This window comes from Thermobia domestica, chromosome 5 (genome assembly GCF_964235325.1).
Source record: "Thermobia domestica chromosome 5, izTheDome1.hap1.1, whole genome shotgun sequence".
In the NCBI taxonomy this organism is placed as follows: Eukaryota; Metazoa; Arthropoda; class Insecta; order Zygentoma; family Lepismatidae; genus Thermobia; species Thermobia domestica.
In genome coordinates, this window is record NC_137458.1 from 251,406,563 (window position 1) to 251,478,651 (window position 72,089).

Consider the following 72,089-nt stretch of genomic DNA (forward strand, 5'->3'; position numbering starts at 1 on the left):
CAAAATAGGTGGAGAGAGAACAAAGGTTTTAACCTTCTCCTCTTGAGGATAGCTACGTATCTTAATTAAAATATGTGATAAAAAAATCTAAGTTAATCCATGTTCCGGCCATGTACCAATGATCACCAAATTTGGTGCAGCGGTCTAGAAGGTAATCGTGGACAAACATCATTACATTAATTCCATATACTTAGAACATGCTCTCTTGCCCCTTCCTTGAAACAGGAATTTTCAAAATTGCTCCGACACAGGGCTGCTTATTTTAAATGAAGAATTTAAGTACCATCTTCCTAAGCTTAGAAGATTATGAGATACAATTTTCACTTTAAATTTTGAACCTATTGTTCCTCCCTTAGGATATGCACTTCAATCTAAGTAAGACGATAAAAGTCCAAGTTAGTCAATAGTCAAGTCAGGTTCAAGGAATCAGTAAACCTGGTCGAGCGGCCTTGAAGGAGTTGAGGGACAATCATAGTTACATTCATTAATTCATTAGTATATGAGGAAATGTTATTCATTATTATTATTATTATTATTATTATTATTATTATTATTATTATTATTATTATTATTATTAGACCTATCATTATTATTATTATTATTATTATTATAGCTTAAAGTTGAAGGCAAATACACAAAGATACTAATACTTTCTGATCAGTGATGATTTGAGCATCTTTCCTGGTGAGAATTTGAATACACTGCGGGTCAAAAGTAATATTACGAAAATACTGGGAATCTATATTAGACAAGATAGAATATGTGGTCCCTAGTAAAAATTGCGTGGTTCCGGTGTGGGAAGGAAGAACTTACCTTCGGAACACCCCTTGAAATCATCATTGTTCCTTATGTGTAAATTGAGATCATTACTTTGCCTTAGTACTTTACACCACATCTCTTCATTTATTTGATGCAACTCAAGAGATGCCTCTGCTTATTTTACACTAGTTGTAGTTACGTTATTCTATCAGCACTTACTTTCTTTTTATTACTACATACACAACTTTGTCGGTAGAAACGACTATGAAAATCTGCGTTAATAAAATGTTAATTCTAAATTTGTCAAAAAAATTTCAAGTTATATTTTGAATGAATATCCCAAAAGGAAAATACTTTTAATTTCTATATTTACTTATCTTTGTAGTACCTGTAAGGAGTAACTGTTTCGAAACTTGAACGTACCGGTAGCTCATTGCATTAGATATTTTTTAATATTAATGAAAAGTAAGGGATAACAACTTTCGGTTGGAACAATTCAATATAACAGTCAAGGTCAACGAGGCTCAGTGGTAGAGTTCTCACCTTGTATTCAAACACTAAGTGCGGTGGTTTTTATTGGAGGTTTCCTGTTTCCTCCTACTTTCATCATTTTAGCATTATCAGGGCCGGATCCAGGATTTTCTGAGGAGGGGGCACCAAATACTGCCAGTACATTTGAATTAAATTGAGTTTTTTAAATCCCTTTAGACATCTGTGGTGTGAATGAGGAATTGCCCTGGAAATGCTAAGTGTCTGCTCTCGATGAATTATTTTCCTTCAACCTTCAGAAAATAGACTGAAGCTATTGATTTTTGCAAAACTCACTGCCAGCTTCTCACTTTTGGTAGTGTATATTTACAACAAAGGGGGAGAGGTGCACGTGCACCTTTGCACCCCGCTAAATCCGGCCCTGATCATCAACTATCTTACTACCACAGTCTCCCTTAGCCTCGTTGCATAATTGTGAAACGTAATAATAATAATAATAATAATAATAATAATAGCCTACCCCTGGGTTTCTCAACTTCGGAATCGGAATGAGAGGTGAGAAAGATAAGCGTAAGTATGATCTACCAGCGCAATATTTATATCTCAAGATTATTTAGAATCTCTTATTTTGAAAACATACTTTCAAACTCTTATTTCTATTCTTACATAAAGCTTGCACGTATGATTGTAAGCAATAATAAAATGCTTATTACAAATCGAAATTACTTATGCAGGTCACTTACAAGAAGATTTAATAAGAGCAGGGAGGAATGAAATAGGTTTCAGAAAGCCTAGTATACGGTAGAAAAAAAAAATGATAAGCCACTCTCCAAGTAGTGGCGCTATTGTCAAGTTTCCGAAAATTCAAGACCATACTCAGGAAGAAATTTTGAAGAACGCAACAACTCGATAAAGAAGGGAAAGAACTACAGGATTAGCGTAAATGATTCATCGGTTTATAAAACACTGTGTATATATAGACATATAAATCCTACAAAGATAAGTTACAGATGAAAAGCTCTATATGTTCACCAAGTGAAGAAGACGCTAGGTGGCGCTCATTCACGCGGAGATGGCATGCCTGTGACAGCAGTTTACAACATGGCGACAATTCAAGCGAAAAGTTTTCGTGTTTCTAGTTACGAAGTATTCATCGGGATTGATAGTCTAGCGTGCATTTGTACGTCAATACATCAAAGTTGCACCTGGTCCCAGAGGATTTTATTGTTATCGTCAGTTCTCTGATACTTTCTGTGTAATCGTAAAAGGATTGTGAGCAGGTTTTTTTTTTAATACGTGTTTTTGGGGAGCAGTGACCCCCCGAAGCTCTGAGAATGCCAAAATAATACGTCTATAATATAATAAAATAATACCTCTATAATATAATAATAAATAGAATAGTACCGTGTAAAAATAATAGGTCTATGTGACCTCCGTATACTATATATGCCACCTCCCCCCCTGGAACATTTTTCTGAAAGAAACACTGATTGTGCAATAGCTTGTCTTTCTGTAAAATCCTTATTCCAATGTCTCGCTTTTCTACCTTAATACCCTTAAGTTTGTGAGATATTTCTCTAATAATAGTCGTAACATTCAGCGAATTCCATGTCAGAAGTGCCAGAACAAGAGGGCGAGAACAGAAGAACTCAAGTCAGAGGGGTCTTAAGTCAAAACAAACCCGCATGTCAAAATACCCTGAGTCTGAAGGGTCATGGTCATAAAGGCATCAAAACGGCTCCGGTCAAAAAGGTCACGACTCAAAAGGAATTCGATCAAAAAGGCTCCGTGTCACAATATTTGGTTCAAAACGTTCTGCATCAAAAGAGCCTGCAGATTTCATGAAATCTATAACCTAAGATCAAAGCATCAAGAGTGCAAAAGTTAAAAAGAAAAACGGAAAGAAAGTATTCTGTGGACAGTAACTTTTTTTTTTGTTTTGTTAAAATAACATGTTTGCTGAACTCGAGTCTGTTTATGGTTCAACCTCTCCCTGCTTGTGTCAGTAACCTTCTTCGTTTGCCTGGTCGAAATAAAGCATAATCATAGCGAGTCAAAATTGTCGTACGGAATCGAAGCTTGGTACATGTATGTAACTTTACAAAATTCGACAAGAGATATCACAAACGGAGTACTTTTGCGATATCGTGAACTGTTCGCATTACATGGGTCTACTTCGCATTACATGGGTTTCGATCCCTAAGGATCAATTTTGAGGTTATTTCTCTGAAATCTCTCTGCACTTACATCTTACATGGTGTTTTAAAATAAAAAAAAATTAAATGAAATTTCTGAATTTTACTTCCCACGGTTATGCCGGCTAGACTAAAGGAGACGGTGATGATGAGAAATGAATTAATTGGTGGAATGAAGAAAGTGGGAGGGAACGGAAGAACCCCGAGGAAACCCACGCACACGATGTTTGTCCACCACAAAGTTCACTTGGGGAAGCAGGGTTTGAACCCGGGACCCCATGCACCAGAGGTGAACGCTCTACCACTGAGCCAACGCGGCCCTAAGTTGTTTTAAAATCAGTGCTTTGATATTTCGTAATGTGTGAAAAAGTCATTCTTGTTATCCATTTAAGGAATTATCAGCTAATACACATAATTTGTGCGGTTTCTTCCATATTCCACTTCGTGAACAACCTGCCATCAACGATACAATTTATGATCTGCAGTGAATACGAATTGTTTCAAATCTACTGCGTGCTCCTATCTTTTGATGTAATCTGTTCAACTTAGATCGTTCAGAGAAAATATTTTTCTATAGAGTAAAGTAAAATTTAATATACGTGGTGGCCCAAGAGGGTATACAAACCAGCATCGATCAAGTATGACATTTTAATTTATTAAGATAATTAATTTATTTGCTTTGGATTGTTTCGAGCTTAAGGTGTATGTGAAAATAATTAAGAACAGATAAGGAAGAAATTAAGTCAATACTTGTATAAATAACAATAAGTATTTGATATAAAATTTCATGGCCGATTAGTACGGGACTGTATACCTACTTTTGGACCATTCTGTACTAAAGAAGATACACGGATTATTAGTTTAAATATTAATTCAGTTGCACGGAAAGCACTAAAATTAAAAACATTCATAAAACAATTAAAACAACATATTATCTTTCTTTTTTTTCTTTTGTTTTATGCGTTTTTCGTTTTGTCTCAGGCTCTTTTGACGGGAGTCTCTTTGACCAGGTCTCTTCTGAGGTGTATTTTTGAAACAAGCTTCATTTCACCATGGTCCTGCTGACGCGGATCTCAGGTTCCTTTGGCGAAGGAAAGTTTCGAACAGGCACTATTTGGTGCGGAATCCGTTTTACTTTATCACACAGGACCTTCTTGACAATTTTCTTTTGAGCCGGATCATCCTGACATATGGGTTTGAGATAACATGCAATTATATCAATTTATGTGGCATTCCACTTTGTTTCTGAAACAACTAGTAACCGATAAGAGGATAAAAACTCCCTGATATGAACTTGTGAAAACACATGGACACATTTCGTTGTTAATATCCAGAACTTTTCCATTTGGTAACATACAGATAGCAAACATTCACTAAATAATTCCTAGATGCTACTTTTTCTCAAGTGCTCAATTTCGGTTGAATATTCTTTACGTCTAAACTGACCAACTATAAATATATCCCAAATATTTGGTTCTAATATTCAATGATTATTTGAAAAATATTACTGCACTACTTGGAATACTGTTAACAATTTGAAAAAGAATTAGTAGCGAACCTACTAGAATCAAACCGTTTTAAAATATAAATTAAGGCAGCAGTTTCCAGACTCATGAAGAAAAACGAAGTCGGATTATTCTTTTATTTTATAGTAACACAATTAGGATTTTTTTTCTGTAAGCACAGACGTTACGTCGAAGTTTTTATTTAGGTTTAGGTACCATGAATAGAACCGTTATATAAAATTGTATTTCGCTTCTGCTCTCAGAACTAAAGCTTTTAGAACCCAAAACACTGTGTGTTGCGGTTCCGAGAACGGAACCGATAAGTAGAAATACATTTCGGTTCTGTTCCAGAAGAGAACAGAATTAAAACAGTTATTTAGGTTCTGGTACCGGAGCCTAAAGCACTGTGGTTTCCAGTTCCAGGAAAAGAATCGATACATCGAAATGTATTTCGGTTCCGTTCTCAAATCAGAACCTAATTAAAACTTATATTTATTTTCAAGTACCAGTACTCAAAACACTTGTTTTCGGTCCAGAAGGGGCCGCGGTGGCTCAGTGGTAGAGTATTCACCTCTCGTGCTTGGCGTCCCGGGCCAAGTGAACTTTGTGGTGGACAAACACCGTGTGCGTGGGTTTCCTCGGGGTTCTCGCGTTTCCTCCCACTTTCTTCATTACACCATTTTCATTCAGTACTCATCATCACCGTCTCCTTTAGCCTAACCGGCGTAACCGTGGGACATAAAACTCAAAGATTTCATTTTTCGGTTCCAGAAACAGAACCGATATAGTAAGTCCGGTAGAGATGCAACACTTTTTTTTTTCAGTCTCCAATAACTCGAATAATTGTGTATGTAGATCATGTTTTTTTTTTTTTTACTAATATTTGTCCTCCTCAGCCAATATTTGGCATAATTTGAATTCAATTTGAGTTAAAATCCTCATATATTTCTTCTTAAACCCTTTTCTGCAACCACACACACACACATCTGAATGCTCCCCCCACCCCCCCAAAAAAATACAGAGAAGTTGGCGCCCTTGTCCTCACCTTATTGAAGTCTGGTAGTAGAAAAAGTGTAGGCAACAGTATACTAAAGATATTTCTTGTTACCACATATTGAAATATGCAAAACGGAGGAATTTTGAACAAATAATTGTATGCCGTATTTTCCATCTATTTTTCTAATTTCTAGTTTTCTTCAGAGAATTTGCCATTAAACACTAAGCTAATTGCTACCAAATTTGACAGGCAGATACTAGACATGCAATTAACGTGTACGTTTTATTTTCTTTTTTATTTTGTTTTATTTATTTATTTATTTATTTTTTGCGAACTGTCCTGTCCTTGGGGGCAAAGGTATTGCAGATTGAAATAATTTATCTTTTATATATGAGTGATAGCGAATTTACATGGAGTGTCTGTCATATTCGGGACGGTAAACCGAGCTCAGTGGTTAGATCGATTTTTGTAAAGTAAATTAAATTCACGTTGTTAATTAAATAAAATATAGTTTACACTATAAGGGATATGATTGTACTGTATATCGTAGAGATTGAGTCATCTAAAATGTGGAGATATTTGGTAATCTTGAAAGTGTTGAAAGTGTTGAATTCCAGATTATCTCTAAATTTTTAAAAATTTTCTTCAAATAATCAAATTCATCTACGCTCATTTTACTAGTACCTTATCTTCCGAAGTACAAAATCGAACTAGAAACTAAGTTACCCTCAGAATATATACCAGTAGCTGCAAGTCTCGTTACCAGTTACAAATAATAATAATAAAAAAAAATAATTATTTGTGTGCAGTTACTAAGAAAATTATCTATTGATTAAATATTTGGGTTCACTCGAGCAGACGGTTCTACCGAAAACAAAATTTATAGGTAAAATACGATGTGAAACACTTTTCGTAAAAGAAGAAGAGTGTGAATACAAGTAATGTACTATGTCATTGGATATCATATTGAAGTACATACTGAATGGTAGCGAAAGTATTCTCAGTGTAACTATTTACTGAAGCGGAAGGCGGAGGAATACGAGAATGCGAAGATGGTGGAAATAAACTGCGGGAATGTTCTGTTAGTGTTAGCAATCGACGTTTGCGATAGATGTAATGCAAACATACAGTTTTATTACAAAGAAATGTGTGATAAAGAGCGTCATATTATAAAGTTTGTGCAACGTCATGGTATGTTGAAAAGTAAAATCAAACGTGCCAAATGTGGAGAAGTAAAAATTTAGAACAGACGAATTTCTCCTCGCAGAGGGCCATTTGTACCCGGGAAAGATTGGAGCCATTTTGAAAATAAGAGTTATTACGATTATTTAATTGTTTTTGAATGTAAAAGTTATTGCATATATTTTATGTATTTTCCACTATTCTAGTTTATGCGTATTGCCCCCATGACGTGCCTGCTCCCTACGGATGTACCCCCTTGCTCCGCTCGAGCCCCTTGCTTCGCTCCCGCCCTGACTCGGTTCGATAGCATTCATGCTTTTTACTGGCCACCTAGCACAAGTTGGTTCGTGGTTTATGCGCTAGCTTCTCGTTTAGTGCATGTTCTGCAAAAGTAAACCAGAAAATGGAATAAATGTGTGAAAATTTCGTAGAACCGTCTGCTCGAGTAACGTTAAATATTTAACTACAGTTAATTACTGCTGTTGTTCTGTCGATCAACTTCTTAACAAAACTACTTTTGTTTATATGTTAGTCGTGTTATTTTTTCCTTATCAGGGTTCGCCTCCCTAACGTTAGACTTAGGAATGAATAAAAGTGATTCAAGTCAAACACTTAATAAATAAATAAATAAAAACACAATTCATTGTATCTATCAGAAATATCTGTATTCCTTTCCGTGTAGCAAATTTTCGAGTAGAGTAGATAGCGTTGCATCTGTCGGTTTTCTCGTATCGATTCTGGAAACCATTTTCTCGTCTCTTCTCGTTTTCTAAATACATGAACAAAATTTATGTCCTTTTAAAAAATCATCTACAAGTTATTAGTCAGTTTTCTAATGATCACTTTTTCATCCCCTGTGCAATTTAATGGTAGAGTATTGTGGGTGGTATCATTTTATTCCTTATATGGTAGAGATTGAGAAAAGTGATGGTGAATATGTCAGACCTGTGACTGGGAGGGGGAGGAGGTGTGAAAAATAATGAGTCATCGCTCGCTTAACCCCTTATAACTTCACTCCTAACCATTCGATTTTAATTTTCATTTTTTAAAAAAGAAAGATCTAAGTACGTTCTACACGTTATGTTATTAGCACCTTTTACGTAAATGTAGCCGTTTTGGTTAAAAGTTCAAAAAATAAATTTTTCCTAAGAAAAAATAGTTCATTTGACAAAATAATCATTTTTGTATTATTTATTTATGCCAATTTATAAAAGGAGCATGAAATACCAATAAATTTTTATTTTCAAAATCGTTGTTATATAAAACGCAAGGAAAAGAACAATAGGGGCCTGTACAAAATCTAATAATTCACTCAAGAGAAGCAATTAATATTATTTTTACATCTATTCCTACAATTTATTATATTATCTGATCCATATTAACATTAACTCTGTAGATGTTCATAAGCATTTTAGAAATATGTTTTAATTATCATGGAATAAGTACTCCAGTATTGTGTTTTATTATTATATTCATTTACTGAAAAGTAAAGGATACTCTCTTCTGGTGTGAATCCAAACGTTAGTCATCAGAACACTTTCAGAATCCAAAGTTGTCCTTCTTACTTCAATCTTCATAACATTAATTCTTCTTAATATTTTAATATACACTACACTACATCATGACATCACATTCAGAACGCACTAAGAAAGAATAAGAAATAGTTAAAAGTGTGACAAAGGCAACACACAAACACTTCCAGATTTCCGTTCCTTCATGTCACAGGGATTTTACGGTGTTCAACCGATCCTCTATCTGCATAGTCCTCTTCGAGGTACCCATCTCTTCTGAGAGAAGCTATTTAGGTCCACAAGGAATATCACACATTATTGGCTCGTATTGCCCTTTCCCATTAACTGTCCAACCCCAGTAAGTCACTGTAGGTAGTACAGGATTCGCAATATGTGCTTCGCCATATTAGGGCTTCAAAATGTGCTTTTTTATGGCCAAACGTAGAGTATCTTGTGTTGGAAGCATGCATGATCCATCGGCTTGCTTTTTAGTGAAAAACCATCACCGCAATATATATTTCTAGCATTCTTCTATATATTTCTAGATATTTGATATTCGTAGGTAAGATTTTGTTTGAGAGAACAGGGCAACACTTTCCAGTAGTGTTATCATATGGAAAGTGTATATATATCCCGATTCCCAGGTTGAAGGTAGTAATTTTTATCGTACAATTGGATCGAAGGATGATTTTAGTCACGTGCGTGCTTCTTATCCAGTACCTGATAAACAGTGTTGACCACAAGAGAGTTAAATTTTAAATTCATGACGAGACGAGACGAGAAACATGACATTTTTCTTCTCATTTTGAGGTCGAAACAAGAAACTCCGCGAATCTCGTGCCGGACAGTACTTCACTAAAGTCTTACCGCCTTATGCAGAGTCGTTTTGACGTATGATTAGCATCATACTAAAGGTCTGACAGGAAACAAATGTTAGTCGAACTCTTTAGTATGGTACTAATCACGCGTCAGAAAGACTCTGCATAAGGCCTTTCGACTTTAAACATTGATTTAGTGTTACATCAACTGAGGAAAAAATTGAGAATGTTTAGAAGGAAAATCCTTAAATTTCGGCTACATGCAGATTTCCTGGAGCTCCTAACACGGCTGGAAAACTGAAATCTTGTTTTGCGGTGCAGATTTTTCTGTACTACGTTGGAAAGAGTTTAGCCAAATCAGCCAAGATGGTGTATACTTACTCCTTATCTTTATACATACTGTATGTTTAGTACGGATTTTCTAGACATGTACAGATTTCCTCGATGAAGTGTGTCATATTCAGAATTAGCTGAGTTATTTGAGGTATTGCTACTGGATGATGTTCCATATTTTCTGGATGAAACTTTAAGATTTTTTTTTATTGTGTTAAGATTTGTCCAGCTGATGCTCTGAATTATCTGGAAGATAAGTCAGTTTTTTTTTTTTTTTTTTTTGGTTGTCTGAGCGTTTTTCTAAAATTTCTTGCCTAGGTTCCTAATTATCTTAGATGCATGTCTATGTTTTCTGGACTATATCTTAGAATCTGGAGATTATCTTGGCTATGCTCTATATTGTTTGACTACAGATCTACATTTTCTACATGATGACATGGGTTGTCTGGGCTAGTTCTTGTAGAAGTAATATATAAACTTCCATATCCCTCCATAGGGAAGATTCATAAATATAGAATTATCCCAACATCATGAAAAAAGTGAAGAAAGTCGAATAAAGCAATTGTCCTGTTTATTTTCTTTGCTTTCTTTAATTTTCTATTTTGTAGGAGAAATTCAACATATAAATATCTCATCATGTACGTGTACAAAGTACATGCAAGAATATGCATCTTCCATCCGCAAAGAACAGTAACGTGTCCAGATAATCCATGTCACCAACTAGGAAATCTACACCCCCGACCAAAATTTATGCCGACTCTGTAACAGAACCTACAAAATCTGTAACTTCATCCCCCCCCCCAAAAAAAAAAGTACGTAGCACTATCCATAAGTAGCAGAATTTAGAAAGAGTAGAAATACTTGCTATGTATTTAATGAATTCCAAACGGTATTACACGTAGTAAAGTACAAATCCAGGCCTAATTGTAACTTTTTACTCTCGTTCAACAAGAGACCTCACATTCTGTCTCCTAATATAACCTATTTCGCCATGGGTACTTCAGCTATTCGATGATAATTTAAGACACCGACAAGAGTATGGAGGCCCAGATCAAAGCGGAGTTTAAACAATACACGTAGGGCAGTTAGAAGAGGGAGTTTCCTATACTGTATCAAACAAATTCATTAAAAATTAAAATACATTATCTAATCTTTTAGTCATAGTAGCAGTAAAATGTAATTTGTCAGATGTACTGAAGTAAAAAAGAACGAGAACGTATTTGGATAAAAAAAAAATCCGTTAACTAAGGAGTAGGATATAAGAGAATATGACTTGGAAACAAGATACTATGGAATTGTTATGAAAGTTTATTTTAAAGTAAATTTCTACAAGAATTATGCTAAATGCAATATTATAAAAGAAAATCAACATTGTATATTGCATGTTGACTTGCTATGTATTTTAATGAATCCTTTCTTTAACCTTTTCAGTCCTGGCACTGAGCCGTCTACATTTTCTTTTTGTAACTATTGCTTGAAATATGATGGTTGTTGATTCCATCTAATGAACAACATTAGTAATAAACACAGGTTTACGTTACAAAGCAGTTTCTACTACGATGCAAGCCTTAGAATAGAAGCAAAAAATAAAAACCAAATGTACACACATGTGTACCTATTGGACTCAAGAGGATAATTAAAATAAAATTTTATGTACTTTATCATTATATATAATGATAAAGTATATATTATATTATATTATAAAGTATTATATATTATTAGTAAACTCCAAGAAGAGTGATACATTCCAAGATGACTCCAGTTATAATGAAAGAGATGTAATTTCAGGGCCATTGCGTGGAATTTAAGCGCCCAGGGCGAGAATTCCCAGGCGCCTTTTCCTCCAGGTGTGTTGTGAAAAACAACCAGAGTTTATTCTGTACTCCTAGATTTAAATATGGAATGTAAGATTATAATGTAAGACAAAAGAAGTTGGTATTATGTCAGTTTTTTAAAGTAAGTGGCTTTTGTAATTAAAACATAAAAGTTAATGAAAGTATCAGTTTTGAATTATTGAAATCGAGTGCTATTCTTGCTTACTTTGAACTTGATACACAGTGGCGGATCTATCCCAGGGTCGGGGGGTCTAGCCTCCCCCCTTCAGTTTTTTGAGCGACAAAAATAATTGAAGCTCTGAAGCTATTATTGATACATTTTTGAAAGTTTATAGTAAACTCATGATATACTTATCATCTGGAGTCTGGCTGCCTCCCCTGTTTTCCTTCTAGATCTGCCACTATTGTACACATCAGTATAGTAATAGCATAGTATGTACAAATAACGGTACAAATATCAAATTCCAAGATTAAAAAAAAAAAAATCTCACAGAGGGCTGGAGAGAGTTCGAGTTGAATAATCCTAGACAATGTTTTACTTTACTGGTAATTTTCAAGTTCAATACTCTATCGGAAGTCCCTCAACGATATAATCTAGGTCCCCTGTTGTTTCTTCTTGTTATTAATGATATTCCTCTGTGTATTCACTTCTCAAGTTCTTCTTTTTGCCGACGATCTCAAATTATACTCCAAAGTAAGTTCAATTTAGTCGTCCATTTCTAAAACGATTCTTGTCGATTTACAGAAAATTCCAGAAAACCGAGAAAAACTGTAGGATAGATGCGTTTTGTAGAACTGGAAATATGTGAGGATGTTCAGGTTTTCGCATGAACACACTGAAGTATTCCCAGTTCGACAAAACATGAAGATCCTACATTTTAAAAAAGTTTTCTGGGATTTTCTGTAACTGGACAAGTGCCGTTTAAGAAATGGACGACTCAATTGATAACTGCGTGAAAATTTTACAAGCTCTGAAGAGAGTTCAAAAATGGTGTGATAAAAATAAATTAGTCCTGAATGTGTCCAAATGTAAATCTGTATCTTTTACGAGGAAAGACAATCCAACTAACTTTGCCTATATAATAAGTCGCACTTCCTTGTCTACTTCAAATACTATCAAAGATCTAGGAGTTATATTTTATAGCAAATTAACCTTTGCTCAACACGTCGACGTGCCAATAACGAGTAGTGCAAATAGAAATCTAGCTTTATTTTGTAAGATAGGACAGGATTTCTACAAAGAATCAACATTTATAAGGTTATATTTTTTGTATGTGAAGTCAGGCAGACCAGCTGCGAAACGCCACCATGGTTGGCGCGAAGCGTAAGAAAATTTTCAAAAATAAACTCTGCTTTTCCTTGATTTTGAGCAATTTTTATTACTTTTTCCTTCCATTTTATATATATCTTTTCTTTTTTTCTCCAAAATTTTGCGCACCCACACTTCGGTGTCCGGGGATATCAACCCGCTCGCCCCTCCCCGCACGGCAGTAGAGATCAAGATATAATGGAATTCGAGATTTCATCGAATTTACACGTTTGATGGGCCGTAAACATCGAAAAATTGATTTGTGAATTTTAGATATCTGTCTCTTCAGTTGCCTGTTCGTTAGTTCTGTTGTGTCTAAAGGCCACACCGTGTAACATATTCAGACAAAATTTTAAACTTATAGTTTTCACAAGATTTTTGAGGAGTAGTTTCCCCCTACCTTCCAAAATAAGGTTGTTCCCTGAGGGTGAAAATCAGTTTCGTATTTTGTCAAGAACGGACGGTAATGATTATCTTTGTATTTAATAAATCGTTTCTCTAGGAAGAATCCAGAAAGGGTAAGTTATATTTTGGACTATTATGTTAGAAATAACTGAGACGATTTTATTAATATTTAATAAATATATATTTCATTAACCTCCATTTAATATCATTTCTCCAAAAGTCCACAAGGTGTAGTTTACTCTGTGGTGTCTTTCTAGGACTTGTTGGAGTGACGGATCTAGCCTGGAGTCGGGGGCACCTAGGCTTACAACAGTACGTTGTATATTTGTATATTTTTACTACTTGTAAACCCTTATTTAATTAGGGCGTAAGATATTTTAAAATATGTACTAGGCTGATTATGTAATTCGAAGAAAAAAAGAAAAAGAAATATGTTAATTATAATATCGATATAAAAAGAGTTCAGTCTTTTCTCAACTGCTCTCTTACGGATAGGTCATGTCTACAGGCACCTCTCCCAGTGGATCACGGAGGTCTAGGTATTCGTCGAGCCCTTGATTTGGCCACTCCATCTTTCCTTTCTTCCATTCATAGCTCTATGCCATTGATCACTTCTCTTCTTCGCCAGGATATTCATCAAGATTCTGAAGCTGAGATTAATGATTGTATCTCCCAGTGGAGATCGTGCGGCGGACTTGCTCTACCTGATCTTGATAAGAGAAGTTTACAATCTTAATGGGACGCTTCTCTTATAAGCTCCAGATTTTTTATCTCTTCTTCAGTCCTCCACCAATCCTGAGGATAAGGCACGTCTTCTTGCTACTTCTTCCCCTGAAGCAGGTGCCTGGGTACAGGCTATTCCACCTCCATCCCTAGGGCTGCATCTTCCCGACGAAAGTTATCGAATCGCTTGTGCGTTACGTTTGGGAGCAGATGTCTGCGAACAACACCGGTGCCTTGCTTGCGGAAGTTTAGTGGATAAGAAAGATATACATGGCCTATCATGTCTCCACAGTGTTGGCAGATACTCTCGCCACTCAGATGTTAATGACCTCATCATGAGAGCCCTCATCTCCTCTGGAACGCCTTCCGTGAGAGAGCCAATGGGGTGTAGTCGTTCTGACGGCAAGAGACCTGATGGAATGTCTTTGGTGCCATGGAAACGAGGGAAGGCTTTAATATGGGATTTCACTTGTATCGATACTCTAGCCCCCTCTAATCTTTCTACTTCTTCCACAAAAGCTGGGATGGTCGCAACTCGTAGAGAATCTGAAAAGAGACGGAAATATAACAAACTCCTTCAAAACCACTTCATCATCGCCATCGAAACTTGTGGGTCCTGGGGTCATGAAGAACTAAATTTTATTAAAGAAGTTGGGCGCCGAATAACTCTCAAAACAGGCAACACTCGAGCTTCAGCCTTTCTTATACAGATATTAAGTATGGCTGTGCAAAGAGGGAACGTAGCAGCGATGCTAGGAAAGCTTCCACCGGGAAAAGCATTGGAAGAAATCTTCCTTCTGTAACCACCCTCCTCCCACCAAACTCACGCAATTTCTGCTCATTAATAATTTATAAAATATATTTTTGTAACCTATGTTGCAATTTTTATAATAATGAAGTAATTTTCATTTTCGGTGAAAAAAATTACAAAAGAAAAATCAAATTGTTATTAAACATTCTTTAAAATTAGGTCAATGTATGATTGTTAATACACCAGATTGTTAATACACCAGAATTTTTAATTATATATAAAAAAAAAAGATATTCATATGTTTAAAAGTACCTTTAATTATGTTTGAGCATTAAATAACAGCATATTATAATTGTCCGGAGAAAATTATGTTCTAAACAATTAGCCACAACCACGTAACTACCCTCTGGTAAGGAACTGGAGGAGATCTTTTGTCTGTAAACTTGGCGAAGGTTTGAGGATGCTGTTGCTGGGCTTATCACAATAACGTGTATCAGTGGATAATTATATTTTGATATTTTGTAAAATGTAAATTGTGGACTGTTCAAGGAATGTAATGTTTTGTAGTTTTGCCAGCGAACTTAATGCAAAGTGGGTTATGTGTGTAAAATTGTTCGTGTCTGATTTTTGATATCTGATATTCTTATACATGCATTCAATCTATTTTGTAGCTTTAGGTGGAGTTAATTCATATGTTTTGTATGTTTTAAATAATGGGAATTTGGAATGTCGTTGTCAGGACAACAAAAAAATAAATAAATGTATTTTTATTCAACGAAGTTGGCATTTTAATGGCTCAATAATTTAAAAGGAACCGTTCTAGGCTCCCCAATTCTTTAAGCGTCAAAAATAACTAAAGCTATTACTTATATGTTTTTGAAAGTCTGTAATAATGTGTTGCCTTTTATTCTTTATTGGAAAATTTTTGAAACATTAGATATAGTTTCAGTTGCAGTTTTTCTGTTATCCAGTGTTTAAAACAATACTTGAATTTCATAAGCTCAACGTCCAACCTAGACATAATATCTATTTGACGGGAATTAAGTTGGAAACTTATGCAGGACCCATGAAAAAAAAATGTAAACTTACAATACACCTTTATTAGTCTGGGTTCTGGTTGTCCCCCCCAGTTTTTACCTCCTAGATTCTCCACTGAAATGTTGTCTATTTTTCATAAATATGTGTATATCTTATTACTGAAATTGCAATGTGGCTCAAGCATTTTCTTTTTCAAAGATGCGCAAGAGTTGTTAACTCTTGAGATGAGTGCTTTCCGCGAGATTTTGTCGAATGCGTCGCACGCAATTTTGTTTACGGGTAGTCCAAATATAAAAAATTATATATATATATATATATATATATATATATATAACGAAAACTCTACAAGGAGTCGTTTATTATTTAGTGTCAAACATTTTCCGACATATTCTCAGAAATTCACAAGATGATTTTATTCATATTTCATAAATGTAGGGTATATTTCGTTAACAACACTATAATATTCTATAAGCTACCTCTTATTATCGACGCTTTATGTAGATCAAAATGGAAGCCAGAAGTAAAGTAAATATCTGTCATTTCCATTTTTCAGTAGAGAACTAGGGATAGAAATTGATTGCAGGAACCGCTTCCCACCATCCATTACCGTTATTGCTCTATAATGATCAATGTTAAAACTGGAAAGAGAACTAAGGATTGAAATTGATTGCAGGAACCGCTTTCCACCATCCATTACCGTTATTGCTCTATAATGATCAATGTTAAAACCGGAAAGAGAACTAAGGATTGAAATTGATTGGAGGAATCGCTTTCCACCATCCATTACCGTTATTCCTCTATAATGATCAATGTTAAGACCGGAAAGAGAACTAAGGATAGAAATTGATTGCAGGAACCGTTTTCCACCACCCATTACTGTTATTGCTCTATAATGATCATTGTTAAGACCGGAAAGAGAACTAAGGATAGAAATTGATTGCAGGAACCGTTTTCCACCACCCATTACTGTTATTGCTCTATAATGATCAACGTTAAAACCGGAAAGAGAACTAAGGATAGAAATTGATAGCAGGAACCGCTTCCCACCATTCATTACCGTTATTGCTCTATAATGATCAATGTTAAAACTGGAAAGAGAACTAAGGATTGAAATTGATTGCAGGAACCGCTTTCCACCATCCATTACCGTTATTGCTCTATAATGATCAATGTTAAAACCGGAAAGAGAACTAAAGATTGAAATTGATTGGAGGAATCGCTTTCCACCATCCATTACCGTTATTCCTCTAAAATGATCAATGTTAAGACCGGAAAGAGAACTAAGGATAGAAATTGATTGCAGGAACCGTTTTCCACCACCCATTACTGTTATTGCTCTATAATGATCAACGTTAAAACCGCAAAGAGAACTAAGGATAGAAATTGATTGCAGGAACCGCTTCCCACCATCCATTACCGTTATTGCTCTATAATGATCAATGTTAAAACTGGAAAGAGAACTAAGGATAGAAATTGATTGCAGGAACCGTTTTCCACCATCCATTACCGTTATTGCTCTATAATGATCAATGTTAAAACCGGAAAGAGAACTAAGGATTGAAATTGATTGGAGGAATCGCTTTCCACCATCCATTACCGTTATTCCTCTATAATGATCAATGTTAAGACCGGAAAGAGAACTAAGGATAGAAATTGATTGCAGGAACCGTTTTCCACCACCCATTACTGTTATTGCTCTATAATGATCAACGTTAAAACCGGAAAGAGAACTAAGGATAGAAATTGATTGCAGGAACCGCTTTCCACCATCCATTACCGTTATTGCTCTATAATGATCAATGTTAAAACTGGAAAGAGAACTAAGGATTGAAATTGATTGCAGGAACCGCTTTCCACCATCCATTACCGTTATTGCTCTATAATGATCAATGTTAAAACCGGAAAGAGAACTAAGGATTGAAATTGATTGGAGGAATCGCTTTCCACCATCCAGTACCGTTATTCCTCTATAATAATCAATGTTAAGACCGGAAAGAGAACTAAGGATAGAAATTGATTGCAGGAACCGCTTTCCACCATGCATTACCGTTATTCCTCTATAATGATCAATGTTAAGACCGGAAAGAGAACTAAGGATAGAAATTGATTGCAGGAACCGCTTTCCACCATCCATTACCGTTATTCCTCTATAATGATCAATGTTAAAACCGGAAAGAGAACTAAGGATAGAAATTGATTGCAGCAACTGCTTTCCACCATCCATTACTGTTATTGCTTTATAATGATCAACGTTAAAACCGGAAAGAGAACTAAGAATAGAAATTAATTGCAGAAACCGCTTTCCACCATCCATTACCATTATTGCTCTAAAATGATCAACGTTAAAACCGGAAAGAGAACTAAGGATAGAAATTGATTGCAGGAACCGTTTTCCACCACCCATTACTGTTATTGCTCTATAATGATCAACGTTAAAACCGGAAAGAGAACTAAGGATAGAAATTGATTGCAGGAACCGCTTCCCACCATCCATTACCGTTATTGCTCTATAATGATCAATGTTAAAACTGGAAAGAGAACTAAGGATTGAAATTGATTGCAGGAACCGCTTTCCACCATCCATTACCGTTATTGCTCTATAATGATCAATGTTAAAACCGGAAAGAGAACTAAGGATTGAAATTGATTGGAGGAATCGCTTTCCACCATCCATTACCGTTATTCCTCTATAATGATCAATGTTAAGACCGGAAAGAGAACTAAGGATGGAAATTGATTGCAGGAACCGCTTTCCACCATCCATTACCGTTATTCCTCTATAATGATCAATGTTAAAACCGGAAAAAGAACTAAGGATAGAAATTGATTGCAGCAACTGCTTTCCACCATCCATTACTGTTATTGCTTTATAATGATCAACGTTAAAACCGGAAAGAGAACTAAGAATAGAAATTAATTGCAGAAACCGCTTTCCACCATCCATTACCATTATTGCTCTATAATGATCAACGTTAAAACCGGAAAGAGAACTAAGGATAGAAATTGATTGCAGGAACCGTTTTCCACCACCCATTACTGTTATTGCTCTATAATGATCAACGTTAAAACCGGAAAGAGAACTAAGGATAGAAATTGATTGCAGGAACCGCTTCCCACCATTCATTACCGTTATTGCTCTATAATGATCAATGTTAAAACTGGAAAGAGAACTAAGGATTGAAATTGATTGCAGGAACCGCTTTCCACCATCCATTACCGTTATTGCTCTATAATGATCAATGTTAAAACCGGAAAGAGAACTCAGGATTGAAATTGATTGGAGGAATCGCTTTCCACCATCCATTACCGTTATTCCTCTATAATGATCAGTGTTAAGACCTGAAAGAGAACTAAGGATAGAAATTGATTGCAGGAACCGCTTTCCACCATCCATTACCGTTATTGCTCTATAATGATCAACGTTAAAACCGGAAATGGTTCCGATTGATTTCTATCAGTTCCGTTGGATAGATCACATCCATCAATGAACTCGTTCTGGTCAAAATTGATGGTGATCCATCAAGTAATTCTTGAAATTTCTTTTTCTCTTGGACACAAACACACACATACACACACGGAGAGAGATAGGGAGAGAAAGACTGGGTAATCTCTTCTCGAATTAATCTAGACACATCTGATCCTTATAAAATTTAGTGTCTTCCACAAAGTTGTTATATTTTACCAAAATTGGCGAAACGTCATTAAAGAATAGTAATCATAATTATCAATCAATACAATGACTCTTATGCTAAGTAAAGAAACGAGTTAACGTTTTATGCCTATCTACTCAATAATACAAATTTAAAGGGAAATCAACATTTTAACAAGAATTTGTAATTTTATGTTAATTTAACATAAGGCGCGAAATATTCTAGGCTAAAAGAACGGGGTGATAAAACATAAATAAATAATAAGAAGAAAACAAGGAGGAATGGTATTGAGAATGAAAAAGAATAATCGGCAAGTAAAACTCACAAGTAAGTTGCCTGTCGAACTACAGACCCAACCCATCACAAGAAACTGTTTTAGCTTTGAAGTAAAGTACACAGAGAAAGATCATGAGGGAAAGCTTTGAAGTAAAATACACAGAGAAAGGTCATGAGGGAAATCTTACCTGTGGAAGAAATCGTTTTATTGCTACAAACTGAGGGAAGAAAAGTTAAGAAAACTAGTAAGTAGGATATTAGTTACTTTTCTTCCCTTAGTCTGTAGCGATAGACCTGGAATTTTTACCAAGGTGACTTTCCTCACGTGCCGCCTCTGAAAGTATAATCTCAGGCCACACAAGTTGAGGTGGTATTTTAAATCTATTTATACATATACAATGAAGACAATTGACCCTGGTTTTAAAACGTATTATAAATGGGTGTCTTTAAATTCTCAACAAATGACATTTGATTGCAAAAGGTGAATCTTTTCCTTTACGCAACAAAAAGATAGAACAAAAAATATTCGCGTTTCTTTTTTTTTTTTGTCTTTTTTTAATAGTCTCATCCTGAGATGGAAACAGTGAAAGTCACTCAAGTATTGAGTGTAATTGAATTACATCGGCAAATTATGACACTAGGTTTAAAAGAGAGAAAGAAAAAAAATAGCCATTTGGGCGGAGAATTCTAAAGAGCAAAAAATTATTCTAAATTAATACTTAGAGCTGGAAACAGTGCAGTCAGAAGACGAATATAATAATACGAAAAAAAAAAAAAAGATCAGAAAGGAAAGAAGTAGCATCCTCCATGTCAGCATTAGAAAGGCCAAGCCCCTTTAAGAGATGAATTCTTTTGATTCTTCTACGACAAATAGGTCACCCAGTCCGCCCAAACTCTTCTTCTGGTAACAGTCCATTGGTAAAAGAGCATATACTAGTACTAACAGCACAACTCCCATGTACTAGTATAGGTGAATCAGCCACAAATATTAAAACTAGAAAAGAAAAAGGAAGGGAACCAACCTTTAACCTAAAAGCACTGCATTGCTCTGCAAGAACCAGTGTGCTGTACCGGAATGGTAGACGAGGGGAGGCACTGAAGAAGATCCTTGGTGGGGAGGATGGCACATGTACAATGGGATGAGTTTTAAAAGACATAGAGGAGCATGGTCCATAAAAGAGCAAGGTTGACACACTTCAGTAAATCACCCATCATTGTAATAGCAATTCAAGTTATTTCTACTGACCAAAAAAAGAAATAAAGATAAAAAAAAAAATAGAATTTTCCTTTCATAGTTACTCCTTCCCCACCTCCCCTCTTGGGCTGCTGGAGGTACGTGAACATCCATCCATCTCACGAGCCTGTGGGCAATGAAGAATCCACACCTATATCCAGCATTTTCATATAAATACCAGCGCAGCTCATATGAAAATATCACTTTACTTTCAATCTCCATTCCTTGTCTTACTATCTATAGACTGTTTGGTGAACAATTCTCAGAAATCTCCTTGTAATTGTATTTGAGAAACATACAAGAATCGTGACACGTTTAAGATGAAGCTGGTAAGATTCGTGTTTCTTGTTTATTATACTATTTTCTTTATCGTTTATTTTTGTCTTTATCGTAGTGACAGTATGTGGATACTCGTTTGAAAGGTCATCTTTACGATTACTGGTTATGTGTTAGTGGAGATGATAAACTGGTATACTATATTTGAGACATTTTTGGACATCCTAGTGCTAGTGTCAAAAACCAGCCAGTTCTGTATTAATCACATTGGACTACGTGGATTCGATTTGGACTAGTGTCATTTTTTGTGCAAAAATTTCCGTTTAGTGGAAAGGCAAAGGAACAAAGTCTTCGGGAAGAGAACCTGGACCTTCTAGCCTTCTCCGCTTATCTAGTGCTTAGCGCGTGTACCTTTGTATGGGATCCCGAGTTCGATTCTTGATGGAACAGCCTTAAGTTTAAATGAATCGTTGAGTTCGAAAACCGGTCATCTCTATCGAAGCTAATTTGAAACAAGCGACAAACTAAACTAAATTAGTCAATATATATCTGACATATTATAGGACTGTCTTCATTTTTGGACAGTCGATGAAAATGAAAATAGCTCTATATGTCAGATATGTATTGACTAATTTAGTTTTCTTTGTCGCTCGTCTCAAATTAGCTTTAATGGAGATGACCGATTTTCGAACTCACCGATTCAAATGTATTAGAGCGGTTTGGATCCCATCTTACAGTAGCCTTGATGTTGAAAGGGGATGCTGAGCTTTTCTGTGGTGGCTAAGCAGTTAGCATACTTGCCTTTAGCGTGGGAGACCAGGGTACGATTCCCGGTGGGAGCTCATGTGGTTTGGATTTCACATTAATCTGTAGCTCCTCATATAGTCTCACTGCTGGACGGAACGTTAAACTTAACATAACAATAAAAAGGGGGGTGCAAAACTCCAACTAGCTACCCATTGAGTGGGCTATATCATCAGTAAATAGTGAAATTTCGAATTGAAATTTCAGCCGAAAGGATAGGATAGGCAATGTTAGTGATAGTTGGAGTTCCAGTTTAGATTCCCAAACTAGCACTTAATTTGTGCCGTTTTCTGTAGTTTCACTGACTTACAATAGTATACAGGAGCATCATAAAGTGTAACGTTGACTATAGTAAGCTTTATGAGATTTTAATAGATTTTGTTTCTAACCTAAGTTTCTAAAGCACTAATTTAGAAATCCACATGGTAAGTAAAAGCACCCATTTGAAATACTTAGATATAGCAGCTTCTTTTCTGATAATTATTATCCTCCTCAGAGAAATCAAAACACCTAAAATATCAAATCAGAAATGGAAAGACAAACTCTTATTAATTTATTATACACACATCTTTTCCACCAGTTTTATCTGTGTTCTGGTTAACAAATTATGGTTTCTATTTTTGAGGTGAACGTAAAAAGGTTTATTTTTCATTTTTTATCGGCTCGAAAAGTTAAGGTAGTGGATATCAATGATTGGTCTGGAGTCAAATGTCGTCTTCCAACACCAACGCTATATGGGACGTTTATCTACAGATTAACGTCGGGTCTCATGGTTTCTTAAATGGAAATGGAACCCGGGTCTCTCGCACCGAAATAATGTTTGGTGACTATCAAGTTATAAATATGTTTGCCATACTGCATGGCAATTTTCGTGGTTATATTTTAACTTACTATCCAATACCAGGGATTTTTACAGATAGCCGATATATGCTTAGATTTTTCACTTAAATGAAGGATGCCCTCGAATAGGCCATGGTCTAGCTAGTTTTTAAAATTTTGAAAGGGGTGAAAAATAGAACACTAACACACACACACACTAGAAACTAATATAACAAATTTCAATCGACTACGTAACGTGGCGGAGAGGTTACTCTTGAAATGGTTTGAATTCAAATTAAATCTTTTAAAGTACCATAGTATAGGAGACGGATGCTTGATGAAATTGAATAATTGTACATTTAAATATTCTGTGCTTTTGAATCGAACTCGGAACCACCTGCAACAAATGCGCGCACGTCTAGCCACTAGATCAGCGGTGAAGGTTGTTTGCTATTAAAAAGAAAAAACACTTTAATTAAATTAAAAGTAGATGTTCCGTTTGGAAGAGGATATTAGAGGAATTTAGAATTGGTGGCTCATAGACCAAGGGCGGAGGGGAACCCTTGCATTCTTCCATTATTTTGTAGAAACGTAATTTAATAATACTTGTCCTTATATATCCAAATATCCATGTTTCAGAATCCTGCGATACTTCCACAACAATCTTTATAATACGATCATATAATTTGAAGTACTCATCAACTATCTCTATATAAAGATTGTTGCGGAAGTACCTCAGGTCTCTGAAACATGGATATTTAGATAGGGCACATACTAGTTCCCAAGTGAAGTCTTGACCCGACTTTGGTAGGTCCCATAATATTGCAGCTATGGCCCTTTAAAGTTCTTTTTTTTTTTTCAAGTTTTCGGCAGCCTATAACTCCGAAAGGAAGCATTTGTGCAGCCAGGTCGGTCTATACTTTTTGTCTTATCTTGGTGCGAGGAATTACCTAACAATCGTTGCCGGTGTTGTTTTGTAACACCATATATATATATATATATATATATATATATATATATATATATATATATGGGTGCCTCTCTCTGTGTGTGTGAGAGAGAGAATTTAACATCCTACGAATCCTAGGACTTACGACTATGCACCAATTCTAAGGGACGAGAATGGTGTGATAGTGAGGTGAAACGAACGTTTGTCCACCACAAAGTCCACTGGCGAACGTTGGGATCATACCAGGGACTTTATGCGCCGAAGGTGAGCGCTCTACCACTTAGCCACATAGCCCTCAATTATATCATTTTATTATTTATAATTGTGGATATATGTGGATTGAAACTGCGTACTCTTTATTTACCTTATTCCGAGAAATGGGCATTAAACTCAAATACATATAGTGACATTTTATGTGTTCATACAAATGCACCAGAAAAAATATTTAATATAAATTTAGAATATTTCCATATTTTGTAGAAAGAAGAACTATTAAATAGTACAAAGTTAGCAGTAAAAGTAATTGTGAATACTGTACTTTGTAATGTATTGCTCTTTGATTGTAATTCATGTTATACAAAAGTGAAACAGTTGCATTTAGGAACTTGCATATTTTAAAAACCTTTAATTCACGTAACCAAACATTGAATCAAAACAGCAAATGTTATGTTATTATGTTGTTTTAAACATATATATGTGTATGAAAACTGTAATACAATAGTTTGGTGCATTATTAACCTAGTTCTTTTAGTGAGCGAATTTGGGATTATATGTGCCGGTATGACATACCGGTAGTAAATTAAAGTGTCGAAATTCATACCGGCTTTAAGAGAATTTAAAATAATCTGTGGTATATTTAAAAATACCTAAGACAGGTTTGTATTTACGAACATGCGGTAAATAATTTATTTCGAAATCGGAAAATGATTTCTTTTTAATGTAGACAGCAAGTTTTGATAGCCTTATGTTGTACAGTGAAATATCTGAACAACGAACAACAGTGAGATATAAGAATCGTAATTGAGACGTGTCGTTTACAGAAAGGTTACATAAATTTAGATGACTTACAACTCGTAGTAATTGTATGTAGTATATATATAAAAACACGTTAAGTACGAAAGTTAATTTGGGATAATATTAAAATACTTTACTCAAGAATCGCCTTATTAGGGGGGGATAAAGGAAGTAAAAAGTAACAAAAATGTCTCAGGGGTGTTTAAATGGGGTTGAAGCAGTACTTACAAGCGTCAAGAAAAAATAAAAGAATTTGCCAGCAAAGAGAAAACTCGGTAAGCAAACACGTCTAGGACACACAAAATATTTGCCCTTAAGAGTCTTCATCCCGGCGAAATTAAAATACCGCTAATTTTACATCAATTATGTGGTATCTTCAAATAGATAAAAGATAATCGAAACCTGGAACAAGAGCGCCCTAGACAATATCATTTTACATGAGAAACCGTTATCACAACTCACTTATCTGCTTTCGATTTCGAGCCATTTTGAAAATCGGCATTTATTTTCGCGTTTCTAAACAGCTGAAAACATAAAGCCACTAGATGACTTGTGATAACGGTACCTCACGCAAAACAATATTGTCTAGGGCGCTCTTGTTCCATATTTCAATTATCTTTTATCTATTTGAAGATATCACATAATTACTGTAAAATTAGCGGTATTTTAATTTCCCCGGGATGAAGACTCTTAATGCTCTTTGAATAGACTTATTCTTAGAGAACTCTCTGTGTATGGCTTTGCCAAGTGCAAAATTTAAGTCATACTTGACAGAAATGTCAATTTAAAGGGATTTTAAGGCAAGCCTTATGTTAGTATTATTGGCAAGTCTAAAACAAGCTTGGGGCCGAGGTGGCTCAGTGGTAGAACGTTCACCTCTGGTGCTTGGGGTTCCGGGTTCGATCTCAAGTGAACTTTGTGGTGGACAAACACCGTGTGCGTGGGTTTTCTCGGGGTTCTCCCGTTTCCTCCCACTTTCTTCATTCCACCACTTCATTCATTTCTCATAATCACCATCTCCTTTAGCCTAACCGGCATAACCGTGGGACGTAAAACTCAAAAGATTTCATTGAATTTTTTCTAAAACAAGCTTGCAATCGAGGAACTAGCAAGTTTGTTGTGACTTTAGTTCGTCTGCAGCCGTACAAATGGAACCTTGTGCAAACCTACAGATTTAGTCTTGAAGGCTTGGGTAAGGATATTAAAAGTCTGGAACGCTATTACGAAAGTTCAGAAAAAAAAAAGTCATACGACTGGCTCTCCACAATTGCTTTCTACGCATTCAAGATTTTCTAAGATTCCCAGTAGAACACAATTGATTACGGACAGAGAGAAAAATAATCTTAAATCAGCTGATTCACAGGGTTACTGACTTAAGATTTTGTAGAAGAAGAAGCAGTTTTCTCTTTACGCTTCTGTATCGTATATTTGTTTTCACATTGCAGGAAATATTTTCTGTACTACATGCGTAATGAACTAAGATTAATTTCGTTCCAATTTGAAGAGCTTATTAAACATGAGGGGAATAGAAAGATTGTCCGTATCTGAGTGTGTCCATAAAAGGGAGGGTTTTGTCCCGCAGAAACACATATATTTGTGCTGGAACAAAATAATAATAATAATAATAATAATAATAATAATAATAATAATAATAATAATAATAATAATAATAATAATAATAATAATAATAATAATAATAATAATAATAAAGTCTCTATGTGTAGGTTTTCTGTATAGCTGTTTCTTAATTTTGATTATAAGAACTTCATTCCCCTTTAGGACACACTAAAAATTAGGTACGCACGTTGCAAGGAATTTTCCAATGATAATGTAAATGACAGAACTATTGATACCTTTGTGTAATATTAAGGAGATTTCTTTATTTCTTCGTTCTAGATAGAACTAAATCAAAGGAAATGTGAAAGTAGTATTTTGGCAACGTGACAAGTAACCGCTTGAAAGCGAAAGTTCAGTGCCAAGGTCAAGCACTTGGAAACGGGTTAGTTAAGCGAAGAATAATGCCAACTTGAATGCGTTACAAAATAGTGTACTTGTTCTTCCTTATAGGACTTGCGATTTGCTACTATAATGTTATGTCGTCCAATTCAAAGCAAATATACATTAAAAAAACACGTTTGGTTTCAGTAGTCTTTCTATCAATAGAATACTTTAGGCATAATAATATGTTGTTAACGCTTTCAACGGGAAGTACCAGGTTCGAATCTAGCGGCTGGCTATACTAACTGGAATTTTTCTAGTTTTCTGCCAATTTCCCTAGACGATTTAGAATCCAGTTGAGTCCTTTACAAATTCTTCTCCCACTTTATGTTATTATTTTTCTCGTTTAAATGTCTTTACAGTAGATCTGCAACAAACTAAAAAAAAAAAAAAAGAAAAGAAAAAAGTCAAGCTTCAGTCTGTACACTGCAGTGGCTGCTTTCGAGGGAGGACACATTGGTAAAATATCAATTTGATTGCAAGAAGCTTAGGGAAGAAGCCTTCATACTGCTTCACAAAGCTGTACACATGAATTAGGATTATGTAGAATTTCTTCCCTTAGCTTCGGACATCATGATTTGAAACACACTATAGTACGGCATAACTTCGTCGAAGTAGAATATAATATGAAATTTGAAACACATAAATTTAAATACAATACATAATGTAAATTACACAATTTGCAACTTAAGAAGTTAAAACCTGATGATAGTATGACCAATAGCTCGCAAAAAGCTCTTAACACCCCTTTTACCATCTCTTAACTTCTCCACACAGAAACAACAACTTTTGACTTAGTATTCTATATTCCCTTTTCTGCATATTGCTGTAAAATTTCTTAAGAGTCTTCACTATAGCGAAATTAAACTACCGCTAATTTTAGAGTTTTTCTGTAATATCTGCAGAACAAATAAAAATATTCAAAAAGCAGAAACGTAGTGAACTAGACAATACGTTTTTTCATGTGATACCTTTACCACAATTCACCTATGTGCTTTTGGTATGCCACTATTTGAAGAACCCTCAAATAATGCTGAATCTATCTACAATTGCAAATCGAAAGCAGATAGACGAGTTGTGATAACGGTATCACATGCAAAATCATAGGTCTATTGTCTAGTTCGCTACGTTTGTGCTTTTAGAATATTTTTATTTATTTTGAAGATATTACTGAAAAACTCTAAAATTAGCGGTAGTTTAATTTCGCTGAAGTGAAGACTCTTAATTGATGCTGCGGAATGAATGTTCTGGACATAGTTTCATTATTTCTAATGTCACCCATAGCCAGTGGCGTATTTACGATTTTGTTTCGGGAAAGGGGGGCTTTGCTAACTTTCGGGTGGGGCTTTGCCTGAAAATGTGAAAATTTTGCAAGATATTTCATATACTTTACTATAGTAAGTAAGATTTCGAGCTAGGGCTTAAGCCCGGAAGCCCCCCCCCCCTAAATACGCCACTAGCCTTCCTTCCAGAAGGATTATTGACTTGCGTTTTACTAAATCGGAAAATTCAAGATTCCATCGTTCACTTAAGTTATTTGTCATTTCTGTTCTCTTAAGTGCAGCATCGTATATGTTCCAAATTTCCTTAGAGAACACTTACTTTTCATAGTTCTAGTCTAAAGTGAAAGGGAGATAGTTCATTAAATATTATAATTTCTGAAGTGAACTAGATTTGAACGATCATTGACTTTTTGTAGCCTACACACAGACACTCGCGAAAGAGAAACTGAAATGTCTAATTTAATAACTACAAAAAGTAGAACTGAGCAAATGTATAATTATATCTAAAAATAATTATAAGTTGAATTATTTAATTTTTAAGTGAGCTTATGTCCACTATTGGAGAACTTTACTCCACACTTCTAACGCAAGACTGGGAGTGAGCTAATGTACAGTGGGCTCTTTGCCGGAGATTTTTTCCGGTGAGCTTAAGTTCTACACTCATACTAACCATATAGCTTCAAGGGAGCTCTGATTGTTTATAAGATTATAATTATTCATTGTATCAAATATGTGTATATGGAAACGCGTAGTGTAGTAACTAACACTCTAGCCTTTGGTGCCAGCGGCCCCGAATTTGATTCCAGGTGGTAACACTCGGTCAAAAAGGTATAACAGCTTTCAGGTGATTTTTCCTAGGTGTCCCTCATTCGCGCTAGGTAAATGCCGGGGTGGTACCTATACAGGCCTCAGGCCGATTTCTTCCTTCTTTTCTTTTTTCCCATTTCACTAGATAGTGTGCTTGCCGAAGAATGTCATCTCTCATAACGCCCAGAAATATGTACAAATAAAAAAAAAATGTGCATGCTAAAATCTATAATAATAATTGCTTAAAAACTAATTTATTTTCAGTAAGTTAAGCACTTGCCTAAGTTGGCCACTTTTCAATATGCTGATGGTGGAAGACATAGAGATGTTCTACAGTATCATTTTATTTGATATAAGTTGAAGACTTTTAGGGCAGGGTTCTAATCTTGTCCTCCCAATGATAGGCCTTGATAATAGTACCAGGATTTATTATTATTATTATTATTATTATTATTATTATTATTATTATTATTATTATTATTATTATTATTATTATTATTATTATTATTCCAACCGAAAAATTTCACTTTATTTCACTTTATATACCGGGAAGATTCCGTAGGTAGATTGTAATTCTATTCCGTCAGAGTACATTATGAATACAACCAGTTCTTTCCATGTTGATATTAGTTGCTCTGACATAAAGATGAAGTTATTGATGGAAAGATGAGATAACCTTGTGACACAAAAAGAAGCGTATCTTGCTTTCTGAACCAGAAAGGTAAGTGACATTTAACCCAACGACACCCAGTTACGAAATACTTTGCAGGTGGTTCCAAATAATGGATTCCGTACAGGAAAAAAAAAAATCATGTCATGATTTCTCCTCCTCATGGGATTGTCAAGGCCGATGAATCTTCATCTTTACCGTTCTTGCTTTGTACGTGAAGTTATTAATATTCATCAGTAGAGTTTGGAATGTTAGACATTTTAGCAAACAATGCATATCACCTTTTCTCATTTCTTTCGATCTTTGTCCTTTGTTTAATTCATCTGTTATCTTCCTTTGATGAAGGCTTTATACTTTAATTATTTCGTTTTTTTTTTTTTTTCATTTTTATATCACCATTCTGTTTTGTTCCAACACTTCCTGAAATAATATTCTATTATTTATTAGTTTCTTCACTAAATGTTATTCTGTAATTTCCAACTTTCTAAATTCAGTCCTCCTTTTCTTTTCTGTTCGTTCATTAAAGTTCTTATTCCTATCTTGCCTAAGTTATATCTTAAAAGCTTACCTTCCCCTTCATTTTCTTCACTTATATTTTCTTTACCCTTCCAAATATTCCTTAAATGCATTAATTTGTATTTATCCTCTTTTATTTATTTCCTTTTCCGTCGCTTTTATTTATTCTTTCTTTCTTTCTAGTTCCTTTTCTGCTTTCTCCTATAGCTAATATAAATATCTAGACTTGATTTTTTAAATAATTTTGTTTCCTTCTTCTTTATAATCTCGATTTTCGTTGTTTTATTCAACTTTGTTAATCTTTAGATTCTAACGTATGTCCAGCCTAAATGTGTGTGTGTTTACCTTTTTTCGTTTACTTTTGTTTAATTTGCATTTATTTCTGTTAATTTTGCTATATTTAATATTTAAGAATACTATTGTATTTGAAGAATACAGTAAAACTAAAATTTAAAATTTGTTTGTACATCTGCGCATCTCTTTTAGGAATAATTTAAATATTAAGGAAACGAATTTCTAGTGTTTTTTTCAATCACAGTATTAACAATCTGCCTAAAAACATTAAGAACAAAAGTCCAATCCTGTGAATGTATTTAAGAGAATATTAGATTAAAATATTAATATTTGTTGCTTGAAAGATATTACTATTATTGCTTCACAAATGTTGCATTCACATAACTATATTTAGTATTCAATTGAATCTATATAAATCAACTAATCAAGGTATTACTGTTGAATCCAGAAATATTTAGGTTTCTCTTGCCCCTGAGCTGATGCCACACCTATTTACCAACACAATGAACTTTATATTTTTCAATACTTACCTATACGCATATTAGAACTACCAAAGTGACGAGGACTCCTGGAATTCAAAAAGACCTCTTTCCATTAATTTTCAGAACGTACCACTTCAGAAAGAAGTTTTAATTCGACACTATGTTGCTTCTCTTGCTTTTTTCAGTAGGGGGGGATGGTGGCTCAGTGGCAGAGTGCTTACCTCTGGTGGGTGGGGGCCCCTGGTTTGATTCCTGACCAATTAAGTTTGTGGTGGACAACATCGTGTCTGTGAGTTTTCTAGGGGTTCTCCCGTTTTCTCCCACTTTCTCCTTCCACCAATTCTTCCATTATCATTCACTTGTTTTAATCATCGTCTCCCTTAGCCTAAAGGGCATAATCGTAGGACGTTAAACTCAAATATTCATTTCATTTTCATTTTTTTTTTAGCATGGATTCCTACCATAATGTATATACCAGTGCTTAAAATTTATCATATTGGGAAAATTGAAAAAACTTAAGCTGTTTTGGTACAGACAGTTCAATTTACACTTGATATTCATGCACATATAAACTCAAAACGAATGCTAGAAGATGGTAGAAATTGCATTGTATCAATTTGAAATCCATTAAAAAAATCAAGACTTTTGGAAAAGTCAGTAAGGACAGTTTGTTGTCTTATTTTCTTAACTTGCTCTCCATCCACATATCTCCAATTCCTTTTCTAATACCGAACAAACCTACAACTAGTACAAGTACACGATTAGAGAAAGCATTTTGTTCAAGTACTTCCTAACATCCCATAGCACTTTCCTTGACTACTATTTCTTGTGTAAGGATTTCCGAACTATCCTCCTCAGTTTCTTCCTCGTCTTGAGAGAAATATCCATTCTTCGATGTTCACATTTTCTGTAGAAAATCATTTGCTGTATTAGCCCACGTCTCTGCAGGGATTATAATTATTTTACATTGCTATTTTACTTTTTCCACCTCGACAAAGAAAAATAGGACAAAACGTCTGTCCATACTTCTTATAAACGTGTGTCGAGTGTGCAAGATAACGAGGGAGTTTCTCCGGTTCTAAGAAAAAGTTGAAACTGGTGTCCAAGTTGAGAGGTTACATTGTAGGTTAGATGCATTATGATGCATAAAATAATTACTTAATTTTAATTTTATTTATTATTTCAGTTGGTGTTTGTTTCTTTGTTGGCCTTAGCGGTAGCTAAACCTCAGTTTCGCCCTGGATCAAGACCCGCTAGCGTCGCCCCAGGTCAACAAGTTCCAATTCTAGCATACAACAATGAAGTTAACTTCGATGGATCATATAATTACAAGTATGTATAATATATCTATTATTTTAAAGAGATAAGTTAGATGTTATCTGATTTATTTTCTTTTCAACTACATGGATAAATTAGAGGCTCTCTTATTATTTTCTTTTGAATTGCAAGGATAACTTAGAGGCTATCTCATTATTTTCTTCTTAACTACATGAATAAGTTCAAGGCTATCTGATTATTTTCTTTTTAACTACAAGAATAAATTAGAGGCTATGTGATTATTTTCTTTTTAACTACAAGGATAAGTTAGTGGCTATCTGATTATTTTCTCTTGATCTAGGGCTTATATGGATAAGTTAGTGACTATCTGATTATTTTCTTGTTAACTACGTAGATAAGTTACAGGCTCTCTGATTATTTTCTTACTAACTACGTAAACAAGTTATAGGCTATCTGATTATTTTATTTTTAACTATTTTTTATTTATTGTATGTTCAATGTGACTTTTTTATTCTATTAGATGACACTTGTATTCAAAGTTTTCTGCTTCTAATCTTTTGGAACGTAAATTTGAAGCTACGTCCGCGCGGAGCTAAGTTTTCGTAGACAAAATCTTCAAGTCCAGAAATTTTGCTGGGAGAAGTACCGTACTATTTATTTATATGAAAATACTGTTAACCATCACACTATATATACACACAGTCATTTGTCTGTTCTCAATAGTGACACATAGAGTATGCTCTTTACGCATTTACTCCTTGTAATAACGGATCGGGGTCCCTACACAAAATGTTAGTATTCTGCTAAGAAAATCCTTACTTAATTAAACATTACAGTCACGTAGGATTTGAATGAGAAACCTCGCTGTTGAAAGAAATAATGCTGGCCAGTAACCTTCCTTCGCCCACTTATCAAAACATAATCTTTAAAAATACTCTTAAAAAAAACGCAACTGATGATGAGAAGATGACTTCCTGGAAAGGAATATTGTGAAACAGCGATTATTATAATTACTTTCACTATTTCCTAATTACTAATTAAGATCATATAGGAAATACACACATACACACCAACACATATACAGTTTCTTACAAGAATGTGGTGCACTTTCAGATGCAGTTCTTTCTTTTTTCGTATGTAAATGGAAGGCATAATTTAATGTGAAGGAAATTACAATATTATAATAAAATGCAACAACCTTGAAAGTTCTGAGAAATTTTAATTTATGCATCATGTCACAAGACTGCTATCTTTCCCATAATTTGTCAAAATTAAATCCTAATAAAACACTCACGTAGTAATTGTAGCATATTATTATTACATGTTACATTCGTACTTACAAACTCGAATAGTGACAGATTATGAGAAAAAGAAAAACTTTGCGACATGTTTTGCTTGTACGTGTGTATATGCGAGACCAAGGATGAGAAATTCTGAAATGTTTAGCTTGTTACGAAGAACAAGTCAAGGGTAGTGTAATTTTACTATAGGCTATGTATTTACAAGATAATTACAACGAATACGTATATAGCTAATTCTTAAAGGCATGGAATTGGTGTCTAAAAGCAAATTAATATATTAGGTAATACTATCAAAGTTGGCATCTACTTATTGTATGGAGTAAGTGATTAAGGTCTATCTTTAGAATACTATTAAGATAGGACGGAATTTATTGCCGTTCAATCTGAAACCTGGGTTTTACTTCTTAACAATTTATTAACATTGTTTTGATTATATTTGATTTATTAGCTACTATTGTAAATATTTGTTATGAAATCTCCAACTAGGTTTACCTACCTTCAGTCTCCCCATATCAGCGTAATAACATGAACTTCTATTTTGATTGGTTATTCTCCATATCAGTCTCTCAGCTGATAATTTCCTTTTGCGTATATTCTATATCTGCAGGTCTATATCTAAATAACAGAACAATCGTGTTGTGATCATTACTCAGTTGGTATCAATATAACCAGAGAGATTTTTCCATCTGAAAATTTCAAAATTGTGTAGTGACGTACCCAAGGGAGGGTTTCGAATTTTATTACCCTTTTAATAAGATGCAAGTTACAACACCTACGCCTTTGGCACGTCAGCAAATTGCATGGATGATAGTGAATCTCTTGGTGTCAAACAGGAGGGAGAGCAGATGTCCACAACTTTTTTTAATTTAACGTCCCATATTTATGCACTGAGTGCTAAAAGGGAGTCTGATGATGAGATGGATGTTAATGGTACAATGAAGTAACTAACATGAAACTGAAGAATCCTGAGAAAAAACCACTCATACGGCGTTTGTTAACCACGAAGTTCATTTGGTGTGGGCTGGGATCGACACAGGGACTCCTCGCACCAGAATTGAACGTTCTACCATTGACCCATTGCGCCCCTACTAGTGACTGTTAGCTTAACTATGAACTATTAGAAGCATGACTGACAGACTAAGACGTCGTGCTTTAAAAATAAGGATAAACGTTTCCCAAATTAAGAATCAAAGAAGGATTCGGGATCGATCATAGATAGCAGGGGGGAAAAAGCTTAGAAGATGATCCACTTTCGCCGTATCCTTTAACCTAAAGGGTTATAACTGTGGGGCGTGAAACTATAAATTATTTTTTCCCTAAAATAGCCTATTTACTTACCAGCACTTTCTCTAAGTCGCAGTACTATAAATGTGCTCCTATTTACGTATAACTTCATAAAATATCAATCGTCGACGTTCACGAACTCTATGTCCACTACTTTAATAGAATAACAACTCCTGATGTTGACAAAATATCGTAAACATTATAAAAGCTGCTATAGTGCTGCCAAAATGTCTTGATCCATGGCAAAAACGCGAACTAAAGCTCACACCCTCGACATACCAATAAGGATTCAGCTGTTGCTATGCGAGGGAGCGGATAGCAATTCCTTCAGCCGGTTGCAGCGCTTGGGATGGAAGACTAAGTGTCAAGTCAATGTAGTATATCTATAGTTCTACTTACAAAAACATTTTCAAACTTATATCACATATATAAATTCAAATATGATTTAAGGTAGGTGCTTATACGAGTGCAGCGGAGGTTCCATCTTAAACGACAAATATCATGTAGCATCAACCAGTGGTAAAAGTGGATCTGAAAAGTTAGAGGGGATGCGCGACGTGACGCCGTCCCCCGTGCCTATCTTAGCCCATTGCAATTTTTTAGAAAGTGGAGGGACGCCATAAATAGTTTTCTGAAAGTGGGCGGACAGCGTTTCCGAGTGTTCCCCTCACTTTTACCCCTGGTATCAACTACAAATATCAGTAATGAAAAAAATCTTATAGTTAGGAAGGGAAAGCACTTTATGAACTTACTTCCTATATTTATCCTTAGAAACAGTATATTTTTGTTGGTAATTATTTGTCACGAATTTATATTATATTCCCGTTCCTCCTATCTCCAATATACGAGGCCTGTCTAAAAAGTATCCGACCTTAATTTTTTCCACGCAAAGTAGTGATTCTCAGGCGCGGCCACCGTGCACTGTGGAAGGAGGAACCTTAATGCGCATGCTTGATTTTTTTCACCGCGTTCGCGTGTGCCAGTCGTGAGCTGGTGGTCGCGAAGTGAGGTGCTGTTGGTAGTGTTCGTCGGATTTAGTGTTTCTCGCAAGATGACTGAACGAATTGAGCAAAGATACTGCATCAAATTCTGTCAAAGGCTGGGTGATTCTCAAAGCCAAACAATTCGTAAGATTCAGCAGGTGTTTGGAGAAGATGCGATGGGTGTAACACAAATTAAACAATGGTTCAACCGATTCAAAGATGTCCGCACATCAGTCGAGAGTGAGCAGCGTAGCGGCAGGCCCCAAACTGCTCGGAATGCAGCTGTTGTCGAGCGGCTGCGAAATCTGGTGATGGCAGATCGCCGTTTGACAGTGCGGGAGATTGCAGAAGATGTTGGAGTGAGTAAAGATTCTGCACATGCAATTTTGCGTGACGATTTGAACATGAAACGAGTGGCTGCTAAATTTGTACCCAAGTTGTTGTCTCAGGAATAAAAAGACACCCATTTTGACGTTGCACAGGACCTTCTGGACACCACCAACACTGATCCTGGGTATCTGAATTCCGTGATAACTGGAGATGAGTCATAGGTGTACGGATACGACCCAGAAACAAAACAACAATCGTCTCAATGGAAGCATCCCGATTCTCCAAGGCCGAAGAAAGCGCGGCAGGTGCGAAGCAAAATCAAGGTGTTGCTGACTGTTTGTTCGATGCCCGTGGACTTGTGCATCACGAGTACGCACCGGAAGGACAAACAGTGACAAAGTAGTACTATCAAGATATTCTCAGGAGACTCCGTGACGCAGTCCGGCGCAAAAGACCAGACATGTGGACAGCGAAGAACTGGCACGTCCATCATGACAATGCCCCAGCACATTCATCCCAATTGATCCACACGTTCTTAGCCAAACATGGAATTACAACCGTTCGCCAACCTCCCTACTCTCCAGACCTGGCTCCTTGTGACTTCTGGTTGTTTCCAAAATTGAAGACGCCTCTGAAGGGATCCCGTTTTGAGAGTAGAGAAGACATAATGCGGAACACAACGACGGAGCTGAACAACATTCCAAAAGAAGACTTCCAGCGGTGTTTCCAGCAGTGGAAGGGTCGGTGGGCTAAGTGTGTGGAAGCACAAGGGGCCTACTTTGAAGGGGATTAGGGTTCCAAATCTGTCAGGTATTCGCAACTATTTTTCTGGCCAAAGGTCGGATACTTTTTAGACAGCCCTCGTACTTATATTGAAGTTTTCCCGTTTCTCCTTAATATCATTTTTCATCTTATCATTTATTTATTTACTTTTCTTCCTTTTTTCTACCTGACTTCCATCACGTCTCTAAGTCGGTTTTTGTTACACCCTGTTGTTATCAAATTTGAATTATTTAACTAATGTCTTTTCTCCTTTACGTTTTTCAACAATTAATCATTGACATTTCGTTCTAATCATTTAATTGTCTCTATTCCTGCAGTGAATATTCGAGACCTTACAGCAGTTTTCACTACTTTATCCATACTCATATTCCTGTTCTATTCAGCTCGAAATATTGTGTGCTATTCATGTGTGTGTATAAATTTTGTGTGTGTACATTTTTTCTTCTGAATGCCTTCTTCATCAATTTTATTTTCGCTGGGGTAGCTGGCAAGAGGATGCGATAAAGGGGCTCGTGATAATAAATGAACTGTAAATCCCGGTGTAAAACCCAGGACGCTCAAAAGTTATGATTAACAGAGACAATCAATCACATACCAATTTTTACATTCAGGTGCAACGAAAACCATCAAACCTCGAACATAAAAGTTATTTTATTAAATTAATTTCTTTTCTGTTACAGTTACGAAACTGGTGATGGTACTAGACAAGAAGAATCTGGCTACTTGAAAAATGCAGGCAGAGGTGAGGAATTTGAAGCCCAAACAGTACAAGGTTCATACTCCTATGTTGGACCTGATGGCGTAACATACACAATCACTTACATTGCTGATGAAAATGGCTTCCAACCACAGGGAGCTCATCTTCCAACTGCACCTCCAATCCCAGAAGCTATCGCACGATCTCTACAATTGATCCAGAATGCTGGACCCGGTCCTGCTGCACCTTCTGGTGGATTTGGTGGACCAAGCAGAAACCGATTCCAAGGAAAATGAAGAAAAAGATATTTTCTTTCTGCCATAAGATCTGAAAATAATACCCATGTATATTTGTAATTATTGTTATCAAGATACGTAAAATAGCTCACGGTTGTGGAACGAATAAAAACAAATGTTGCAAATAAATCAAAAATATAAACAAAAAAAGTACTTACGTCTCATCAGACGCGGCTTTGTAAATAATGCACTTTCTTCTTCTCATTAATAGCAATGCGCATACATAATTTCACGCGTATATTTTATATAGCTTAATAGACTCGAAAACAACCATAGTAGAAAGTATCTGAAGGGTACAAAGTATGTATAGTATACAAATGAAATAATCTATAGCATAGAATGTAAACGATAATAGCTATACTATGCAAATGAAAGAACATAATAGGTAATATCAAAAGGGCAATAGTAATAGCAGAGAAATGAATGAGCTTAGTAAATACTTTCTACCGTTGTTGTATTTCACGTGTATATACATTATGTTATCAAATTACTGTACTCACGGATGTTTTTTGTGAAGGATTTAGTTACATTATTATAAATTATTAAAGCACATCTTACAAGCTCAGTAAATTGGTCTACCTGGTCAGACTTAAACTAGAGCCAACACGAGTAAAATTATTACTGTACGTTTGGAAGTCATGCGTTATAGCATGTCCCTAACATCACAGAGACTTTGTCGCATATATTTGTATAAGATGCAAAATTGGTATTCATGTAATCTTGCGTACTAAGAAATATAAATATTCTTCACAGAGGACATCATTGAGTACTATTAAGAAAATCCCCACCATGTTAAGTTTAAATTTCGTTTAACAAGACACTTCTTTACTTCTGTTTTGCTTACAAATATTTTGTCTTCCGGTAAGACTTTCTTTGAACTGTTTTTTTTTTTTTTTTTTTTTTAAATTTTGTATTCTTGTAATAATGCACACTATTGCGTGTCAGTTACTTTATTACTGAATCTTTTACTTTATTTCTTTATGTAAAATCGATGTACTTTTGTATGAATGGTATGTTTGTGTTCGATTATGATTGTTTTATATGTACATTTTTTTAATAAAATGCAATAAACGAATTATCAGAATTATTTCCTTTTGCTTAATGTACGATATTTGTGTTGCGGTAATTTTCAGGGACCTAGGACACAGCCACACAGAGGATCCATCGTCTCCTGAATCCACCTAAACTTTGTAGCTTTACATACATTTATACACTATCTTAACAAAACCATACTTATTTAGCAGTGAAATTAGTGATGTAGTACAAAGATGTTATCTCCTATTTCATCTGCACTTTTTCTTTAACTAACTTTATGGCCTATGGAACCCGGAGGTTCAATGCCGCGTTCAAAAAACTCTCCATTCACTTCTGTCCTTAGCCAACTGGATCCAGTTTCTACTTTGGATTCCTATTTATGTGAGGTCCATCTTAATATTGTCCTCCTATTTGCGCCTAGGTCTTCCTAATGGTCGTTTTCCGATTGGTCTTCCAGTTAAGACTTTGAAGGCGTTCCTACTTTCTTCCATCCTGGCTACATGACCTGTCCACCCGAGCCTCCTAGACTTGATGACCATAACAATGTTTGGTAACTGTATACATTATGTATTTCGTCGTTATGAAGTTTCCGCCATTCCCCATTCCCGTTCTTCTTTGGTCCGAATATTCGTACCAGGATCTTGTTCTGAAGTACTTTCAGTCTATGTTCTTTCCTCAGAATAAGCGACCATGTTTCGCAACCATACATAACAACAGGCATGATTATCGTTTTATATATTTTAAGGCTTTTTCTGTTCTTATAAAAAAATATTTCTACAAATTCTTTCTCCTGACAATATATTGGCAATTCTTAATAATTACTTATCGTATTTTCTCTTGTAGAGCAACACTGGTTCAATACTACATGGACGTGGTGCCCTGTAGTATTGACCACCTCCTAACACACGCAAACTTGGGACCCCTCCCAACAAAAATTTCTGTCAGGGGCTAAATATCAGTGACAGCTATAGAAACGATATTTCCTCTGACTAAACATGATAATGAAATAATATAAACAGTATAGTAATGACATAAGAATAATGTACAGCCTATCCCTGAAAACACTCCTTGATTTGAAGTTGTTACAAAATCAGAACTTCTCATATAGACTCGCTGCTGAAAGGAATGCTAAAACTTAAATCATAACTTATTGGAATAGTTGAAATATAAGATGTAGATGAATAGACTAACACAAAACATTTGGTTTTTGTTTACTTGCAGCCTTCTTACACCACTAGAGTACACTGAAATCAAACTTCAAGATGGAGTTCACCCAACAGCAACACAGCCGACAAATGTTGATTTCATTGCCTCCAGTGATACTTAATGCGTTCCAGAGACTAAATCATAAGTTGAATCTAGGTCGTTACGTCCCTCGCATCTCCTTACAAAGGAAATCTAAAATAAAAGACAAATTTTGACTAAAGCATATACTAACTAATAAATAATAGAGTTAATGTTTTGGCAAAATATCTTATTATACTGCGATATTATTTTGGTCAAAATTTTTCTTTTATTTTCCGCAAGAAGTTCCAAACTAGAATGATGGTATTCAAAAAGGATATCTATTCTCGCTCCATTTCACTACAGAACAATGTGCTGTTCTCTAACAGAAATAGACCTATGGACATTTGGACATTGCCTCCAACTAAATATTCAAGTGGAAACTTAGAGAACAATCATAAAATGTCTGAATAAATAAAAAAAAGTAAAAACCGGCATACTTCATGATAAGATATTAAAACATGTGCAAAGTACACGGTCAATAGAAAAATGAAAAAGAAACAGAAAGAAATTGGCTAATAATCATGCAGTTTCGTGGATAAAGTAAAGGTTTCGCATGCTAATGTTTATTGTTTTAACATAGGTTCGAATTCTGGCAAGGCAAGCTTCTTTTGTAAATGAATCTGCATTCTACTGACAAAGAGCATCCATTTTTGAATGCAAGAAATTGATATATATATATATATATATATATATATATATATATATATATATATATATATATATATATATATATATGTATGTATATATATATATATATCACAGATATGTAATATAGTTCATTAGAACATATATACTTATAATATATTCTTCTCCTCTTGTCTCTAACGTTTACTCCAACGTGAAAAATTCAAGTTTGATTCCTAGTGGGCACTGGCGGATATAGCAAGGGGCCGGGGGGTCTAGGCCCCCCCAGTTTTATCAGTAACAAAAATAATTTTAGGTTTATTTATATTTTTTAAAGTTTATAGTAAACTCATAACATACTTATCATAGTCTGGGTTCTGACTAGCCCCCCCCCCAGTTTTTACCTTCTAGATCCGCCTATGCTGGTGGGAGCTCAAGTGGTTGGCCAATAGCCAACTGGCCACCGTTCCCCAGATATTGGCCCAAAATGTTCGGATTTCGGGAGATTTAAGGAACCATCTCTCGGGAACCATAAATCATAGAGAGATATTTGCGAATTTTTCAATTTTGAGCCCTCCATTTTGAGCACGTGTTCTCGTAAAACAACATATCGTAGAACGTTTCTACAGAACCCTTAAACAAAACATGTGGAAACAATTTAGTACCCAAGGAAATTATAGATGGATAGATACGATTTACAAGAAGTCTTTAATGAGTATAATAATAAAGTTCATAGAATAATTGTTTTAAAGCCTGTAGAAGTTAATAAGAAAAATTAAATTAAGTTCGTTCTGGCAATGCTCTTGGAGCATTCTCAACTGGTTTAGTTTTTAATCCAGGGATGCAAATAACCAATTTGCATCCGGGGCTATTTGGGGAGACCGGGGCTATTTGAGTATAGTAAGGGAAAACTCAAAATTTCCAAAAAAAAACTACGCACTTAAGAGTTTAAATAATTAGATCATAATATACGTATATTATTATAGTACAACATATTAAAGAATAAAGAACCTGTTAAATTATGTTAAATCAGGAAACAAATTTAAAATAAAAATGGCAGAATTTGAGACTAGTAAAAATCACGGGGATATTTGGGTTTCTCATGGGGCTATTTGGGTATTTCACTTTATCACCATTTCACTGATATTTCACTTTATCAACATTGTTTACATTAATTACATTAGTTTTCATGTATATTCTTAAATTATACTCTTTTCTATATAATTTGTAAAAACATAACTTTATAGTAAAAGAAAATAAGTGAAGCAATTCTTTAGGAAAGGGTGTTCAGGATAAGCTAAAGCTCCTTCAGCATTATAATAATACAAGACTTTGAATTTTCTTATATGTTACATAATAACTAAAACCTATAGATTTATCTTAGAATGATTTGACTTATTTTGTTTGAAATAAACACTTGTAAAAGTAAATGAGAACAAAGGGAACTCCTGCCAGAGTAATATAAAAAGAAATTTCGAATAGCTTTAATTTTCTACATTAATTTTTAGTAGGTCTAATAATAAAAAGAATACACTATAATGGAAACTATAGTTCAAATTTAACTTTTAAAATAAACAATGAGCTCACAATAACATTTATATTCAAAATCAATTTAACGAGTGTTGTCAATTAAAATTAAGTGTATAGTAACATAAAAATCAAAAATTTGTGCTGGAGAAAGCAAGGTGCATGAAAATTATTTTTTATACAAACTTATGAGAAATCACTAATTTCTCGAACTTCTGAAGTACGAGACAATGAAAGTTATCAAGGAATGTGTAAAATAGAGGCACTTGTTGCACACAAACTGTTTTTCCCATAAGTTCCACACATATCTCATGGTACCACTGTTTACAATGTTGGCAACGAATACATTCTTCTTCGCTCATAGATTCTTTAGAGTAATATTTCACCTTACAGAATCTGCATGGTTCATTGTTCTCGGATTCGTTCTCATTATCATCATAATGTGTAACGTAACACTTGAAGGTACAGGCCTATTTGTTTTTGTCTTCTTGATGCTTTTCGTCTTCGAGCAAGCTTTACCAGATCCCTCCGTTTATAACTTCTGTTTCGTGCGAAGCTGTTGGACATTTCCAGGAGAAGTAAGTAGATCTGTACTTTGCTTCTTCTTCGTGAAGATACGTTTGACATTTTATGTAAGTGTGAGAAGAATTTACATCACTGTACAGTCACCCACAAAAGTACCTGGACCCCAAGTAATGAAATTATAACGGTCAGGGGTCCAGGTACTTATGTGGGTGACTGTACAGCATATGATGGATTTGCTGCTCCATCATATACCGTACATCCCATGTACTCTTAATTATATTTCTCAGAGTGGTTTTTAAAATTCGATTATCACTTGAACTTCCGGGCTCTGATAGACTGATGTCATAGAAAATACATTGTTCTATACAGTGGTTGTAATATTGTAATACATGAGTGGTGTCAGGTGGCAATCACAAAAGTTCATTGCCATGTTTCTCACAGAATTTGAGAGTTTGTAGCGAACAGTGAGAAATATGTCCGTCCAAAATTAACAAACATTTTCCCTCAGCCCAGTTTTTCTAAAAACTCGATCCAGCGAACAAACAACTTTTTATTAACGTAACCACAATCTGATGAGGAAACTTGACAAGCCGGCGGTAGATTGTTTACAAATTCTTCATTCATATGCTGATTTTTAAAATAATAAATTGTGGGATGTATTGTCCAACTGCGTTCCAAGCGACTGTCATAGTGACATTTTTGCCTCTCTCAACGTAAATACCACCCATTCTCCCACCTTCTTGGCAATGGCTTTGCTTCATCCACATTGTATATACGCTGTTGTTTTTGTGTTGAGAGAAACCGTTGAAGTAACGGATTTCAAGAATTGAAAATCGGACTCCTGCTTCCTTATTAACGCTCTCAGCACGAGCTCTTGAAAGTCCCTCAGGTTTTCGTAATAATAAATTCAGATATCTTTTCATCAAACTTGAATACCAATCTTCACCAGCTAGTATCTAAAAGGTATGTATAAGAATTTGATTTATTGTTACATATCGATACACAGCTTTACGAATCGTTTCATGGTGCAGCTTAGTTCTTTTTCCGTGAGAATCATAATTTGCAACACCAACTTCCTCCTGTTCTTCTGTCAGTATTGTAGAGTGTCCTACGACTTTCGGTTTTGTACATTGAATTGTTCCATTATTATCACCCAAACTAGTCTCACTCTTTCGAACTGCACTTTCCTTCGAAAAATTACACAGCTGTGAAGCTCCAAGTAAACTCAAATAACTTTTTGTTACACTTTGCATGGCCTTCTCCATATCTTCATTATTCCACTTGCTGTATTTATGTTTTGATTTGCAAGTTCGTACTATATAAAAAGAAAATGAAGTGTTTTGTTCTACATACATGCATTTCATAGGAGGCTGAACCACAAATACAAAACTAAAATTCATAAATTAAAGATATTCACGTAAGTTTATACCTGACTCAAATAGCCCCCATTGGCTCAAATAGCCCCAATTGTTTCGACTCAAATAACCCCGTTTTGCACTATTTACACAGCAACGTACTATTTTCACATGAAGCAGCGGAGAGAGCCAAAAATGGCGATTATAACATGCGGACGTTCTGTTTTACGCGTACGGTAATAATTTTACAAATATATGCGTTTACACAGATTCAGCACCTTATATTGTACAGACATTATTTAACATCAGACCAAAATACGAAGTATTACAATCCACCTTGCTTAGAATAGTCTCATATTTACATCAACTGATAAGAAAGCAGCAGATCAACGACACATACAAACATTCCTTTACCAACGAACTCACAAACGAATGCAAATTCAGCGCACTGATGCGCATATTAAGTGAGCAGTGATATTTTTTCTTAAGTTTGACCCAAATAGCCCCTTAACTCAAATAGCCCCGGTCTCCCCTAGTCCACATCCCAGTCTTTACAGCTTGAAATAAATAATAGTGACTCGCCCACCCCGATGAATCACTCGCCACGGGCGAGGGGTTTTTGCATCCCTGTTTTAACCCCTTATGACGATTCTTTTAATTGTTTACTCTTTTCTTTAACTGTTAAAAATACTTCCAACAGGAGTTTTCAATTCGTCAAACAGTGCAGGCCACATCAACTATTTCATAATGTTGATCACTAGGTCATACTGAGGTATTTAGAGCTGCTCTGCTTTGAATAGGGTTTTTATTAAAAGCAGCATGCACTTATTCATGCATAACACGGTAAAGTGCTATGGGGATCATCTTTGCTTTATCACGCGTTTTGATAAGTCCGTCTTTAGCCATTTTGAGATCTCTCCGCATGGAAAAATGGGCGGGGTACGTATCAAAGGTAAAACTAGTAGTTAGCCACTTTGCCATGGGTGATTTTGGAGGTCGCTAGTACTTTGGTATTCTTACGTAGTCACTTTTCAATTTCAATCTCGTTTCTCAAACTTTATTCAACCCCGGCCAGTAAATGACTGCATCCTTCAATTAGCAGAGCTGCTACAAACGAAATGACATAAAATTTGATCTAAAGATTTACATATGTGCTGCAACAAGCAAAATGTGAGACTTTATAAAATTACTGTAATAAGCACCATCTATATGTTCCTCTGATTACTTGACGAATAATTACGTCATAAAGAATAATGAAAAATTCTGAAACAAAATTATTATCTGCAATATATAACGACAATGACATCAAGGACGTGTCGATGACACCAGAATAACCTGAAGCGAGGTAAAGAAATTACCCAGAAATTGATATCTCTAAAGAGAAACCTAATGCACTTTATGCTGGGTAGCATTTTAAAAACATAATTATGATAATATCAATTAAATAAACTGACCATTAATTCTACGAGGGATGTCAAAAAGTAAAGAGACGCAATTTCTCGCACTTGGGTTAGGTAACACTGGTAGTGTCCAGCGCTGAATTAGTGTCACCTGCTACACTTCTATGCAACGTGTCACTCTCAGAGCCGTAGTTAGAGATTTCGGCGCCCGGGGCGAAGTAGAATTCGGCACCCCTCTACACTCATTTTATCGAAGTTTTTTTTAACGTATAAGAGAAGCAGCTTTCGTTGCTATGCTAAATTTTTATCAAGCTTCTTGGACAGACCATTGCAACAGCCAAAAGCTATCATTATGTATCCTTTTACAAATAAGAGTTGCTTTCAAGATGCTTATTTTGTACTTTCTGTTTAACTTGACAAAACTACTTTTGGTTGTATACCAATCCATTTGCAGAACAGTTATGGAAAAAGCATGGATCCAATTCTCCCACGCCAAGGAAACCGTATTAGACATTTAGTTGGTGGACGTGGGTGGTGGCGTTGGAAATATCCGGTTTCCCTGAGCATAGCTGTAATGTCAGAAATCGAGCCCAGGCCTGGAGGTCCCAGAAATGGTTATGTTTTGGGCTCGAGTTTCTTCTATTCGACTATTAAACATGGAGTTCTTAGACGCGGGTGATGGCATTGGAAAGATGTTTGTCCCCTTAGCACATCGGTTATGTCAGAAATGGAATCAGGCACTCAAGGCGCCAGAAATGGGGTCCTGAAGCTTTTGTCTTAGGTTCCTTCTGAACATGAAGTTGTTGGACGGAGTTAGTAGCATTGGAAAGGTCTTGATACCTTAAACATAGTTGTGATATCAGAAATCTAATCCGGATCCCGAATTCATAAAGACATGGTCCTGAACTTTTGGGCTCACGTTTATTCTATTCGACTAAAAACCGTGGGATTCTTGGACGCGGGTGGTGCCGATGGAAAGGTCTGGATTTCATTGGTGATGTCAAAAATGGAACCCGAAGCCCGAGAAATGAGGTTCCGAAATTTTGGATTCGGGTCCATTCTATTTGCCTATTAAACATGGAGTTGATGGACGAGGGTAGTAGTGTTGGAAAGGTTTTGGTCCCTTGAACACAGTTGTGACGTCAGGAATCGGACCCTGGCCTCGAAGCCTCAGAAATAGGATCTAGAAGTTTTGAGCCCAGGTCCCTTCTATTCCTCATTTAAACATGGAGTTGTTGGACGAGAATGGTAAAATAGGAAAGGTCTGGGTCTTCTGAGTACTGCGGTGATGTCAGAAACCGGGGATCGGGCCCTGAAGTCTCAGAAATGGGGCCCCGAAGTCTTTGGCTCGGGTTCCTTTTATTTGTCTATTAAACATGGAGTTGTAGGATGAAAGTGGTGGCGTTGGAAGTCTTTGTCCCTTGAACACAACGTTGATGAGAAATTGGTTCCGGGTCCCAATTTTTTTTTTCATTTGTGTCGTAAACCTTTTGCCTAATTTGATCTCAATACCTGATTGTGCAAGATAAAGCCATATTAATAGCTGAATTGATTGTTTTATCTCTCGCAATCAAGTATTGAGATTGGGCCATTGCAAAGGTTTAGTACACAACCCAAACTTCGGGACCTGGACCAGATTTCTGACATCACCGCACTGCTCAAGGGACCAAGACCTTTCCAATGCCACCACCTGCGTCCAAATACACATTGTTTAATAGTCAAATGTAAGAGACCCGAAAGCAATATTTCGGGACCTCATTTCCGGGACCTTGAATCCAGGGCCCGATTTCTGACATTATCTCTGACAGACGACCCGAACCTTTCCAACGCCATCACCCTCGCCCCATTTCTGGGACTTCATGGTGGGGGCCCGGTTCCTGACCACTACTGTACTGAGGGGAACCGGATGTTTCCAATGTCACCATCTGGGTGCAACAACTCCATGTTTAAACGAGAAATAGAGTGGACTCGAGCCCAACATTTCGGAACCTCATTTCTGGGACTTCGAGGGCAGGACCCAATTTCTGACATTAACGCTTTCGTTAATCAACCCCGACCTTTCAAACGCCAACACCCTAGTACAACACCATGTTAAGTAGACAAATAAAAAAGACCCGAACCCAAACTTTTGGGACCTCATTTCTGGGGCATCAGGTCCTGGAGCTTTCCAACACCACAATCTGTATCCAATAACTCCATGCTTAAAAGAAAAATAGAGTGAAGCCGAGCTCAAAATTTCGGGACACCATTTCTGGTTCTTTGAGACAAGTGCCCAATTTCTGACATTACCATTGTGCTCAAACGACCCGAACATTCCAACTCCCCCACCCACATACAATTCCATGTTTAATAGGCGTATAAAAAGAACCCGTGCACAAAACTTCGGGACCCTATTTTTCTGGAGCATCATGGCTGGAGCCCGGTTTCTGATATCACCACTATGCTCAGGAGACCCGGACTTTTCCAACACCACCATCTACATTCACTACCTTCATGTCTAACACGACTTCCCTATTGTAGAAGGATTTTAATGGAATTTTCTCCAGGCTATTTACAACGTTTCAAACTATCCATAAGAAATGAAATTTCAATACATTAGAAACTATGTTTACTTTCATTTTTAATATTCCGCGCAAACAGCAGCTTGCATGTTCTCTTCACCCCTCTATAGTACTTTTCATACCTTCATTCTCACCATCGTGATTAACCCGATTGGGTAGAAAGGCGTGATTAACTAAGTAAATCCATCACCATCAAAACACATTTCAGACTTTGACCGTTTGACTTTGAAAATGCTCCTGCGTAATCTATAAGACATTACTCGGCACCTTGATATCACATCGTCATTAATAAATCATATATAATAACTTTCTTTAATAAGTGAAAAACTTGTGACTTATTGAAACTTTTGAGTTGCGAGCGGAGCGAGCAAGAAATTTTTTTAACAAATCCATTTCTTTGCTAACCGACAATATTGATTTAATAGGACGCCAGAACATTTACGGGCGCCGCGTCGTTTATTCATTTTCAACACTTTTCCTTTCTTCTTGCTCGTTCGGCGCCCCCTTGCTATCAGCGCCCGGGGCAAGCGCCCCGCTGGCCCCCCTCTAGCTACGGCTCTGGTCACTCTTATTCCCCCGTTAGTCGTTGGAGTGTAGCAGACCGTTAAACATGGCAGCTCCATTGTCGATCTGCACCAAGAAGAAAACGAGGAAAGTGATTCGCTTTTTGTTTGCGGAAGGTATTAAACATGCAGAAATTACACTGTGCAACACTAAATCTGTCCTTTACATGAAAATATGTTTTTCTTATGTATTTTTGCATGAGAAAATGAAATCTGTGGTTACCGTTTGTGTGTCACATACCAATTTTGTGAAAATTGAAATTTTGTACTGTGAAATACTGTATATTTACCGGTGGTGATGAAATATGATTAATGTTTGGTTTGGTTATTGAAATTTAGCGTACTTTTTCAGCAACGATACTATATGAAACGTGGGCCTGCAATTTAAGGTGAAATCCGAACCACTGTGTCGTTCAATGTTCTCCTACCGGGAATCGAACCCGAGATCCCATGCGCCGAGCACGCGCATACTACTCACTAGACCAGCGGAAATGATAGAAGTGTGACTAAAATAAAAATTGTTCCATATGTAATATACCTTAGAATACACTCATTTAAACACCACCCAAGCCATAATTTTTCTACTTTACAGAAGGAATACGCTGTTTAAAGAGGAGTTCTCCTCATACCCAATTTTTCTCTTCTGCGTAAGAGTGTTTTTCTGCGTCGTAATAGAGAGTAATAGTTTCTCATATTTCTCCTCACTCTTTATCTTCATATCAGGTAATATCCCATTAACATCTAGAAATAAACTAATTCAGATTTGTGTTGCCTAACTACATTACACTATTGATTCAGAAGAAGGTACCTCAGACGTTCCAAGCAGCAGAGAAGATGTAGACTTTCAGGCTTCTACATCCCAGTCAATGTTACCTCATTTGATCCTATAAGAAGAGCTTGTACGAGACTTAAATCTTCCTAAAAGAAAAGCGGAATTGTTGCGCTCCAGGCTTCAAGGTTGGAATCCTTTAGCTCAAGATGCTAAAATATGTTTGTTTAGAAAACGACAAAGTAATTTTGAAAACTGTTTTATTGCAAATGGAGCCATTGTTTATTGCAAAGATGTAGATGGTTTATTTCAGTGTTTGAGACATGAATATAGTCTCACCGAGTTTATTGACAGCTCGAAACTATTTCTGAAGGCAGTGCTTCTTTATATTGGAAATGTTCGCCCATCTGTTTCTGTAGCATATGCAGCTCATATAAAGGAGACATATGAAGTTATGAGTGCGATATTGGACTTCATTGAATATAAAAATATTCAAATGGTGTGTGAGTGACGACTTCTCTATGTGAGTGGAAAAGGCATGACAAAGCAAACCATTACGTCTGTAAATACGTCCTCAAAGACAAAATTTCATTCCTGGCACCAAGAACATAACTCGTAAACCAATTGTGAACCCTCAAGATGTATTTTTGCCACCATGATCAAGCTTGGGTTCATGAAGATTTTTGTTAAAGTATTAGTTGGAGAAGGTATTGTTTTCATGCACCTTAAGGAGAAATTCCCAAACTTAAATGAGACAAAAATTAAAGAAGGAGTATTTGTTGGTCTACAGATGAAACAGTCATGGAGGATACACCTTGAAACTAAACTCTCTGAAATTGAGAAATTAGCTTGGCTCCCATTTAAGTCGGTATGTTCCGGTTTACTTGGAGATATAAAGGCTGAAAATTATGAAGCTATTGTTAGTGACATGGTGCGCAGTTTCCAACTCATAGGATGAGACATGTCATTAAAATTACATTTTTTGCACTGTCATCTTGACTTTTTCCTTCAAAATCTCGGCGCAGTGAGTGATGAACATGAGAACAGTTTCATCAGGGCATTGCGACATTTGAAAAGCGTTACAGTGGAAAATAGAATGAAAGTATGCTTGCTTAGTATTACTGATCAATCATCAGAGAGACTCCAAAAGATGTATAGAAGCGTAAGTGACTAATAAAAGTATTTTAAAGAGTAAGGTAGCAAAATTTAATATTAGTATAATACTCCTTCCTAGCCTACATTAGATAGTAAATATGTGTAAATATGTATATTTCGTATAATGAGTTGTGGTCTGCCCAACAAAAATGTGACGCGGTGGAACATTTTGGTTTCCATCAATGAATTCAGCACCTGTCATTTAGTTAAAATTACATATTTTCATTTGAAGTACAGAAAAAAAAAGTTAAAATTTGTTGCACAGTGCTATTCGCCAAATGCAAGCGCAGTATGGTGACAGTTGTTTATCGCGAAGCATGGTGACAGTTGTTTATCGCGAAGCAAAATTTATAAATGGATAGAGCGTTTCAACAGAGAAGAACTTTATGTGACGAGAAAAGATCGGGAAGGCCATCGAAGTCAACGACTGAGAACAATGTGAAAGTCGTTGAGGGAGTGGTGATAGAAAACATTTACTAGTAGGCCTATATGCCTAACGAAGAAGATGCTTCGCAAGAGGGCCAAATGGAATAGGATGTAAGTAATGGAATTTGTGAATGGATCTGTCACTGTTCACATCATTTCCAGTGTACAGAGAGAAAGAGTTTTGTGGATTAATCCATCACTTTACACTTACACTTACACATTACACTTACACTTACACTTTACACTTACACATTTTCTACGGACTGTTCTTCTTCACTCTATGTACAAATATATATTCTCTTCTTTCCAACTTTTTCAATTCTATTTTCTCCTATGTAATACTTGCCTTCAACCTTCCCTCCACGCCCAATATGTGTGTTTGATTTCATGAACCCTACTCTGTTTTCTACTTTTTTTTCTTTATTTTCCCCGATCATTACCTTTTCGTACTATTTCTCCTCTATTAATGGTTTTACTTTTTCCTACTTTTTTGCTAATAGTATTATATTTAGCAGGGGCGGATCCAGGACCGACTTCTGGGGGAGGCGTGGGTTGTCATACTGCTACTTTTAAGGGCTCCAAACTTTGGGATGGGTATATGTATAAAATAAGAAAGTTTTCTCTTCTGGAGGGGGGCGATTTCCCCGATCGCTTCCCCCTGGATCCGCCCCTGATATTTAGTTGATACTATATATGACTTTTGTCTGTACCTTTAATTTATGCCTCTTTATGAGGTTACCAGTAATCACAAAAATGTCGATATAAAGACTAGTGGTTATAGCGAAAATAAATCAGTAAATCTGTATATTTCCAGAGAAATATTTGAATATCATTTATTCATTGGATAACACGTAATATTTCTATTACGAACCACGTCAACAGAAATTAACATAGTGTAATCTAAAGGTAAAAAATGAAGTGAAATCTTTAAGTTTTACGTCCCACGTTTATGCCGGTTAGGCTAAAGGAGGCGGTGAAGATGAGAAATGAATGAAATGGGGGAATGAAGAAAGTGGGAGGAAAGGGAGAACCGCGAGAAAACCCACGAGCATGATGTTTGTCCACCACAAAGTCCACACGGCGCGAGCTGGAATCGAACCAGGGATCCCAAGCAGAGGAGGTGAACGCTCTACCATTGAGCCACCGCGCCCCCATGTAATGTAAAGGTGTAAGTATATAGATAAACAGATTCTAAAACTATCGTTTCGAACTTCAGAAAGTCGACTTCGTCATTAGCTTCCACTGTCTTTTAAAACCTATGTGTCTATTTATTCTGTCTTCATTCAAGATATATTTCTTGCATTTTTACAATATTACTTGTACTTACTGGGAAGAAAATCATAAGAATAAAACAATTCGTGACCAGAAGAAAGAGAATTGGCTGCAGACAATAAAAGATGTCTTCAGCCAGCCAGGAAGTGCATAGTGGTTGATGTTGATAATGATAATGCAAAAAAGATAAAAAGGAATAATAATAATAATAATAACAATAATGTGAATGCACATAATAAGAGAGGAGGGAATGGGAACTTGTTACATCACTACAAGGAAAGAGCATAGGAAAGTAGCAGCCTTGACAAATGAATGAGATGATTTCCCAGTGGAAAGACCAGATGAATGGGTAATTGGGAGTTGTTGTGGGTGAGTCTACATCAGTGTTGCCTGCTTTCTTAACGCACATAATGATAAATAAAGACAAAAGACTAATGATTAATACAAAGCCTGAATTCCCTGAAGTTCTCATCATTGCTCTGCTGCTAGGAAACTTGTCTTCTGTTCACGAGGTCCACGTTTCAATTCCGGGTAGAAAACTCAGTCAAACTTTAATTTTACAACCCACAAAGAACCATGTGAACCATTTAGTGTGTACCATTACACCGTATGAACCGTATGAACCGTATGGACCATTTGTGGTGAACACGTCGGCTTAATTTGGTGTTACTGCCAGCTTTCTATAATATCGGAGTTACGTAATTTTATTTCTAAGAGTAACTTTGTAGTTTTTTTAAAAAATACAGTAGCTTCAGAAATGCCTGAGTTAAAATCGAATTTTCTATTCCCTTACTGAGATTTGAATATGGAAAAGCGCATACCAAAGATATGAGTGCTACGAGAGGATAAAATGTAAGAGCTACATTATTGTTAAATAGTTGCGCACAAAACAACTCAGTAGTTACACTATAGTTTAAAATTACGCTTAAGTAATGCTCTGTTGTTTACTTGTCTTAATAATAAATAGTAAAACACGTTCAGTATTTATCATTATCCATTATCAACCAACGAAAAGGAAAAGTTATCAACACGACCTGTCTGTATACAATAATAGTAAAATTAACAGCAAATCCATGTCATTTTATGCATTTACAAGGTTTAATAAGAAGTTTCTACATAAGTAAGCATAAACATACGGTGAAATATACATCAATTTAAAGAAAATTTTATGCAGAATGCAAATTATGTTACAGAAGTGATCTATATATGCAAAATATGAGTGTTACTTTTCAAAATATGACAGCCATTGCTAACGGAAGTTAAATTTAGGTTTTGTGCAAAGACTTGAGTGAGACTTGACTTGAGCTAATAATTAATTGAATGTCCACGTGATTTGCTAACTAGATTGCACTTTTTTGAGCATGGAGTTCATTAAGTTTTCCAGTCTCTCTACTTGAATGCAGTGTTGCCAGACATCCTTATTGTTTCAGTTAACTGATTATTTGTTGTAGGTGCCCTTGCACGAATCATAATTTCCAAATCACACCATAAATTTTCAATATGGTTTATGTCCGACGGATTACCGAAAAAAGGAAGTGACGAGACGTGCCGCAAGAGCAGAATATAGTCTTTTCTTCGGCACGGCGGAGAGTCATTAAAGGGTTCACCGTTGAACAAATCTCTTCCTGAAGATATTATTTTAATCTGAAGAATCATTTTGTATGTTTGTGTATTAACAATACCATCGCAAATATGGATTCTACAGATCCTATTGGAGGAACAACATCCTCAAGTCATGACACTTGTAGAGTACTTCTAGGTGTTAATAGCGCACGCAGGACTAAGTGTTTCACCAGACATGCGACACACCCTGGCATGTGAATCATTCCCATAAATGTTGATTTTTGTCATCGTTGAACTGTATTTTGCATCATTGTTCACTACTTTTATCCTTGTGATCCTTGGTCCATTGCACACGCATTGTACGTCGTTTTTGAGTAGGACATGCCTTCTTGACAGCCCTGTATGAATGCAAGCCAATGGATTTAATTTTATTTCTCACTATATGTGTACAAACACTGACATCAGATGTTTCCCCCAAATTGAGACATTATCTTGTGATGACTGAAATCTGTCTGAAAGGCAACAACGCTATGCACTGTTCATTCTAGGAAAGAATTTCGCTTTCCTACTCCATTTACCAATTCTTCTACTTTTTATGTACTGTGCGTTTACGTGCCTTTTCATAATTCGCGCTATTTCAGCATTAATTTTGATCCGCTCAATGTTCGAATTTTGCTGGCTTTTGTCAGTGTTATGTCACACCTTTTTCCCATTTTATGTCCGATGTAGCCTAAATGAAATGCGCGACTTTTCTTCTAAAATGCATTCAGTACAAACATTTATGAAAGAAAAGCGGATTTTTTTTAGAGTATAAATTTGAATTTCAGGGCTGGTTCAACACTCCATCTGCATAATCCTGAATACCTGTACAAGGAGAATGAACAGAACAATGGTACTGCATGATTGAGAGATTGCTTAGATAGTTGAGCTCGGACTTCACTGTAAGCTAGATCGGGTCGGCCATGAAATAAACATTCGTAAAGGCTAATTTGTGTTTCATTTAGGTTACATTTTGTAAAGTATCTCCCATTGTTGCAGACATAGCTAATTTGGATTCTTCATAAAATTTCGTTTAAATTCATGTATATTTCATTGTATGCTTACGCTTACTTATGTCGAAACTTCTTATTAAACGATGTAAACGCATAAAATTAGATGCAGTTGCTATCATTTCTTTCAGTAAACACAATGTCGGATTTACGTATAAGTTAAACAAGCCTTAGCTTAGGGTTCCACTCGATTGGGGGACGAAAAATTTAAAGGAAAAAACTAATGTAATTTCCAAATAACAAGAAAAAGCAAATAAGATAAAACGCACATACAACAATGGTGTTTTGTATTCTTATGTGCTAGGGTTTTATGAAGCAAGTAGTAAGGCTATTTCTCAGCCAAACTTGTACTGAGCCCCTTTTATCCAGTCCTGCTTGTAATGGGCCCTTGTTTCCATTTAGATGTTCATTAGGTTCTTGAATTAGCATATAGCATATATTCAAACCTGAAAAACGGCGACATTTTGTGGCTGAAAAAGGAAGCTTGACGCATAAAGAAAAATTAAAATGAAATCTTTGAGTTTTACGTCCCACGGTTATGCCGGTTACGCTAAAGGAGACGGTGATGATGATTAATGAATGAAATGGTGGAATGAAGAAAGTGGGAGGAAATGGAAGAACCCCGAGAAAACCCACGCATTGACGCATAAAGAGTCCATAAACCTTGACGTATAAAGGGCTCCTTTCGCTAGCTTAGAGCTCCATCAAAGCTAAATTCGGCACTGATTATACATCAGAATCAAACATATAAATTCAGCATCTAATCTAATTTTATATTAAACAGGAAGAAAAAATCCCATTCACATATATACGCTCGTAATATAATAATAATAATAATAATAATAATAATAATAATAATAATAATAATAATAATAATAATAATAATAATAATAATAATAATAAAAGTAAATAAACAAAGATAAATTTTCACAATAAAACATTTTCTTCTTCACGTTTATGGTTTATCAACATCACAATCTTTCATGAAGGATCGTGGCCTTTTTTTGAAAACGTTTATAGTTAAACTTTTTAAAGTCTAATATATATATAATACAATATAAAGGTTAGAACTGTGATGTGGAAAGTCTTTTAGGAGGGGGACCAAAGAAGAAATGAGGAACTTCAGAAGGGCAAATGTAGTTTATAAGTAAAAATAATGGTCCAAATTGGTCCATTTAGAGCAGTTGTCATCCGCAAACAACGTGACATTAAACCATTTCCCTAAGAAATCACTATCAGGGCTCCAAACAGAGAATATGTCGTGGTAAAAGAGGATATCTAGTATCCTTATTTTTTCATATGTCAGGTAAGAAATTTTGTCTCCGGCCTTTCAAGTGACCGTGTCTGATTTGCGGGACTAGTTTACAAACAACCGGGTCTCATAAAGGATATAAACAGTGTCAAAATGCATTTTTTTAAACATATTAATATAGTGGGCAGGATGGGACTTACGGTTACCATCTCTCGTTTGACACCAACACATGCACAATAAATAAAAATACGTATTTCCACTATTCCCTCCATGTACTGCTTACAATACTGTATTAGTGAGTCCGTTGTCTTTCAATTCATCCTTTAGCACAGGGTGGTTATAAATCATTCAGAAGATTATATTTTCACTAATACTGAACAGAAATACGTACATGATCTTAGTGTCATTGGCAAAAGAGAGGCTTAAAGTTTAATTCCAGCTTTAGATGTACTCAGTGTGAGCCTCACGTGTACTACAGTAGACGTCATCTTATGCTATTTCATCTTATTCCCATGGTGAAGAAATAAAGAACAAAGTCAGTGAAAATTGCACAAGAACCACCCAAAAAAAAAATCAGCGCTAAAAGCCAATCAGCACTTTGAAATACCAGTAACAACAGTGAGAGATATTCTATGAAAGGGATTGGTGTTGTTCGCGTACAAACTGCAAGTGATACAAAAACTGTGGTCTGATCACCCATTAAAAAGGCTTGCATTTTGTGAGAATTTGATGGCCAGGATCGAAGAAGATGAGTGTTTCTGATTAAGTACTATTTCATTTTTTAGGTAAAGTCAACAGACCAATGTCCATACCGAGAAAAGAGAATCACCACATTGTCATTGCCGTAGAAAATGACAGCCCCAAAGTGCAGGTATTGTGTGCCATTTCTAAGAGAACTGCATTTTTTCCCGAGAACTATCACAGGAAAGGTGTACCTTGACATGTTGGAAGGTTAGTGAATGCCGCAGCTCATGGAAGAGAAGGAAGAAAGTTCATTTTCCAAAAAAATGGGTCCCTCCATATTTGCATACGAGTATCCGGAGGTAGGTAAATCGACACCTGCCTGGAAGGTTGATGCAACAGGCGCAGAAAACACATGATTCTTATGGACACCACGTTCACCGAACCTCACAGTGCGTGGTTTCCTCAACGACAATGTTTACATCTTTCCAGTTTCAACTACACTGCCGGAATTGAGAAGGCACATTACCAGAGTCATAGAGAACATCACATCAACCTGCTTAAGAGACTTTGGCAAGAATGGGATCACCACTTGGACGTCTCCTGCATTACACGTAGGGCTCAGACCAAAATACATGTAAAGTCAGAATAAAACTTTAAACTATTATACCTTCTTTCCAGTGACATTAAAGTCATGTATTTACGTTCAGTATTCCTAAAAATATTTTCTTCTAAAATCATCCAATAACTTGTAACCATCCTGTATTTCTGTAAATCAGTACCACCAGGGAAGTGCTCTGTGACGTCATCAATTCATGATTTTTAACTCGGAAGAAGCCTCAAAGCTTACCCAGACCATTCAGCTGCCTGGAGAATCTGGTATAAGTAAGCAAATGGGGGAATTACTTGAAACTAATTGCAACTTTGTACAGTGTATATATCATCCTGTGTATCTTCAGTAATATCATTGACAAAATCCTGGAACATTAGTTTCTCAATTTTCATAACCTGAAACCTGTTTATCTGAGTATATACAACGCTGGCTGGCGAACACAAGACAAAATCTAGAGCGTTAATTTTGTTTTCTACAGAAAATCAATTTCCATTACATTATGTTATACCTGTATTTATATATTCTATTTTTCGCACCTGCCTTACATCACTACGTTCTGGCATGGTTAGGCCTGGAGACTGGGTTCGATTTCCCTTAAGGTAAGAACTGTTTTAAAGATGTCTCTCATAGAAATGGCGTAAACCCTACTGGGGCTTGGGTGAAGTGCAATGAATTGAGATAAGCTTGAAAAAACGATTTGTGTCCGCACTGTAGAACTTGATATTTTCTATCATCATCCATCAATGCGCAGACAATAGTAGTCAAACTTTGACGGCTGTTTATTTTTATGTACTATATTTATATTTTAATTCTTTAGTATTGTTCATATTTTTTGAATTTTTATGGAGTTTATGTGCAGTATTATCTGTATAAGTGACTATTCAATATACGAAAGTTGAAACGTCAATAGTGGAAACATTGCTTTAGAGACGCTACCCAACGGAAGCAAATGAAATCCTCGTGAAATGAAATCTAAGTTTTACGTTCCATGGTCATGCCGGATGATTGCAATGCTGGAATGAAATAAGTGGAAGGAAACGGGAATACCCTCAGAAAACCCAGAAACACTGTGCTTGTCTACCACAAAGCCCTCTTCGTGTGAGCTGTGATCGAAACAGGGATCACACGACCCACAGGTGAACTATCTACCACTGAGTCACCGTGCCCCCTTAAGGATTTTTTAAAGGGACAAGTTTTGCCGATAGATGTCACTACGGTCTTAGTATCTCTTATGTATTTTTTACCTTTCACGAAAATTCAAGATTTCTCTTACAGATTTCAACCTAGGGATCCCAAATTTTTAGAGAAGGAATTTCATAACTTATCGAAGGCAACAATCCGTGCCTATTCTTTTATTTAGAATTTTCTTCATTCTTTAAACAGTTATATTGTTAAAGGTTCGAATATCCATTTCAACAATGAAGAAAATTCTAAATAAAAAATTGGCACGGATTCTTGCCTTCGATATGTAATGAAGTTCTTTCTCTAAAAATTTGAAGTTTCTATGTTGAAATTTGTAAGAGAAATCGTGAATTTTCGTGAAAGATAAAAAATACATGAGAGCGGTACGAAGACTGTAGTGACATCTATCGGCACAAAATGTCCTTTTGCACCAAGGTTAATGTTCTTCGTACCATAATATGATACTCACATACACATTTCAGCGCGAACGGTCTCTCCCGACGTCACGCACAAGGGCAGTAGACCAGAAGAACAGAGCCTCGTGTTGAGGGCGGCCTATGTTACACACACACATGTGAACGTGGATGGCGTAGGCAAAGTTATTATTGCCAAGATATTTTCTTAAACAAGAAAAATGGAATTGAATAAAAATTGAATGTGCCAGAGGCTGCACAGCAAGGGAGTGTCATCAAGAGGCTTGCAGGGAATCTGTATTGCCTTACAGAAAAGTGGTAAGGTGAATATGAATCTTCAAGGAGGGGTGCCAAAATGTGGAAGGTATGCAATGACCCGTCGTCACCGTGTCAATGTAGAAGTCATGAATTTTGTTACCGTGTTACTGGATCGATGTGATACTATTTGTAAGCTGGCCCAAAGAAACAGGATTATCGCATACGACTCTCCTGGACATTCTGAAAGAACGCTTGAGCACGAGAAAAATTGCATCATGATGAGTTTCGCATGAATTGACGGAAATATGGAAATGGCTACGATACGATGCTGCTTGTACCCACTTCGAGCGCTAGGAGTGGGAAGGAGAGGCTTTCTGACAAAATATCATTACATTGGATGAAACACGGGACAAATTGTACGAACCACAATTAAAACAATAAACAAACTAATGGTGTCATTATTGGTTACCACGCAAATCCAAATCTCGTCAGAACGCCAGCAATTTCAAATTTGTGGTGTTTCTCGTTTACCACTGGGATGGTGAAATCCTAATGCATACCGTTTCCCCACATCAGACGGTCAATGCGCATTAATTTGTTCCTTTCTGGAACACAACGTGAGGCCAATCCTGAAAAAGAAGGGTGACAATTTTCGCAGAACGCACCCACCACTTTGTTAAACAACGCTCGGACGCTTACAGCACAAGATGACTGATTTGCTCGATGTATGAGGTGGGAAATGCCATATCATTCACCCTACTCCCGGAACTTAAGCCCTTATTCCTCAAATGAAGAAACCTTTTCGTGGCATTCGTTTCAGAACTGTTCAAGAGATTTTTCAGCTAATAGACCGATCCATTAGAACCATCAACACAATAGGTGCTGCTACAGGTATCCAAAGACTTCCACATATCTGTCAACGGATTATACACAATGCTGGTGACTATATTAAAGGACTATAAACCTTTGTAACTTTTATTCATCTTCTATCAGTTCTAAGTAAATAGTTGCCACTATTAAAGTCCCAACACTCATTTATTGTTAAATGAAATGATATTTCCTACTGCCGTATTACCTAGATACTATTTCGCTAGTCAATCTTTGCATCAATATTAGGAGTGAATCTTTCGTGCTTTGATAACGTTTAGAAGTTTTAATTGTATCCTTAAAATACAAAGTAGACGCTCTTTCATTCTCTACGAAAAGATTTTCTTATAATGAAAACAAGTACTATTTTATCACTATCATTTTACTGAAGGATCGTTCACATTATGCGACACAATTAGAAGAGCAGTCAAGAAAGCAAAAAAAAAAAAAAAAAAAAAAAAAAGTTTAGAAAAAAATATAAAACGGAACCTGACCCATTCATACTACATACTATACAATTAGTGTTCAGGATGTAAAGTTCCTACCCCTTGCGCTTTCCCCACCCCTCCTCAAAGTTTAAGAATAGTGCTTTAATTTAGAAATTCATTATAAATGAACCATTGCACCTACAATAACCTTTCTGCCACCAACATGATGTACATTTATCCTGCTTATCAACTTCAACTGAGAAAAAGCCGAAGATTTTGTATTCAATAAAGAAAAAAATGTTAATATTGATGGTGCTTCTATAAACTTAAACTCATAATTGAAATAACAGCGGCTTTGTTTTAATCGAAAAAGTGATTGACATATAAGTTGAAAGTATTGAAATAAGCTTTCATTGGTATAAAATATATGATTACGATTGTCAGGAGGATGATGAGGAAGAGAAACCGTAGATCACCAACTCACAGAGCGCTCTTTCCGTTCTGTTTCAAAGAGGACGCTTCAATGCAACTTTGAAAACCCAGCTGTTAATAGCATTAATATTCTCATTGTTGTACCTGTAAACATAAGCAGAAATAAAGAAAAATAAGCTAAATAAAGAAATAAAGAAATAAAGAAAAAGAAGAATAAAGAAAGAAATAAAGAAAAATAAAGAAAAATAAGCAGAAATAAAGAAAAGTAGATACAAAAATAAATGAACAAGAAATTACAATGCGTGAGTCACAATTATTTATAATAGAAAAAGTTTGGATGTTACAGTAATTACTTGGATTAACAACCTTTACTGGACATTTATGATTCATGCTAGTGATTACATATCTGTATAGATATCATGATGCTGTTTTTCAAGTTCAAATATAATGTTATATTTACATTTATCTCTAGAACATTTGCCAGTGTCTTCCTATCGTTAAAATTTTCTTCACCCAAGGAGAGTTTAACCCTCGGCTAGCAAAAATAATAATACTAGTTTCCATTACATCTGTGTTGTGTGACTTTTGGAGTGTTCAGGTGGACGTGGAGAAGTGGCATCCACGTGTGACTTTGTGAACAAAATTTGAAGAAAATTTAAACAAGTGAAGTGTGTGGTAGAGATAAGAAGTCTCTTATTGAAGCCAGATTGAAAAGGGATGATTCATTGTACCTGGTATTGGAAGAGCAAACACCAGGTGTTTGGCTGTTTCTTACTATCGATTTCTTCATATAGAAATTACTACACATGAGAGAGTAGTATTAAAACTCCTTTGGCTAAAATTTTCGAACGTCTACAAGGAGTCGCAGTTCTAATGATTTGAATTTTGATTTTAAAGCTCAGTACTTATATTGTTCGGAAACTATACCTGTAAATTGTATTTGGCTTTGAAATGTCGGAAAAATGTATCTGAAGTTAGAGATGCCATTTTGAGAAAGGCTGATGCGAGAAATGGTCAGTGTGGAAGTACTGTTGAAGCCAGAATGCGATCAGTAATAGACTTGGCTGCTGCTGAAGTTCATTATTATATTACCTGCAGCAACCAATTTGCTAGAATTATCGTTCATACATATGCTGGTAGACCTATTACGGTTTCGTCTGGTTTTGAGAAGTTTTGCAAATATACTGTATATAGAAGACAGTGAGCATGCTGAGTTTTCTCTAAACTAATAATTGGCTAAATTAAGAGAATTGTCAGACACTGAAGATGTTTGTTCTGAGAAACCTTTGAAACAAAACTTATCCTTATATTTTGGTGATCGATTAAGAGTTTATTTAACCAAAGTATTCACCATGACGAGTATAGTTAACAAAGTTATTACAGAAAAGTGATACTCAGATCGAATGTCTGATCCAGAAGAAAGAACACTACGAATTATTTGTATGGCTGCAGGTATCATTTTCAAAGAGATTGAAAAAGCTCCTTTGATTATGAATATTACCCGACTCTATCAGAAATTCTTGAAGAGGATTTTGACCTTGTAACAAAGAACCTTCATGCTTTCATGGAGGAAGTTACTAAAACACCGAAAAAATATGTAGACTAATCAATCGAAATTGCACGTAAAGAGAAAGCTGTCAGTCATATCATTGTTAGTGTATTCAGACCTACAAGGAGAAGGTACGCTTTGGTAAGTGAACTTCGGGGCCATTTTTTGCGAGGAGGTAGTGCACATTTAAAGAGTTAATATTACAAACTAAGGGAGCGCAATGGGCAAAAATGACGGAGAAAAAACCGTCTTGAAGTTTTCTACTCGACGCATATATCGTACGATGCTCAAATTTATCAAGTGACGGCGTGGCAGAGTGAGAAGAATCAGCGGCTCAAGTGCAAAGGGTCTCGTGTTAGATTCTCGTTCGAGTCAAACATTTTTTTCTTGTTTTTTGCTTCAACCAATAAAGTAGGCATTTGTAACTATAAGTAAATATTAATTCATCATATGTTTATAGTGAATAAAACAATATAAATTTTCAATCACTTGTAAATTCTTTTGATGTTCCATGTTAACTAGGAACAAAATTTAATCTCTTCCGTAAATATTGTTACTGCAGTCGTTGTGTAAAACATGTTCTTGAAGCTTCGTGTCTACGTCTGTTGACAGTGTGAGAATTACAAGGGGAAATCAGATTTGGTTATAGCAACATCCAGTATTAGTAAAGAGGATTTCCCCCCACAACTCCTTTGTAAATTGTACACTGTCAACAGATGTAGACACGAAGAGTCAAGAACATTTATTACACAACGACTGTCGTCAAGGGCGCCGATCATGGGGGGCCGGGAAGCTCGTCCCTCCAAACTCATATAGGCCCCATGTATTTTTATGAATATGTATTTTTTTATTGTAACATGTATTGTTGTATGTATTTTTTATGAATGCCCCCCAAATTTACAGAGAAATTGGCGACGTTGACTGCCGTAACCATAATACAGCTCGTGATATCAGTACTATATTTACGGAATAGATTAAATTTTCTTGCTAGTTAACTTGAAACATTGAAAGACATTACAAGTGATTTTAAAATTTCTATTGTTTTATTCACTATAAACATATCGTGAATTAATATTTTATTTATGATTACAAATAGTTACTTTATTAGTTGAAGCAAAAAACGAAACAATGTTTGACTCGAACGGGAATCGAACCCGGGACCCTTTGCATATGAGTTGTACACTTTACTCACTCTGCCACGACATCACTTGATGAACTGGCACGTCGAACAGTATATATGGCGAGCAGAAAACTTTTGAAGACTGTTTTTCTCCCTTATTTTTGCCCATTGCGCTCTCCTTGTTTGTAATATTAATTCTTCAAATGTGCACTACCTCCTCGCAAAATATGGCCCCGAAGTTCACTTACCTTCTCTTTGTTAGCTATTTTGTGTTGCTGATACTTACTACTGTCGGGCCCCTCAGATGTTGTCCATCTTACTATGATATTGTATTTTACCACTATTATTTATTTAAAAATTCGAACATCAGTTATTGAGCCTCAAGCTTTTCTTCAGTAAGCGTTCGATAATACCGATATCAATGTCAGAACATTGGATGGGCTCAATACTTATCATGGTTTAGATGGTATAAAATGTATCGCTCCCCAAAATGCTGTCTCTGTTGATGCTCTTGTCTTCCGAGGTACTTCTCAGTAGATAATAACTATCGACGTTTCAATAACAATACCTAGTTATGGCAAGTGAAATTGAAATGGGTTTCTGAAAATTGCTGTTGAAGATCTTTCCGACTTTCCTCCACCGAAAATTTTCGTCTCTCCTCTCAATTTCTTGTGGCTCAATGTATTTGTTTCAAACACAGAAACTAGAGAGACTAGATCCATGCATATTTTCAACGATGAATCTAGAGAATACGTAGCATCCTGTATTTTAGCACTACTTTTGGTAAACATTGATTCTTGTAAATATGGGAAAGATAGGTTGGGAAAGAAAGACATGCAAAAGCAAAAGGTTTAGGATAGGGACTTGGAAGGTTATACCATATTACAGGAAGGGAAATTAGGAAATGAAACAAAGTAATCTAGATCTGGTAGGAGTGAAGTTTCTGGAGTTAAATGGGAAGGTAATGAGTAGCGAAGAATATATAATGTTTTATTTAGGTAATGAAAAGGGCTGTCACAATTGTCTACGAATAATATTTGGGAAGCGCTTAAAAAAGAAGGCAGTGAAAGTAGAATGTGCTGATGATAGAGTTATGATGTTAATATTTAAAAGAAAAAGAAGGATCTAGTAGTAATACAGACATATACGTACACCGACGACTTCGAACCCAATTGAAGAAGTAGAAAAAAATTATGAGAAAATAGAAGAAATTATAGACAGGGAGAATAGGGTGAATATGTAATTGTAATGGGAGATTTTAATGCAGTTGTGGAAGAAAGAGAGGAAGGCAGTGTGGTAGACAAATATGGTTTAGGCGAAATAGATGAAAAGGGAGAGGGACTGGTCAATTTCTGTAGACAGAATTCTCCAGTAATTGAAAACACATGATTCAATCAGCACAAGAGAAGAAAATATACATGGAAATCCCTAATAGACGGTGGAAGATACCAGATAGACTATGTTATGATTCAGAACAGGTATCAGAATAGCTTGAAGAAAGCAAAGACCCTTCCCGGTTCAGACATTTTCTCTGATCATAATCTAGTGCTGGCCGAAGTAAAGACACAACTGAAAAATGTAGGCAAAGTAGGCGACAACATGTTGAATATTGAAAAGCTGGAATACGAAGCAGTAAGAAATCTTTTCGTTGAGAAATTCGAAGAAATTACTCAAACAAGGAAATGACAGGTGGAAGTAGTAATAGACGGTGGGAGGGTATTAAACTTTGCATAGAGCAAGTTGTAGAAAAAGTAGTAGGTTACTGTGAACACAAAACGGATAAGAAATCATGGGTTACAGAGCAGATGTTGCAAAAAATGAGAGAAATGAAGAGGTGGAAGCAGGCTGATACATAAGAGGCCAGAAAGATGTGCAGAAAGTTAAACAGCGAGTTAGAAAGGAAACAGACAGAGCAAGGGAAGAGTTTTACAAAAGAAAATGCGAGAACATACACGAATCAGAAAGAGTTGGGAAATGTGAGGAAAGGTACTATAAAGTATTCAAAAACTAGCTATTTATAAATTATTATTGTTATTATGTTCCATTAGTCTGGTTACTATTTTACTTTACGGTAGTGTTTTCTTGGTTCACGAATTTAATTTCTTATTTGTCATCGACTGAAGCATGGTGGAAATTTGCTGGCTCGCCATGCAAATTCAAAAAATGCTTCGGTTGACGTAATCGCCTGGTGAGTTAACTTCCACATTTTTACTAGGCTTGCAATATTTCTATATTTTTGAAAGTATAATTGAGTTCTGGTCCTCATATAAAAAAGAAAAACGTAAGAGTGTTGTATTTCATATATATTGAGATATAATTATTATTACCGGTATTTGTCAGTTTTTTATTAACGCCATTTTTGGTAAAAGAAATTGTATTCTTATGGCATGTCCATATTCCTATAGTAATAATGGATTCAAAATATTGTATATACAAGTAGGGGTTAACAATACGAATTTAAATAATTTTGTAGTTATGACAATTTTGAATATCACCTGAAATCAGTCGTTCTCAACCTAATTTCTATCATGACTCCATTTTATCACATCCTCTTGCCAGCGACCCCCTTATATTTTCTGGTTTGTCATAAGCTTGTGTGGAATTTTTAATATACATATTGTGGAGATCTCACCAGATATTGCCGCACTAAGGAAATCTCACCATGCTTAGGTATCTCATTAGCTTTCAAGTTTGATTGTATTTCAATATACAGGCTTTGTTGAAAGAGCACGTCGTGATTGGGGAAAGAGAAGAATAGTGGTAAGTAGTGACCCCCTTCTAAGTGTCGCCAACTTGAACTTCGATTGGTTGATTCAGTAAATAAACTAAAACAATTTTTCATTTTCTGTTCTACATACAGGATGTTTCATTATTAGTTATTTAATATAGTACTTCCGAATATAAAATTAAGTGAATTTCTTGACCGCGTCTATAGCGACAACTCTTAGCCACGACTTCTCTTCAGTTTTATTTAAAAGTAGGAAAGACCGAAAAAGCGATATATGAGAGTCGAGTAAGAGGTAGAAGAAGAGGAAGAAAAAGAAGGAGCATAGAAGGGTAGAAAGAGGGTTGGAAAGGTTTCTAAAGAAATATATTATGCTAGAGATTGGGAGAGACCAGGAGGTAACGTTGCAGAGAAGGGACGTTGGAAAATGAAAATGAAATATTTAGTTTTACGTCCCACGATTATGCCGGTTAGGCTAAAGGAGACGATGATGCTGAGAAATGAATGAAATGGTGGAATAAAGAAAGTGGGACGAAACAGGAGAACCCCGAGAAAACCCACGAGCACGGTGTTTGTCCACCACAAAGTCCACACGGCGCGAGCTGGGATAGAACCAGGGACCCCAAGCACCGGAGGTGAACGCTCTACCACTGAGCCACCGCGCCCTCTAGAAGGGACGTTGGATAGTCTGTTGTTAAAATAAAAGAAAAGGAAAGAGGAAGATAAAGAAGAAATGAAGAAATACCATATAATTATGGAAATATAGTAAGCAAGTTTAAATAAATGTTAAAAGGTGATTCATATCCGCATTTTATGATTCAAGAATCAATTCTGAATTGTTCCTGATGAGACATATGTTACCTCATACTATTCCAACCTGGATCCAGTAACTGCACAAGTTGGGGTTACCTTGACCCAGCCCAGATGATGAGAAGTATTAATTTAATCGTTTGTCTGTTATTTCTGAGGATTAAGTAACTTTTATACAGTTACTGATTGCACATGATGGAAGTCGAACACACATCTGAGTTAGCCAAGGAAAGAAAAAAAATCAAAGCGATACACCTGTTTCCCACAAATCGGAGTTCTTGAAATTCTTGGAAAGACTGTTGTTATCCCAGCTCATTCTTTTATTTCGGCTTGCCTTTCAGAGCCAATTTGGATTAATTTAGAGTTAGTTATCCTTCATGACCTCGGCCGTGAACCAATACACATACACATGAAATGTTATTATTCTAGACCAACATTAGAGATTACCACTTAAAACTAAAGCTATCACTCATTCATACACACAAACATACGTACAATATATTGGTACAGGTGAGTCGGTAATATTGGCCTGGATGGAAACTATTGACTAACTACAGTTTGGTAACATTTATTACAATTACTAAAGGTAAACACAAAGAAAATATTGATTACATACGAATAAGTGTACATATAGTTTTATCGTTATGCATTAAATGTTAGATTATGTCAATATAAATTTAATGTTAAAAGGGATGAAAGAAAAAAAATTCAAACACAGATTAAGCATTAGTCACATCAAATTGTATCTTCCATATTAATAGGATTTTCAAAAAAAAAAAAAAAAATCAAACGAGTTTTTTCTCGTCGTTTCAGATCACATTTTGTTTCACGTGTCCATAATGCGCCGCTACTTGGCATCCATGCACGTAATTCGCATCTATTCGGATATACACATGAAATGATATGTACGTATTTGCAACTATCATACGTTCAGTTTATAGACTTACTTATCTATATATTTTTTTTATCCATTCGTAAAATTGAAACGACAAAATTTCCATCATTGGCTTTGATTTAACGAAATCACTTATTCCATGACTTCGTTTGCTACTTATTTGGCACAATATTTCTTAACTTATCGTTATATTATATGTTATTGTACACTCACACACTCGCAGTCATATTAGGACGATTTAAAAGAACCAAAAATTTCATAAACTCATGGAGATTATGTTGTTAATGTCGAAAGATAATCAGTATGAAGTTACAGAAGTTGTTAGTCGCCTTCGCACCAAGATCATAATCACTAAGTTGGAAAACACTATTTGGGTTTGAAGATTTATATATGACAGGGCAATGGAGACACAGCTATATGGGAAGATTTCAGATTCATGGACTCAAGGATAAACTTGATAACCTGTCTTACTTACATGCAACATGCGATTAGTACAACTATGTAAGGTGTTTATATATATATATATATATATATATATCACACGAACTACCACGGGGGTTATTTACTTTAAAAATGAAAATGAAATTTTTGAATTTTACGTCCCACGATTATGCTGGCTAGGCTAAAGTAGACGGTGATGAAAAATGAATGGAATGGTGCAATGAACAAAGTGGGAGGAAACGGGTGAACCTCGAGAAAACCCACACAGACGGTGTTTGTCCACCTCAAAGTTCACTTCCTACTTATTTCACCCTGGATTAAAAATGTCTTTTTTGATTTTTGTTTATACTTTTTGTCGAGGTGTATTATTGATGTCCCCAAAACAATTGTGAACAACCATTTATTGTTGGTGGTTGTTTGAAGAACGTGTTTTACTGTTTGCGAATGATGGAATTTTCGGGTAGTAAACGACATGAAGCAGCAGAGTTTCTAGCACAGTTACAGGATATTGACGATAGTGCTTCTGGTGATGAAGACAGTAACAGCTGGCTTGAAAATGAAGATGTTACGGATCTTGCAAAGTAAGATTTTTCCAGTTGTTAAAACAAAGAAGTCAAATATACTGATTCTGATCATTATAATAATGATTCTAGTCAAGAATCTGAGCAAGGGAATTCTACTGAAGTTACTGGTAGGCCTACTGAACTCCGGATCAGACTGTGTGGACGATAGTGGATGTAAACAACAAGAGATCCAGAAGATTACAAAAACATAATATAGTTCGTATCAAACCAGAACCCACATCACTTGTTACGCGTAATATGGGTGATGCTTGTGCAAGTGCATTCAGACTGATTGTAACCGATACTCTACAGCGAAATATAAAGAAGTGTACAGAATTTGAGGCCCGTCGAGTTTTAGATGATCCTAACTGGTCAGTTTCCCTCGATGAGTTTGACGCAATTATTGTCTTGCTGTATTTCTGTGGAGCAATGAGGATGAAGAGCGTTAAGTGTAAAGTGTCTTTGGTCTTGAAAGCTTGGGTCGCAGCTTCTTTCGGAATGTCATGCCCAGAAACAGGTTTGAAGAAATAATGAGATTTATAAGGTTTATCTCAAATGTAAGAGGAGCGAAAGACGCAAAACTAACAGGTTTTACTTATTTTCTGATATTTCGTATCAGTTGACTGAAAATTCCCGAAGGTGCTGCAATCCGCATACTTATTGCATTATTGGTGAGCGGCTCTTTCCAATGAATTCTCGTGGGCCTTTTATTCAGTTCATTGGTATTAAGCCTGATAAATATGGCGACAAATTTTGGATGCTTGTTGAAGTGAAGAACAAATATATAGTAAATAGTTTTCCATATCTAGGAAAAGATGAAAAGAGGCCAACGAACATCCCTCTTGTTGAACATGTAGTTTTACAACTTTTAAAACTCTTGATTGCATGTAACTTGAGACAACATTTTTATGTCTCTACATCTTGCAAGGAACTAAAAATTAACGGAATAAATTTTCTTGGTACTATCTGAAGCAGCAGGAGAAAAATTCCAGCTTCCGTACTTTTTCATAATAAAGATTTGTATACCACAGACTACTCAAAACAGTGGTCGGTATCACACTCACCACATATCAATGCAAAACAAACAAACAAACAAACAAACAAACAAGCAAAGGAGTACTGATATTGAGTACCCTTCACACTAACGTACATGTAATGAGTGGTCACGAAAATAAGAAAACTGAACGTTTTGTTTTAGAATCAACAGAAAATTGGTGTAGACATTGTAGTCTAGATGGATAGTAAATATTCTGCGAAGACTGTTAGATTAAAATGGCCGGTATAACTCTTGTAAAGGATAGCCTTTACCAGCGAACAAAGGCTCGTAATGTTAAGTATAAAATATTGTTACACCCACGTTTGAGAAATATGATCATGAGTTCGGCTTCACTTGGCCGAATATGATAGCGGATATTAAGTCTTTAGTAACCACTTGCGACATACTTGTCAAATTTCGAAACCTAGAGTAGACAAACCTCAAGGTTAATTAATATCGAAACATTATGAAATTCCTCATGGACATCATCTTTCCTATTTAGCGGGGCCCTTTCCCATTAGTTCTGGCTATTCTTATGTGTATTTATACTTGATAACTATACACGTTGTTTACATTTAATTCTCCTGCGGAATACTAATAGTACTACTATTAGCACATTTTTTGTAAATTTGGTTTTGTATTTTCACTCACCACAGACACGGCTTCCTACTTTACCAGTTACACCTTTAGGTCATTTCTGTATGGCCTAGGTATTAAACACATACGTAGTTCACCATATTTTCCTGGTGGGAACGTCGTGCAACGCTAGTGCAAGTTTGAGAAAGACGATCCGAAGTTATTTTCATGACAAACAAAACAAATGGTCGAGTTATTTGAACGAATTACAATTTGGCATTAATGCTGCAGTTTATTCAGAACTTGGATATAGTCCATTTCGTTTATATATGGGAAGAGAACCAATTGATCCCATAATAGCGAGGTGGGATATTTCCGATAACGATATTGTAGCTCAAGAGGCTAAGGATATTTAGCCTAAGGTATTTCACAATATGGAAAAGATGTGTAAAGAACGAAGGCACATTTACAATAAGAGAGTAACTCCAGTTAATTTCCCACGAGACAGTGCTGTATCGCTCTAATATTCTTTCTTCTAAGAAAGATGTTATTATTAAATCTCTTTCGCTCTTCTCAGTTGCAGCAATTGACCTGTCAGTAATGGCAGAATACCTTTGATGATGATGATGATAATGATCCTTGTAACCCATCTGCAATTTTTCTGCTCTTTCGTTTCTTGCAGCAGAATGAGTCAAATTAAAAAAGAAGGCCCTGGTGATGTTTTATCAATCACTTTATTTCAAAGCTGGTGAGATTAAGGCTATAATCTGTTTCACATAACCTGATAGGAAAACGAAGAAGTTTTACCCCCCACTACGCTCAAGTAGAGGTGAACGTTGGTGTTCCGTCTTCCTCTCGGGATTGATAGCCAAAAGGAACACCAGTGCTTTCTCAACATCAGGTGCGAGCGAACTGACGTACGAATTTAGAGTTTCCACGATTCTCTTTATTAGAAAAACTTTCCTTCCTGTGAAGGTAAATGACTTGCTTTTCCCTTCTGTAGTGGTAAGTGGTGGGAGGTAGGGGAGTTTACTATCAGGTTGCTTGAAACAGACTTTAGTACAGATGAAGATAGTGACCTAAATATCGTCGTTGATCATCTTGGTGGATGTCACTTGCTGAGAAAATTTGTGTAAGACATCGAAATTGAATATCTTTGGAAAACTGTTCTGTTTACAGTACTCCACCTATTGCCTAGGAAAATATATGTTTGCTCAGTTGAAGCACATAAGCTAACACAAATTTGCACTATGATAGTTCTTG

The 72,089-nt window shown here is 35.8% G+C and overlaps 1 protein-coding gene across 1 annotated transcript; it reads left to right on the forward strand.

Moving 5' to 3' along the window:
• Positions 1 to 21,184: 21,184 nt before the first annotated feature.
• On the forward strand, positions 21,185 to 38,958 carry LOC145686541 (endocuticle structural glycoprotein SgAbd-2-like). The gene is made up of 3 exons (XM_081759977.1): positions 21,185 to 21,339; positions 32,109 to 32,254; positions 37,562 to 38,958. Exons 1-3 carry the CDS (start codon positions 21,331 to 21,333, stop codon positions 37,872 to 37,874), a joined length of 468 nt encoding a protein of 155 aa, XP_081616103.1. The 5' UTR covers positions 21,185 to 21,330; the 3' UTR covers positions 37,875 to 38,958.
• Positions 38,959 to 72,089: the final 33,131 nt, after the last annotated feature.

What these genes read in the sequence shown, in the direction of transcription:
- LOC145686541 (XM_081759977.1), top strand. An exon ending in GATGGATCATATAATTACAA is followed by an intron (nt 32,255 to 37,561) that starts GTATGTATAATA and finishes TTTCTGTTACAG; the next exon opens with TTACGAAACTGGTGATGGTA.